This window comes from Tachysurus vachellii, chromosome 15, assembly GCF_030014155.1.
Source record: "Tachysurus vachellii isolate PV-2020 chromosome 15, HZAU_Pvac_v1, whole genome shotgun sequence".
Lineage (NCBI taxonomy): Eukaryota > Metazoa > Chordata > Actinopteri > Siluriformes > Bagridae > Tachysurus > Tachysurus vachellii.
The window spans coordinates 20,774,209-20,846,046 of NC_083474.1; the positions used below are offsets into that span (position 1 = coordinate 20,774,209).

A 71,838-nucleotide genomic window follows, 5' to 3' on the forward strand; every position below is an offset into this window, starting at 1 on the left:
GCACGGTACCCTCCTAGACGCAGTCCAAGTCCTAGTCCACGCAGACGGAACAGCTATGAGGATGACTCACGTAAGCGTGGAGTACGTTTTATCTCTCCTAGTGCAGGGGAACGACATAGTAGGCCGGGAAACGGACTGTAGCTGATGTTACGGCCCGAACACCAGCTATGTTGATTGAGGGCTCTCAAATTTACAATACTACTGGCAGTAACTCTATTTTCAAAGACTCTGATGAAGCCACTAACACTGAACTAGGCCTGATGGTGTCATATGTGAGGGGAGTAATTGAAGGCATGGAGGTTCAAATTTTAGTAGACTCTGGTTCCAGTGTGTCTCTCATTAGTGCTGATTTTCGCATGTCCATCCCAGCACTGCGCAATCGTCCACTGAAGAGGGATTATGTAGCTGCTCGTGCCGTGAATGGACAGATGCTGGATACATTGGGCACTATAACATTGACGTTTCAACTGGGCACGGAGTCATGGCAACACATATTTCATGTGGTGAGAGAAACCACTCAGACGGTGCTGTTGGGGTGGGACTTTCTGTTGAAGAATCATGCTTTACTGGACCTCAACCGGGCCAGGTTACAATTGTGGGGCAGTTCTGTTCCTCTCCTTACCAGCAAAGACTTTGTTCCCTTATGCTGCAATGTGTCCCTGGCAACCGCAATTTCCTTACCTCCCCTCAGTGAGTCAGTGGTACCTGTTAGAGTTTCTTCACCTTATGTGGCTCAAATGTTTAAGGACTTCGATGGCTATTTGGAGCCTAATGTGGCAGATTCGTCCAATTTGGTGGTGGCTCATACAGTAACCTCGGTTAAAAATGGACTAACGAAAGCTCGGATTCTAAATCCTACAGGACAGGACATTTCATTAAAACAAGGTGTGCACCTGGGCGAGTTTTACTCTGTGGATGGCGCTGATATTCAGTTGCTTCTGGCTCCGGTCGATGTAGCTGCAACATCAACAATGGGAGTGACACCCCCGGTATCACTGGATGAGTCACCAATGTCGGAGTTGGAAAAAATGGCACTTTCTGAATTGCTGCTAAAATACAATGACATCTTTAGCTCCTCCGGGGAAAATTCAGGGAAATGCAAACTGATCAAACATCACATTAGAACAGGCGAGCAGGCTCCTATCAAACAGCGCCCATATCGTGTGTCCCCTGAGAAGCGTATGGAAATAGAGAGACAAGTGGCGGGTCTGCTGGCAGATGGTGTAATTGAGGAGAGCTGCAGCCCCTGGGCATCACCAGTGGTGTTAGTTAAAAAGAAATGTGGCGCCTGGCGTTTCTGTGTTGACTACAGACGCTTAAATAGTGTGACTGTGAAAGACTCTCACCCTCTACCTCGTGTAGATGATACACTGGATGCGTTAGCAGGCGCGGTGTGGTTCAGTACTTTGGATTTTTCTAATGGGTACTGGCAGGTGGAGGTTGCTGAGGAGGACAGAGAAAAAACAGCATTTACGACCGGACAGGGACTCTATCAGTGGCGGTCCATGCCAATGGGCCTCTCAAACTCTCCTGCTACATTCCAACGTTTGATGGAATTAGTCCTCAGGGGGCTCCCATGGCACGTCTGCATGGTATATTTGGATGATATTCTGATTTACAACAAAACGTTTAACGAACACTTGTCGAGCTTACAGGAAGTGTTTTCAAGAATTCAGTCTGCCGGCCTGAAATTAAATCCGAAAAAGTGCCACCTCGCGAGGGATCATGTGGTTTTTCTGGGTCATGTTATTTCTCAGAAAGGACTCCAGCCTGATCCCAGGAACACGGAGAAGGTTCGGGACTGGCCAGTTCCCCAATCCCCATCTGAAGTCAGAGCGTTTGTGGGACTTTGTTCATATTACAGACGCTTTGTCAGAGACTTTTCGAAATATGCCGCTCCACTGAACCAGCTTGTTGGTAAGAATGTGCCCTTTGTGTGGTCTACTGAATGTGACAAATCTTTTAATTTCCTGAAAAATGTGTTGTCATCTGAGCCTATAGTGATTCTGCCTGACTTCAACGTGCCGTTTAAAATTCACACAGATGCATCCAATCTGGCTGTCGGTGCTGTGCTCGCCCAGGATAGAGACGGCTTGGAGCATGTTGTCGCCTATGCCAGCCGGGCATTGAACTCCACACAGAGGCGGTGGTCCACTTTCGACCGGGAGCTGTGGGCCATTGTGTGGGCGGTAAGAGAATTCAGGCATTACATTGGACTGTCTTTGTTTACCATTATCACAGACCATCGGCCCCTGTTGGCTTTGCGACGTATGTCTATTGAAAACGACCCAACAGGAAGGAGGGGACGATGGATAATGGAACTCGATCCACTGAATTGGATCATCATTCACAAGGAAGGGAGTCGTCACAAGAATGCAGACGCTCTATCTCGTCGCCCGGTAGCAGCCGACCAGGTTGGCGCGGAGTCCAATGATGATGGGATGGCAGAAGTCAATGTGGTGAGTTCAGGTCAACCGAGTAGTGACAATTTATGTCCCTTTAAAGTTGTTGATTCTGCAAAGGAGGATACTGCTGTGCACCTATCTGACATTCCTGATTTAGATACGATTTCCATGAACGCGCTATCTTTCAATACACGGGACATTAGGGCCTCGCAACAGGCCGATCCTGACATCAGAACTGTTTTGGATTGGGCGGAGCAGTCACAGAAGCCTGCTAGGAGACAGTTACAAGGTGCCTCTCAGTGCTTAAAAAAACTTTGGACTGAGTTCAATCGCCTCTCAATTATTGATGGACTGTTGTGCCGCTCTGTCATCTGTTCACTCACCGGTGATGCTATATTACAAATTGTTGTACCCGCCGCTATGATTCCTGATATACTTTTACAGCTGCATGGGGCCCCAGCCTCCGCCCACTTCTCTTCTGAGCGTGTGTGGGAACAGGCAAGGAAATTCTGTTACTGGCCTTCCATGTACAGGGACATCAGAGCATGGTGTGAGCAGTGCAGAGCATGTCAGACACGTCGGGGTCCTGTTCCGTCCCACCGAGCACCTATGGGAGGTTCCCAGACTGTCCGTCCTTTTGAGAGAGTGGCTATGGACATTCTAGAGCTGCCGGTGACCACTAAAGGCAATCGGTATGTGTTAGTTGTTGAGGATTATTTCACGAAATTTGTCAATTTGTATGCATTACCTAACCAGACTGCACTAACTGTTGCACACTGCCTGTTTGAGGATTACATTTTGACGCATGGTGTTCCGGAGACTTTGCATTCAGACCAGGGCCGCCAGTTCGAGGCGGAGGTAATCCAGAGCCTCTGCCAGTGGCTAAGCATTAAAAAGACACGCACCACTCCCTACCACCCGAAGTCGGATGGTATGGTTGAGCGCTTTAACAGGACACTGACTGACCAGTTGGCTAAGACACTGCTAGCCCATGGAGGAGAATGGGATGAGTATGTGAAACATGTTGCTTTCGCTTACAACACGTCACCTCACTCCGGCACTCATTTTACACCGTACTTTTTGACCCATGGCCGGGAGGCGCGGGTGCCTGCCGACGTACTATTACCATCTCGGGCACTTGCCCCCAACATGACAGGATCCCATACTGATTTTGTTCATTCATTGCGAGAAAAACTGGACTCTGCTTTCAGCAGGGCGCGCATGCATAGCGAGGCTGCTCATGAACATCAGAAAATGTATCATGATCAAGGAGTGCGTCACCAACCTTACACTGTGGGTGCTTTGGTGTGGCTTAACAATCCTGTTGAAAGTCGCATGAAGCTGGCGCCCCGTTGGAAGGGACCTTATAAAGTCGTGCAGGTCATGGGCTCGTGTGGTGAACGGGGCTTGACTTATCGGATTGTCAATCCTCTGGACTCTGATGAGAGGGCGCAGGTTGTGCATTACGACAGGATACGGCCTTATACATTGCCTATTCCTTCTCTGACGCGGAACCAGACGTGGCCTAATGCGTTTAACTCCTTCCCCAAATCATCCTCCCCGGTGGTGTATATGCCGGGTAGACAGGAGTGTGTTCTCCCTCAGAGTGACCTGAGTGCTCTGCCTGAAGAGCACTGTGTGGACAGACAGCCAGAACCAAATGTGAGCCGAGCAGGGAGGGTTTTGAAACCTCCGGGTCATTTCAAGCATTTTGTTCTGTATTAATATCACTGGTAGTACTGTTATAGTGGTATAGTGGTGCTATGCTCCTGGTTTGTGATTGTTTGGGGGTTTGCTCAATGTGCTGTACTGTTTGAAGAGTGCTTGAAAGTGATGCAAAGTTAACGTATGGAACTGTGCCTTGCAATATGCTCCTTATGCACTTTATCACAGCAGTGTTTTGTTTATGTATAATGTTTATTGTTCAGTGGTGTAAACGGGGACGTTTATTTTGTCAGGGGGGGACGTATGTAACAGACCTAATCTGTGAGTTGGAGTACATGTTGATGTTATACTGGGCATTGTGATTTGTGTGTGTAATACATTTTTCCCCTCGGGGCTCGCCGTAGAAGGCGTGTGGGCATGCGCACAAGAGGGCAGTGTTCTCGGGAAGTTTTTGGTATGGCGGACCACGTTGGATAATAATAAAAAGGAAACATGTTGATGATCAAGCGATGAGCCTCCGCTTCTTATTTATTTTAGTGACACTTCAGTATAGGCGAACCCGATGTTAAACGCTCGGTTACATATGCATTATTAAATCTGCATGTACAGTACAACATTTGTATTAGTGATAGTAAATCTAGTAAATCTGCATGTACTAACTATCGTTAATTGATACCATCTCATACTGTCAACAAGTAGGTCTTTCGCCCTCTTTGAATCTGGGCTATTTGGTTTCGTTATTGATTAGTTTTATTTTGTTTGATTTATATTGAGTATATTTAATTTAAATTGAGAGGAATTTCTGTTTTGTTTTGGTTTTGTAATGTTGATTTTGTTTTTGTATTTAATTCTTTTGTTGTTTTGTTTAAGTTTACTTTTGATATACTTGTGTTGGGGCGGGTCGTCTTTGAGGGGGATGAAATAATTGCTGTACCTATTGAGGGTGGCTTTTACACTGGGTGCTGTGTTTGATGTGAACTTTCACACACGTGTGAGTGGCGTGGCTTGACACTGTGCTGTAGCTGGGTCAGGTGTTATCTCCTCTTTCTCTTGAAAGGCCTGGGGTCTCATTTATAAAACTGTGCATAGGATCCCTAGTAAAAGTTTACGTTCGCCCAAAAGCCAAAAATGGCGTACGCCAAAAAAAATTCTGATTTATAAAACCGTGCGTACGCACTCCTGTAAGCAATGTTCCCTTTATAAATCACAGATCAGCCACAGATGTGCGTACGTGAACCAGCCTCAAATCCCGCCCTGTACATGCCCATTTTTAACCATAAATGCATAGTCAATGCAAATCACTGCACGGGCACGAGAGTGGACCTCGTTATAATGAGTTTCCTCTGCACTCTGCATGTTTAAAAATGGGTTGAGGAGCCAGCGTCTCAGGGGGTAGCCACTGTCGCCTGCAGGTTATAATTATAAAAGCAACATTGTTATATTAAAAACAAAATTGTTAGTTTGTACTTTTTAATATTGTTAAACTCACCAAGAAGCCAGCCATCATGTACTGCGCCTACATTTAGTCTGTTCCCTACACTGCTATGTGTCAAAATAAAGGAATCATGTGTTGAACCAGGCCAGCGTGCCACAATGTTTGTGAGGGTCATGTTGGAGTCAGATATGATTTGCACATTAATAGAATGCACATGCTTTCTAGTAATATAAGCAAATTCATTTTCAGATGGTGCCCTTATAGCAACATGAGCGCAGTCAATTGCGCCGATTACATTTGGGAAACCAGACATTGCTGCAAATTGCATTTTAATTTCGGCCTGTTCTCGCACAGTGTAGGGGAACCTGATGTATCGACTACCCATATTAAGTATACCATTCAAAACGACAGATATTATGGCACTCAGGGACGGCTGTGATATACCAGACCTATAGGGTGAGATGATAGATTCCAATAGAATTATTTCATATACAAAAAGGTCTTAGACACAAAGTTGAGGATTACTTATAGTTTTTTTTATATAAATAATTTACCTGTCTGCCAATTCGCGCTGGAAACAGCCGGTTGCCAAGAACCCCAGAGTGGTGATGACTTGTATTTGGACTGGGATGGCATGGTTCCGGCGTGTTGCCCTCTCTAATACTGGACCCAATTCAACACATAGATCTAAGAGCACAGCTCTAGGGAATCTAAATCGGCTTATTAGCCAGGAAATCATAATGGGCCAGGAAATCATCATGGTCCCTGAAAACTCGTTCTCTCCTTATTCTGCCATTGGCGTAATCCTCCAACAGTGCCAGCAGTGCCATCATGAAGCATTACATACCCGGGTCACCGGAGGATTTATATGTTTCTAGCAATTAGACTGATCGTTAACACCTTGACAAAATCACAGAATTAATTTGTGGGCGAAAATTTAAGACGAAAATGTTATAGTGAACACATACTTCTTCATGACGGTTTTGTAATGAACACCGTAATAGTTAGGACCGATGATGAGAAGCAATTGTGCTTCATGACTGTATATGCAGACGTTGCCATTTTATGATATATGTACATTAAGGAAAATATTTCGTTTTTACACTGTGATCTGCAGTTCTCTAATAAAAGGGTGTTTCATGCTATTTTGTATCACATGTAGTCGCGCCATCTCCTCCTGCACTCCCGTTGTGGACAATGTGACTGTAAGGCAGCGCTGATTATTCATTCATTCATTCATCTTCTACCGCTTATCCGAACTACTCGGGTCACGGGGAGCCTGTGCCTATCCTCAGGCGTCATTGGGCATCAAGGCAGGATACACCCTGGACGGAGTAGCGCTGATTATTATTATTTTATTTTTAATACATTTTGAATTACGTTTGGACTTTACTAGATGTATATAGCCTAAAACAGGGGTCACCAACCTTTTTAAGACTGAGGGCTACTTCAAGGGAACTGAGTAGTACGAAGGGCTACCTGTTTGATACAAACTTCATCAATAGCGAAATTGCACAGATCACTTTTTAATAATAATAATAATAATAATATGGTGAAGAGACTGCTCACATGTCAATGTTAATTATTCCCCACAATTATTAACAATGATTTATACAACAATGATGGTAGGAATATTTAAACATGCAACATTTATTTATGTTTATCTGTTCCAACATTTGAAAGTCAGGAAGTAATGTCAAGGAAATCATTAATCAAGTCACAACAAGTTATCTAGTCTTTTTTGAACGATTTTTCACATTTCTGTGCATCATTTTTAGTTTAATGTTATGGTGTTTTCAACATGGTGTTTTCATCTCTTTGTCTGTAAATGTCTGTTAGTGGGAAGCCTGGCACTGCATTATACTCACCATTGTACTGTAATCTGGTGAATAATTTGACACTGCAAGTCTGAGTGAGTTTTGTAAATGTGCATCAGTAAGTCGTGTTCTGTGTTAGTTCTTGATAAAGTTCATGTTAGAAAAGGCTGATTCACAGAGATAGGTTGAACCAAAAAGGCAGGCAACTTTCATAGCTGCTGTGCTTTACACCACTGTACTTTTCTGTGTCCACAAGGCACCAAAAGTTTGATGCAGACTGATGGGCTTTGAGGTGAAGGTCATTTTGCAACGTTAGTATTTCTATCTCTACCTGTTCAGCATCCAAGTTGAACAGAGCACTTAGTTGCTCAGCAGTGCATGTCATGTCCACTTGCATGAAAGGATTTTTAACGTCTTTTTCTGTCCTTAATGCGCTGCCGGGTGGGTAGTTAGCATTGAAACTTTCGTGACGCAGACTGAAGTGTCTCGCCACATTGTGCCGCTTTGCCGTCGCAACAGTCGTCCCACAAATGAGACACACACACTTTTCTTTGACTGGCGTAAAAAAGAACTCTTCCTCCCAAACACCGTGAAAAAGGTATGTTTTCTGTCGCTTTTCTGCCATGTTTTTGGGGGTAAATCACAACTTACTCCTCACCGTTTCTGCACCGCTTCCTTGTGTCAGGAGTCGGACGTGACGTGCGCGCAGTATTGACATTTGACTTCAGAAAAGGCCAGTTTGTTATATACATAAAACATTTTTGTTTACATTTTTTTAATTAAATAAAATGAAATTAAATATAGTCATTTTAAAATCTACATTAATGCAAGCATTTTTTATTCACAAACTACAGCAAGAAACTTTTTTTAAACGGGACTATATTTTGACCAGTGCTATTTTTAGAACATGCCTCGCGGGCGCCTTAAGTGCTCCTTGCGGGCGACCAGGTGCCCGCGGGCACCGCGTTGGTGACCCCTGGCCTAAAACAATCGGCACAAATAACACTGTTGGATTTAATCTTCATGATAATGTGGATATAACGTATGAAATGGAGTGAAATTTAAATGTCATTAATTCTTATAATCGTTCTTCTCACATGTATTTTCTACAATCTAACTTCAGTTCACGACCTCACCATCTGTGTCGCCAATTCCCTTTGTCTCTAGAATGTGCGTACGCACAGCTCAAAGTTTGCTTAAAGGTGCGCACGTTCTCCCGTCAAGTTTGTTTTTTATAGATCACAACCTTTGCGTGTGTAGCAGAGCGGTCGGGGGAAAAAAAAGAAAGAAATGCGCGTGTGTACACTGATAAAAGTTTACACAACACTGCAAAAAGGCCCGTAAGGGCACCAAATTCGACTACGCCACCCCTTATAAGGGGAACAGTCCCACAAGGACACAGGTTCGTTACCAAATAAGACTGAGCAGGAGACGAGGGCAAGAGAATAACAAAATGAAGCTTTATTATGACAGTTGTGCAAGATTAAGATTTTCAAAATGAATATAAAATCTTCTGTCACTTATACAAAAACAAAACAAAAAAAAAACATTCTTGTAATGACTAGGCCTCTCAGGGAGAAGAAGAAAATACCCAACCCAGCTACAGCACAGTGTCAAGCCACACCACTCACGTGTGAAAGGTTCACATCAACCACAGCACCCAATGTAAAAGTCACCCTGGATAGGTACATCAATCACTTCCTTCCCCTCCAAAGACAACCTGCCCAGCACAAGTATATCAAAAGTAAATTAAACACAACAAAAGAATTAAATACAAAAAAACGAATATTACAAAACCAAAACAATAACAGAAATTCTTCTCAATTTGAATTAAATATACAATATAAATCAACAAAATAACAAAACTAATCAATATAAAACCCAAATAGCCCAGATTCAAAGAGAGCAAAAGACATACTGATTAGCAATATGAGCTGGTGTCAATTAACGATAGTTAATACATACAGATTTGCTATCACTAATACAAATTTTGTACATGTAGATTTAATGGGGCATACTTCCATTCAGCCAGGACCAAGGGCAAACTAATAATATTAAATCACATCCATCGAATAACCAAACAAAATACACAGAGAGGATTATTAAGACAAATAACTACATTAAGTAAATAAAGAAACAAAACTAAGACATCGACAAAGTGACTCGTCGTTCAACGCCTCAGCAGAGGGAAGAGTGAACATAAAACAAACAGAGATGCCGACTAAAATACCGGTACACGGCGTGAAGCCTTGTTGTGCCGGGTTGGAGTCAGAACGACCGAAGATGCCGACTAAAATACCGGGACACGGCGTGAAGCCTTGTTGTGCCGGGTTGGAGTCAGAACGACCCACGACAGTATTCTCAGAGGCAAAACAGCAGCGCAGTCATACCCAGGGACTTAACCCCCTCATCCCTCAGAACGTGGTCGGACAACCAGATCAACCTGCCGAGCATATAACAGTAGGTTATTACAAATAAATAAATAAACCGCCGTAAACAGGGACCAAAATTGTACATACCAGCGATTAGCAGTTTTAACTCACACTAAACGCAATCATCTTCACTAGATGGACTTTTCTGGTTCACAAACTGGATGCCAACACACACTGACATAGCAGACTGCCCACGCCAACAACAGCGGGACAATATTATCCTATAAGGTTAAACAGAGCACCTGAGTAAGGACACATATAAAGTTTCCGGGTTACCACGCGATTACACACGCACATACCTGGGGAAAACATGAATGGGGTCCCACGAAAGGGCGGTGCCAGCAAGGACGCATAGGCAGGTAACTGGAACCCTGCCTTTATATAATTTATTTACTTATCACGTGACTGGACAAGCAATTTCTCTCATTTACTCTGCTACAAGTGGGAACTGGCGTACGTACGTTTCCAGCCCCGTTTTGTGCGTATGCACGCTTTATAAATGAGGCCCCAGGTTAGGTTCACAGAGTAAGTTACTATGGTAACTGACTCTGAATATAAGTTACCTCTCTTTCAGAAACGGGCTTAACTTAACCTGCGTTCTCGGGTTTAACTTACCTCCCTTTCTGAAACGGAAAACCCAGAGTTTCCCTCATTTCAGGGTTAACATACTCAGAGTTTCCACTTAACCTGCTTTCTGAAACAGGCCCCTGGTAACCGAGTGACATCATTTAAGGTGGAACGAGGTATTCGGATAAGAAGCTCACTTTAACGCCTGGTCTACTCTACATTTATAGTTGTTTTTTATCAATCAAAAAATCAACTAATCTAAAGACGTTGCTTTACAGTTTGACGCGAATGTGAAGGTTTATATTGATGCGTTTTAAAGCAGCAATGAAATGATTGAATAAATGGATGAATTAATGAACGAATGGATGGATGGATGGATGGATGGATGAGCTCTTTTTCAAGACTAGGAAGGAAGGAGCGCATCTACAGACCTTTAGTGTTAACACATGGCTAACAGTGCTCAAGAACACCCTCACAAACACACAAATCTGGGGGTTTTCATGGTCGTCATCAGATTTTACACTAAAATAAAACGTGTATATATAAACCACTGGTTTATAGTGTAACTTAAGATTGAATGAGTGATCTACAGGCAAACTACAAGCCCGTAGGCAGGGGGGGGCTTGTATAACAGTGTTTCTCTTTTTAGGAAGCTGAGAACCCTTTTAGGAAGCTGAGAACCCTTTAAGAAGCCTTGAAAATCACCCCATCAAGTGTAGGTTTCTATAAGATTAGTAATGTGACCTTGCAATACTGATGATGTTTATCTAAAAGTGGAAGTCAGAAAATCAGAAGACAGGAAAACTGGGAATACTGGGGAGGTCTCTAGAAAGGTGGGAATCAGGAAGCTGTAAGAGAAGGCGTTGAGGGAAACAGACTCCAAGGCAGGGAACATTATGAGGAAAGCAGAAAGCAGTCAACAACACTGTCTAATCATCAGACTGGGAAAAAATATCATGGAATGATAAAAATTCCTGGACAGCTGGAAACAGGAAGAGCAGAAACCCAAGATCTGATGAACCCAGGAACCACTTGCAGGATTTCTTCCAGAGATTCGACTTTAAAAGTATTCTCTGTCTCCTTTACCATTCACTTCTGAGCTCCAGAAAAAAAACTCAGACACCATTTTCATAAAGATTCATTTCTGCTCTTTGAGGTTTAAAGAAAAAATATTTCTGATTTATTAAAAATCATTTAATAGCCTTTTCAAAATGAGCAGATCAGATTCCTACCAAACTGATCTGGGTTCAGCATCTAATGCTGACCTTCTGCCATGGTGATGTAAGATCTGGAGCGAGGAAATGGGGTAAGGCTCAAGAACCGTGGATGATGCGAGAGAGCGCTTTCTCTGTTTTGGTCATATACTGTAGCATTGCTGAATAAGCTCAGAGTGTGACTGAAATATTCATGAAGCTAAGTGAGGTGAAATGGAAGGGCAGCTTGCAACTGATCTGAGATCAGACTATGACATCGGAATAAAATTGAATCAAGTGACAGATGGTTAAAGATCAGACAGATTTCAATTTATCTTCTGAAGAACACTTTGTGGATCTGTACAACCCCTCAAAGTTCTGCTGTGGCCCAGGTCTTCAGTTAGCTAAGGATTAGTAAGGTTCCATAGCTCAGTGGTTAGAGCACTGGTCTTGTAAACCAGGGGTCGTGAGTTCAATCCTCACTGGAACCTTCTATGGTTGGAGATCATCTGACAGTGTTTCTCCATTTTCATGAAAGTTCTGAGTGCAAAGAGTTTCTCCAAGTGATGTGCTTTTTCCCCCTTAAAATTAAAGAAAAGATCCTAGAAAAGATAAAAGTTCTTCATCAAGCATCTTAGCCCTTAAAAGAGATCATAAAGTCAAAAAGTGTCAGGAACAGAGAGGAGGACTTTTAAGAGGATTAAGAGTTTCTTTATCAGAGGAGAAAATGGGCTAAAGGTGAAGAGGGAGAAGAAATGTATAGAGAGATAATAAGATGATACAGATTAGAGATTATTTTAGTGATCAATCATATTAGAGATAACATCTCCGACACATACTATATACACACACACACACAAGGCATTTTTGCTTTGTGTCAGAGATGTTTACATTTACATTTGATCTGAGGTCCTGAATCACTCTTAAAATAAGATTCCTAGCTAAATTAGGAGCTCTCTGAGGAGCTCTCATTCTTACAATTTTTATGAATACAGGCCCAGATCTTAATCCCTGGGAGCAGAGAACACTGGTGCAAAAGCTGTTTTGAAGATAGAAAGGCAATCTTGAATAGTGGAAGAGATGTTGATTAAGTGCTGCACAAACACACAAAGTCACACAATTTGACTCATAATCAGTTTTTAATCTAAGACTTAAGGAATAAAAACAAGTTCTTCAGGGTTCTGCTTTAGCCGCAATAAGAACAACTTACCGAAACAGTGGGAGGTAACATAGACAAACACAGAGTTCATAACCAAAGCCAGAAGTCTGGAGCTGTGTGAAGGCAACACAGAACATTGCTTTTCTAGGTTTAGCTCTTTGAAGGTGTTTGAAGGCCCCAGTGAGGATTGAACTCACGACCCCTGGTTTACAAGACCAGTGCTCTAACCACTGAGCTATGGAGCCTTGTTCGCCCAACATGTGATGAACATGTTAATGAAAGCAGTCACACCCCATTAGCGCATTTGTACATGATGACGAGAATGATACAATTTACTTTACAGGGTGTGGACCAACTGATTCACATAACAAAGGCTCCAGGGACACCTTTGTCACAGGGCTCCATAGCTCAGTGGTTAGAGCACTGGTCTTGTAAACCAGGGGTCGTGAGTTCAATTCTCACTGGGGCCTTCAAGCACTTTTTTCAAAAAATAAGTGACCGTCTCATGGACTGATTTGGGTTCTGATGTATCAAAACAAAATGATTGGAAGAGAAGAAGCTTGTGTGCATGCTGCTTCAGCATTCCTTGGATCTCAAACTTCTGCTTCTATGAGAATCATTGATCTAAAAAGTTCTTATAAGGCTTTTTTTAACTGAAGAACACAGGTAACATGCGATCAGGATAGGAACTCGGAGGTGGAAGGTGCTAGCTACCAGCAATAAAATCTTCAAAAAGATCTAACTGAAGGCCCCAGTGAGGATTGAACTCATGACCCCTGGTTTACAAGATCAGTGCTCTAACCACTGAGCTATGGAGCCAAGCGTAGCAGCAAGATTGCTGAAGAACCTGAAGAACATGTTTATGAAAGACATTTTTTTAGCTCCTCTGCATTTGGATCATACATATGGGATGAACCAAATGAGCAAGGGCTCCAACACCAAAATGTTTGGAACAGAAGAAGCTTGTGTACATGCTGCTTCAGCATTCCTTGGACCTCAAACTTCTGCTTCTATGAGAATCATTGATCTAAAAAGTTCTTATAATGCCTTATTTAAACTGAAGAACACTGTGTATCAGTACAGGTTCACAGACATTCTGTTTCATTAATCCTCACCGACACAAGACAGTAACATGTGATCAGGATAGAAACAGGAACTTGGAGGTGGAAGGTGCTACAGTAGCTACCAGCACTCAAATCTTCAAAAAGACCCAACTGAAGGCCCCAGTGATGATTGAACTCACAACTACTGGTTTACAAGACCAGTGCTCTAACCACAGGGCTACAGAGCCAAGAATAGCAGTAAGATTGCCGAAGAACCTGAAGAACCTGAAGAACATCTTTATGAAAGCCTTTTTTTTTTTTTTTTTTTTTTTTTTTTTAGCTCCTGTGCATTTGGATCATACATATGGGATGAACCAAATGAGCAAGGGCTCCAACCCCAATCCAGCCTCAGCCCATATTAGTGGCTTCAACAGTGGTCTTGTGAACCAGCAGTCGTGAGTTCACTTGCCACTGGTGCCATCAACAAATGTTCTAAACATAAAGCTTTACAGCACACTGACAGCTAGCTGTATGAGTCATGCACATTCACCAGATGCACTGTGACTTCATTCTAAGTGTTTCTTCATGAAATAAAACAAGAGTCCAAGGTTTCTGCTTATTTTAACCATTTGTTTATAATAAGCTTTAAATTCTATGGACAGGGGCACCACTAAGGGGGGGAAGTTAGGAAGGTTCTAAAGACCCACGCACTTTTGGGGCCCCCAGAGGTTTGTATGTTTGGTGCAAAATGGGTGTGGTAGGGGGCCAGTCTCATTTTCTTTCATAGGGCCCTAAATTGCTAGTGGCGCCCCTGGTGTGTGTGTTTGTGTGTATATGTGTGTGTTTGTGTGTGTATATATGTGTGTGTGTATATCTGTGTGCATATGTGTGTATATACAGTATAAATGTGTGTGTGTGTGTGTGTGTGTGTGTGTTTGTGTGTTTGTATATGTGTGTAGAATCTCAAAGGCATATCACAAATGTGAAATATTTACAAATGAGTAACTTTTGTTTTTTTCTAAAGGCCAAATGAATTGCAATGCCCAATTTGTGTGTGTCTGTGTGTGTGTGTGTGTGTGTGGTGTGTGAGTGGTTAAAGTCTGAGCTCCTTTTCTATGTAAAGCCACAGCTCCTCTCTCTGTTACACTATAACACACTGAACCTGGAATCTTCATTTCAGAGAAAACAAAACTTATAAATCTCTCTCTCTCTCTCTCTCTCTCTCTCTCTCTCTCTCTCTCTCTCTCTCTTTCTCTCTCTCTCTCTCTCTCAAAATGACAGAGGCCAGTATTTCAGTAGATCATTTTTCTGTGGATCAGTTCAGCTGTCCAGTGTGTCTGGATCTCCTGAATGATCCAGTGACTATTCCCTGTGGTCACAGTTTCTGTAAGGTGTGTATTAATGGCTGCTGGGATCAGGAGGATGTGAAGGGTGTCTACAGCTGTCCTCAGTGTAGAGAGACTTTCACTCCAAGGCCTGTTCTACGCAGGAACAACATGCTAACTGAAGTGGTGGAGAAACTGAAGAAGTCTGAACTCCAAGCTGCTTCTCCTGCTCACTGTTACGCTGGACCTGGAGATGTGGAGTGTGATTCCTGCACCGGGAGAAAACACAAAGCTGTCAAGTTCTGTCTGGATTGTCGGGCTTCCTATTGTGAAGATCATCTTAAACCTCACTATCAGTCTCCTGCCTTTAAGAAGCACAAGTTAGTTGAAGCCTGTGCAGAGCTCCAAGAGAAGATCTGCTCTGAACATGACAAACTGATGGAGATCTACTGTCGTACTGACCAAAGCTTCATCTGTTACTTGTGTACGATGGATCAACACAAAGGTCATGATACAGTTTCAGCTAAAGCAGAAAGAACTAAAAAACAGGTGAGAACTGGATATTAATATTCTTTTATAAGTCAATTTCTACAAATTCTATTTCTAATCTAATTTCTATTGAGGTGATCTGATTGTTTATATGACTGTCATTCAGTGTAAGGTGGATTTTTAGTAAAAGTGAAAGTGTGTTTTGTAAAGACTTGTGAAACAGCTCAGACCAGTCAGTGTACTTTAAACAGCCAACGGCATGACGATGATGATGATGATGATGATGATGATGATGATATTTAACACGGTCATGTGCCACTTTATTCTGATTTCAATTAGAAAACTATTTTGTTTACTTCTAAAAATGTTGAAGCTTCTTTAAGACACATTTATATTTACTTTATATTTATATATGTACACACACTACAAATTAAAATTTAAATTCAAATTCAATTTATTTTAACAATTCCTGTATATATATATATATATATATATATATATATATATATATATATATATATATATATATATATATATATATATATGTTAAGAGGGCACCATGTTAAGAGCAGTCTGATATAAAGAGATTAGCAGGAAAGGAGAGGGTGATGATGTGTGCTGGGGACAATGTAGTAGTTTCTTATTTAATTACAGCTACAATTCTTTGTATTTTAGTATATATATATATATATATATATATATATATATATATATATATATATATATATATATATATATATAAGAACAGGAAGAAAAAAAAGAATTCAAAAATAATGATAAATAATAAATGAATACACATACAATTCAAGTTTAAAATTAATTTCATTCATTCATTCATTCATTCATTCATTCATTCATTTTCTACCGCTTATCCGAACTACCTCGGGTCACGGGGAGCCTGTGCCTATCTCAGGCGTCATCGGGCATCGAGGCAGGATACACCCTGGACGGAGTGCCAACCCATCGCAGGGCACACACACACACACTCTCATTCACTCACACAATCACACAATACGGATAATTTTCCAGAGATGCCAATCAACCTACCATGCATGTCTTTGGACCGGGGGAGGAAACCGGAGTACCCGGAGGAAACCCCCGAGGCACGGGGAGAACATGCAAACTCCACACACACAAGGCGGAGGCGGGAATCGAACCCCCAACCCTGGAGGTGTGAGGCGAACGTGTTAAATCACTAAGCCACTGTGCCCTAAAATTAATTTAAAAATATTAATGTAAAATGTAAAATATTATATATCTACATATAACATATGGTGTAATACCAGTGGAAGACGTTTAAGGTCATTTTCGAGTACAAACAACACCTTCAACTAAACGAATGAGTGAAAGTGATTGTGGAAATGTAAAAAGAACCCTGAGCTGGAGATCTGGGAAGCTTCTGCTCAGAGTTTGGTCTAGATATATTTGTCCTGATCCAGGTTGAGGAGCCTCTGGTGGTAACCAGGAGAGTTCACCCTGGTGGGACTCCACATCATCACAGGGCACCATGTTAAGAGCAGTCTGATATAAAGAGATCAGCAGGAAAGGAGAGGGTGATGAGTGTGATGATGTGTGCTGGGGACAATGTAGTAGTTTCTTATTTAATTACAGCTACAATTCTTTGTATTTTAGTTTTATTTCTATTAATTAAACATATTGTATTTGGTCTCAGAATGAGTTAAAGGAGGATCAGATAAAATCCCAGCAGAGGATCCAGGAGAAGCAGAAGAAGGTGCAGGAGCTGAAACAGACTGTGGACATTATTAAGGTGAGGAGGAAACTGAGAGATTCACATAAACACACATTAAAGAGTCACTGTGAGATAAAGAGTTGATCTTTAAATGGATCTGTGTGTGTGTGGGTGTTTTCTAACAGACGCGTTCACAGGCAGCAGTAGATGACAGTGAGAGGATCTTTACTGAGATGATCAGCTCCATGGAGAAAAAGCGCTCGGAGGTGACGGAGCTGATCAGAGCTCAGGAGAAAGCTGATGTGAGTCGAGCTGAACGACTCCTGAATCAACTGGAGCAGGAGATTGCTGATCTTAAGAGGAGAGTCACTGAGCTGGAGCAGCTTTCACACACACACAATGACATCCACTTCCTCCAGGTAACACTCACTGTCTGATCTACAGAGGGCGCTGTTCCTCACAAAGTTTCCTCCTAAAAGCTCATTACAGCAACAAGAAATGTTCCTGTCAGAGTTCACAAGTGTGTCTTTGTTCTGATTCAGTCTGAGATTCATTCGTTCCTCTTGTCCACTTTTCTCCTTCTCTATGATGTGTTTCCTCTCTGTAGAGTTTCCTGTCTCTCTGTGTTTCTCCTGGATGTGACGACTCACTCAGCTTCACTGTCAATCAACATCTCTCATTTGATGGAGTGAGGAAATCTCTCTCAGATCTGAAAAAACGAGTCGAACAAATCTGTGAGGAGGAATTCAACAAAATCAGACCAGAAGGTGAACAAACAAACATTGTTTCTGTATCACAGTAAAAAGAGCCATAAAATTCATCTAACAGAAATAAGAAGTAAGCAGGAACAAGACTGCAGAAAATCACACAGTATTAGCATCAGTCTTGTAAATGACATCAAGATCAATTTAGCAGATAAACAAAGTACAAATCTTACACTTTTGGAAAAATCGTAGCTGATGAATAAATTGAGATGGTGACGTTGTTGACGTCTGAAATAAACGTAAGGAAGCAAATTTTTCACATTCACACTTTAAACTGTTTCCACGTCATTTTTCTGTCTCCAATTTGTCTCTGTGTCTCCAAAGCTGGAGCAGTTCAGATGATTTTACCTTCAGAACCAAAGAGCAGAGAAGATTTTCTGCAGTGTAGGTTTTACACACACACACACACACACACACACACACACACAGTGTTAAAATGTTTGTATTGTTGATCTAAATCTGATCCATGTTTATAAAGCTGCATTAGGAGGATAGAAACACAGGCAGGTGTCTCACACACACTTATTATAAATCCTGTGATTAACATCTAACATGTGGACATTTTATTACTGTAGATTTCTGTTATCTGACTCTGGATCCAAACACAGCATTTCATCAACTCATTCTGTCTGAGAAGAACAGAGTGGTGACATGGAGTGAGACACGACAGCGATACTCTGATCATCCAGAGATATTTGACTCCTGTGCTCAGGTGTTGTGTAAGGAGAGTGTGTGTGGACGCTGTTACTGGGAGGTGGAGTGGAGCAGTTATGTGGACATATCAGTGTCATATAAAGAGATCAGCAGAAAAGGAGGGGGTAATGAGTGTGTGTTTGGATACAACAGTCAGTCCTGGAGTCTGCGGTGTTCTTCTTCCTCTGTCTCTTTCTGGCACAACAACATTAAGACTGAGCTCCGAGGTCCATCATCCTCCAGAATAGGAGTGTATGTGGATCACAGTGCAGGAACTCTGTCCTTCTACAGCGTCTCTGACACCATGAGGCTCCTCCACAGAGTCCACACCACATTCACTCAACCTCTATACGCTGGAGTCAGGATGTGGAGTAATAAATCATCTGTGAGGTTTTGTGATCCAAAATAAAATGTTAGTAAAAGTGTTTATAAAAACTATAAGTGAGGTGTGAGATTGAATTTGTCCCTGAGCTACACTGGACATTTTGTGTGCTGAAACTGGAACAGTAATGAATGCAGAATGTAGAAACAGACTATTTAACTGGATACACTATTAGGATGGGTTTATTATAGTTGATATAAAAATGTTCAATGTCTCCTCAGAAATAATAAACTTTACTCAAACTGCTCTGTCTTTCTGTGCTGCTTGCTGGTGGAAACACAACCTACTGTGTGTAAAAGACCTTTATTATCTTATATCTTTAACAATTTTCTGCTTAACAGTCCACTTAACATACAGTGCACTCTGGAATTATTCACACTCCTTCCTCAATCCTTTATAATATGGTGACAGACTTCAGAAGTGGAAGAATAAACGGTTAATAAACTGTATTTTCACTCAGTTCAGTCTTCTGCACAGTCGCAGCACAGAGCAGAAGTCAAGTGACTTTGTTCGAGTGACGCGAGCACGCGCTCCTGTGAGAGAAAAAACACCATGAAACAATGATATTTTCCATATTGTGAATGTAGGAGAAAACCGACTCCAACCTACATTGGCCCAGGCTAGCTCCTGCAATCTGACTATAAGTTCAAACAACAGTTCTAAGTAAAAAATTCAAAGAAGAAATGATCAGCCAAACTCACGAAGACTGGATTCAGTTGAGGTAGGTTTATTGACAGTCGTATAGACAGCAATTATCCAGCTGGTACCAGGGATACAAGTTTGTCCAGTAGACGAGACTTGCACCGAAGCACTGCTGATTGCAGTAAGCTTATATACAGTTCTGACATGCCCCCCTTTTTTGCCATACCCCCTTCGTTATACAATCATAATACCGCTCACGTACACAGTTTCGCCCGCTTAGGAAATTACCATTATTTCCAAATTGGAATGTTTTGCCCATACATTGGGTCAATATTTTTCCCACGCATTAGGCCCTCTAAATTCCCATTATTTTCCAACCGAGGGGCCCCGTCCCCATAGTCCTTGGGCCTACGTCATCAGGCCATGGAGCTTATAAGTTGGTTTTATGTGCTTTTAGACTCATTCTCTTTTCTATGGTCTTCTTCAACACAACTCAACACAACACACTTGTTCATGGGTATGTATGGATTTTCTTGTACTCCAGCATTTTTCTCTTCTATATGATTCAAACCTGTTCTTCTACTGTTCAGTCTCTTTGGATATGGTGTGCAGTAGTCATTGGTTTACTTATTAACCCAGTGGAAAGAGTATTTGTATATGCTTGCTGAGGCTTTATTTGTGGTGTGTTCTAGCTTCAATCTCCGCATGGGTAGCACACCTTTTGGATGAAACTGACCTTTCTACACCTTCACCTACTGCTGATCTTCTCACTGAGGTCATTACTCATTATATCCAGGATATGGAGAGTCGTGGTCGACCCAGCGACACATCTGCTGTTAAGGGGGTCGATGTCTCAACACAGACTGCTACAGTTGTCACCAAGTCTACTCAGACTCTTCCAACTCCATCCACACGCCCTCAGGCTACTCAAGCTCCATGGCGTGTTAACAAAAACACTCAATATCCTCCTCGCTATGCTGTCAAACCATTTTATATTAAGAAGTGACTCCTTATGATTTTGCATCTCCCTATTAAACCCTTCTGCTCAGTTTTGGGCCTTAATATTGTGTGCGCGTGTCCTTTCTGCCTCTGTGTGTGTGTGTGTGTTGGTTTCTGTGTATTCTTAGCCTATAGGGGTGGTTAATCGTTTACTACTTTTGATGACCTACGCCTAGGACCTGCTTGCTTCTAATGGCCTTGACTCTTGATGTATGCTTCTTCTCTCCTTCTCACCTTTCCCCTAGTCCGTGGTGTACTTTTGCATTATTTTATTAAAAAATTCCCACATAATTCCCCCCTTTTGCAGCTACAAAACCCAATGGATTTATGATGGGTGGCAAAGGGAAGCATGTCACATTTTATGCTAGCACAACATACATCATTCATGTTTAAACCTTGGTCCAGAGGTGAGCGAAAAAACCCTCTCATACTTCGATAGGGAAAAATTCGCACCTTGCCAGCGTTTTGTGCTCGACAGTGTATTCATCACCTGGACTCTGTACACTAATGTATACATCCCGACATGCTATATGCGTTACATGTTATCATGTTATATTAATTATGCATTACACGTTATGTTGATTATAGATCACTGATAGATTACATTCATTATAGATTACTGATGTGCTCTAAACATTACATATGCTATTAGTGGAGGTTATCTATCACTCTTTGTGTGTAGGTTCGTTCCGTTGTTCTCTGTCGCCCCTTAGAACGGTGTACTTCTGCCCCTGGTGGCTTTGCACCACGTAGAGAGGCTTGGTGGGGAACAGGGGAGAGGTTACTAGCACTTCACCCCGTTCCCTAGGTTGTCTTCCAGTCCTTGTGCTTGGCAAGGCTTCCAAGAGCTGTTCTACTTTTACAGGTAGGTTACCCCACAGTCTATCAGTCCCTGCACAAATCGTGATGGTTTCCATGTTCTTCCACATCGGTGTGTTCAAAGAAAGCCACTCTAGTTTTCCCACCTTGAGTCCATACGACACCTCTCGCATCAGGTGATATTTCGTGTATGTTACCCAGATCTGGACTCCTTCCTCGTTCACGGGCCCGTACACCTGTTTCTCCCGTGCAGCTACCCACTTTCTGTAGTCTGCCTTTTGGGGAATCGGGTTGTCCCAGTGGGTCAAACTCCACTCTCCAAATTCATCCATCAGGATGTCCTTGCTCTGTCCCATATTCGTCATTTTCTCTCCACACTTTTCCTGTTAATTACAGGACACAAAGAACACGGGGACAAACAACACATAACACCATTCTCGTTTCTAGATTATAAATAGTTCTACACAATGTGTACTACTTGGTTTCTAACTTAAGGTGCTTTACGTATATTTTTATTTTATTGTTTTTTGTTTTTATGTAATTTTTATGTTACTTATTTTTGTTTTTTCCAACTTAACATAACACATCATATTTATATTTTAGTTACAGGAATTTTATATTGTCTGGGCAAACCTGTGCCTTTTTAGGGATGTCATATATCATGAAGGTTTTCATTTCCATGTACTCTGGTTCAATATTTTCTACAATCTGCAGATTCTGTCCAAATATAGATTGTGTGGCATTAGAAATCATTTTATGAATCAAAGGTATCACACAGCAAGTAATCAGCATTAATATTAACAAGAATGTTGCTAGCACTGTCCCCATTCGTGTTAGAATAGCTCTCCAGCTTCCTGAAAACAGCCAGTACCACCAAGTTCCTCCGGTTACATCTGGTTTGTGGGTGTTTCGTACATGCTCCATGCGCAGATCCTCCAATGCTTTGAGGGCAACGGTAAGGTTACCTCCTTCCCCTGTATGCATCGGAATTACTGAACAACATTCATCTCCGATCAGACTGCACACTCCGTCATCGGGCGCTCTCATTGTATCGATGGCAAGTCTGTTTTGTAATGCCATTACAGATACTGCATGTAATTGTCGCTCGATTCCTTGAAACGCTAGGATTGTGGCGTTTACAAATCGCTGTTGATTATACCATACGTAGTTGATCCACTCCGCGTTTTTCTTTAATTGTAACCATGGAAAAAACACTAAGAGGTTGTCCACGGCAGATTATCCCTGTGCTCTGTACTCATCCGGGATGCCTACCGGAATTCCTGCCCAGTCAACATAAACAGATTTATCCTCATCATAGCTGAACCTTTTCCGTCTCCTTGGCAATCTAGTCGGCACAGGATTCGTGATTGGTCCTAGGGGAAGAGTCGGTACAGGATTCTCTATCTGTCCTATGGGAAGAACCCTTAGGGTCCCAATCAGGATTACTGGGGCACAGATTCCTCCCCACTGCTCTGGAAGTCTTTGCCGCAATGACTGTCCTTGTCCGCAATACCAGAATACATCTGCTATTGGCAGCGTTCCCTTTTTCACCAGGTCGGAGATTGTCCAAATATGCTTCGATATTCTTCCGTCTACCCCCAAAGTTGCCACTCGTACATTTTTATTGGCTTCCCACACTTCCTCACAGTTCTTTATTTCTCCCAACTTTTTATGGCCATATCCTCTGTAGCAGTGGGGAAACCATAGATTGTGTGCTATTTTTATGTTTCCATGTGGCTTGGAAGCTATCGGTCTTGGGAGGCTATTAGGGAGGCTATTAGGGAGGCTATGCTCTCACAGCTTTCTTCGTACAGATGTTTATTGCCATATCTTATTGGCTTTTCTCCAGGCTTACTTATTGGTCTTTTCACTGATGGAATAGCTGGGTCAAAGAAACGATTCAGACAGAACGGGACACATCCTTGGAATGTGCATGGTGACATAAGTTCGCAGCTCCGCATCTGGCATGTCGCTAAATTTCCTGGAATTGGAACCACCCTAACAGGTAAGCTCCTCCGAGCACATATTACACAGTCTGTTTTCACAGTTTCTTTGGCAGTAAACATTAGCCATTTCAGGTACAGATTTTCCGTTCCTTGGTTGACTTCTTCTATGTGTTCCAGTATTGTTTGCTTTGTTTCACGCTGTACCCGTGCTTGCTGGACACCTTCTGGGTTCTTCTCTTCCTGGCTCCTGCTGGTCATGTTGTGGGTGTACAATTTTACCTTACTGCCTTTCGTGCCTTCAGTATTTATCTTCAATATTTGAGTACAGTCTATCTGGACCTTTGTTCGTTTTATGGTTCTCAGCAGTCCTGCTGCTATTATGAGTATAGCTGCTATTGCCATTGTTATTAATATTGCAGACATCGGGTTTACTCTTCTAGCCTCTCTTGGGGTCATTTTCAGTTGCTCTCTGGTGCCACTTGGGGCCATCTTCAGCTGCTCTCGGTTTCCCGTCTGTTGCTGCGTTCCTGTTGTCGAGTTCTTGCTCTTGTTCTGGATGCTGGTCCACCCCTTATATCTTCAGGCACTATATTTTCTATCCCTTGATCTATGCTGTCCCACCCAGCAAGTATCTGTTTCCACTCTGCCCTGTTAATGGTGGACGGTATCTCAATCTCAGGTGGTGTTGGGCTGTCGGCCCGTTCTTGCGTTCTTGCTGCCTGGGGTGGTTCAGGAATCTGTTCCACTTCGTGTCTTAGTGCCTGTTCTACTCCTACCCTCCAGCGATTCTCCTGTTGCGGGCTGATCGCTGTCTGGGAGGTTCCTTCCTCGGGCTGCCCCAGCCTGTCGTCTCCCGGGGCTCCGGCTGATGTTTCAGGTAGCACCTCTAGTGGTGCAGGACACGGATCAGATTGCTCCTCTGAAGGTGGCACCCTTCCTTCTTGTGTCTCGTTGGGCTGTCTTTCCCCCGGTGGTGGGTCCTCCGCTGGTGTGTCTTCGTTTTCCTGTGCCTCAGGTGTCTCAGATGCCTCAGGTGTCTCAGGTGCTGGGTCTTGCGACTGTCTGGTGAATACTTCTGGGGCTGAGGGTGCAGTTGGGTCTCGAGCACGTGTGCAATGATTGAGGTGGTACCATCCAGCCTTACCTTCTACCTTTATGGCTGTTGGTGTGGCTAGTGTTACCTTGTATGGTCCTGTCCTTCTTACGTCGTTCCACTTCCTTTTGAAGGCTCTGATGTACACCCAATCTCCTGGTCCTACTTTTCGTAGTTTGTTGGGTAGTTCTATCGCTCTCACTTCTGTTGCCCCTTTTACCTGTTGAAACAAAGTTCTGTGTATTTGGGTTAGATGTTTTACATAACTGGCCAGTTCTTCTTCTAATTGTTCGAGTGGGGGCCTTTGTAGGGGCCTCTCAAGTACGGCACCGGCTTGGGTCGACCCGTAAGCATTTCGTGTGGTGTCAAGTGTGTGATGCGATTTGTCTGCATGCGCATGCTCATCAATGCCAATGGTAGTGCTTGTACCCATGTCAATTTGGTCTCTGCACAGATTTTAGCCAATTTTGTTTTTAGTGTCCCATTAGCCCTTTCCACCATACCCTGCGACTGCGGATGATATACACATCCAAACCTGTGTTTTATCCGCAAGGCCTGTGTCACTTTGCTGGCGACTTTGTTCAAAAAATGCATACCATTATCCGAACTGATCTTATCAGGAATTCCAAATCGAGGTATCACTTCTCTGCAAAGGAATTTCACTACCGTCTCAGCGTCAGCATGTGCTGTAGGATGGGCTTCCACCCACCTACTGAACCTGTCTACTACCACCAAAACATATCTTTTCCTTTCTTTCCTTTCAACCATGTCAATGAAATCAATCACTAAATGTCGGAATGGACCGTCTGGCTGTGGGATGTGCCCTATTGGAGCGGTGAAGTTTTTTCTGATATTACGTGTGGCGCATGTTTCACAGCTAGTTAATACATGATCGATTGTTGGGCCTAAAAATGGTGACCACCATGTTCTTTTAAGCCTTTTCACTACCTGCGCAGTATTGATCAGGGTTGTCAAAAGTGATATGGGGGCAACAAAGTGTCCATGTGGCCCTCGCCACAGGCCAGTTTGCCTGTGCTTGCGTGCTCCCATTTCCTCCTAACGTGTAGTCTCATGGACTGATGCTGCATTCTGTGAGGCAGCTAAGGATGCTAAGTTGGTCTCTGGTGGAGGAGTGTCATGTGGGACAGTAACTGCTAGGATATCTACCCGCTGTGATGCCACCTTTTTAGCGGCTTCATCCGCTGCCGCATTACCCTTGGACACGAATGTACCATCCGTTTTGTGTGCAGCACACTTTACAATAGCTAGTTTAGCTGGAAGTGTGATGGCATGTAGTAGGTCTGAAATGGCCTGACCATGCGTGACCGGCAAGCCATCTGCCCTATGGAACCCGCGCTGGGCCCAGATTGGTCCGTATAAGTGACATACACCATAGGCATATGCTGAGTCAGTGTAAATTGTGCACGTTTGCCCACTGGCCAAGATACACGCTGCTGTCAATGCTTTTAGTTCTGCTAATTGGGCTGAACAGGGCTGACTCACAGGCAGAGCCTGGACGGTTTCAAAGGATGATAGGTCACGGCTGGGGGCTACGATCGCATAACCAGCTACATTCCCTTCCGTTCCCCTAAAACAAGAACCGTTGACAAAATAAGTCAGAGTTGAATGTGGCAGTGGCTGATTCTCGAGATCTTGTCGTGCTTTTAAATGCGCACTGGAGACAGCATGACAGTCATGTGGCTCTCCTTCTAAAGGGGTCATCATTCTGTCTGCTGGATTTACCGTACGACATCTCTGGATTGTCAATTCAGGTGCTGAGAGAATTACGTCATACCCTGTTTTTCGTGCATGGGTAATTACGAATGCTGGGCTAGTCAAGAGGGCATGTAGTGCATGGGTCGTATACAGGGTTGTGGGGTGACCCATAGTTATTATGGATGCCTTTTGATAAGCAAAAGCGGCCGCTGCCAATCCTCTGTAACAAGGAGGCATTCCCTTTTCAACGTTATCAAGTGACGTACTAAAGTAAGCAATAGGCTGCTTCCCCTGGCCCTGTTGTTGAGTTAAAACTGCAGTTGCAAAGCCTTGTTTCTCAGAAACGTATAGGTGGAATGGTTTGCTATAATCTGGTCCAGCCAACGCTGGTGCAGAGCACAGATCACCTTTTAGCAGCTCAAATGCTGCGAGGGCCTCTGAGGTCCAAGTAAGGGATGCTTTTTCATTTCTCTGATCGGCTGCATGTATCAGTGCATGCAGAGGAGCTGTTTTTAACGCAAAGTCACAGATCCATTGTCTACTATAGCCCACCATGCCTAGAAAAGAAAGCATTTGTTTCACTGTTTGGGGTTTTGGGGCGGTGCGTACCGCTTCCACGTGAGCTGATGTAGGAGACCTATCTGTTCCTTGTAACATCCTACCAAGGTATTCAACTTTCTCTTTACAAAACTGCAATTTCTCTCGGCTGACTTTATGGCCATTTTCTGCAAGCATGTTAAGCACTGCTAGTGAGTCCTTCCTGCACTGCTCTCTGGTTGGGCTACATATCAACAAATCGTCAACAAACTGAATTAAAATGCTAGAAATGTCAATCGAGGCCAAGTCTTCTGCCAACACACGGTTGAAGATCGATGGGCTTTCACAATACCCTTGTGGGAGCCTTGTATACGTATACTGTTTACCTTCGTATGTGAACGCAAACAGATGTCTCGAATTTGGATGTAAGGGCACGCTGAAAAAGGCTGAACATAAATCTATTACTGTATACCACTTTGAGTCTTCTGGGATGTTTGACAGGAGAGTGTGCGGATCGGGCACTACAGGTGTCTCCGCTTGTACTACTCTGTTGACTGCCCGTAGGTCATGCACAAGCCTCCATTTGTCAGAGTTGGGCTTCTTGACAGGAAATATGGGGGTGTGGCAAGAGCTGTTAGTTGGAATTAGGACGCCTGCTTCAAGTAATCCTTGAATTGTAGGTCTAATTCCCTCTCTTGCTTGTACTGACAATGGGTATTGCCTTTGGTAAGGTAACCTAACATTGGGTTTAACCTGAATTTGGACTTGACCTGCTGATTTAACTAATCCTACATCAGTCTGATGTTTTGTCCACAAGATATCTGGCACACTTTCCAGCAATGATTCGTCTTCATTGGCTTCATCCTCTGTCCTGAGTGCTAGTGTATGCGATGACAACGGCATGTCCCTCTCTATCCATGTGTGTGTAGCTACCACGCTATCTACTGCCTTTTGTGAGATGCGTGTGTACTTGCCATCTGGTGAGATGTGTATGTAAGAATTATGCGTTGGTTTCCACTCTCTGACCTGCGTTGCATCCCTAATCATTGATCCTAAATCTTTTGATTCAAATCCCTCTGCTACCATGAGAGAGACATGTGGGGCTGCGTTCGGAATGTGATGCCATGCCTCTAGCTCATCCTTCAGTATTATCATGGCGGCCACTCCTTGTGGGACTATTATCACATCTGTTGTCGTTATCTCGAACTGTTTTGTCTCCATCAATCCATTCCACAGTTGTCCATACTCTTCATTCTCGCTGTTATAGTCAAAGTATAAGGTACAATGCAAGGGGCTCTTTGGTTCCTTGCAGTCTGGCCGCATGGCCTGTATCCACATTTTCCATTTCATGTAGGTCTGGTTTAGTCCAGATGTTTCAGGGGTGATGTATTCCAGCCAATACACTGTATCCTGTGTCCTTCTCTTGTCCGTTTCTGTTAGTAGGTGTTGACCTGCCAATGTTTCATCTGGGAAAGTTACCCAGACTCCTGTTGGGCTGCAGTGTATTTTTGCTGCTAGTCTGCACAGTAAATCTCTTCCCAGTAAGTTCACTGGGGATTGGGGTGAGTATAAGAGTGGTGCCACTATCGTGGTGTCTTCAACTGTTAAGGTCTGAGGCTCCGTGAATTTCAATATCTGTGTTGTCCCTGAGAAGCCAGTAGTCTTTATCGAGTTGCGTGAGAGGGGGAGTCCGGAGCCTTCCTGTCCTATACACGAGAAAGTGGCACCAGTGTCTATCATAATGGGAACTGATTTCATACCGTTAATAGACACCATAGTTGTTGGTTCCTGCCTTGGATGCAGTGTGGTGACGTACTGCATGTTCTCCCCCTCTGGCTTCTCTGGGCATCCTCAACTCCAATTCGCTGCAGGCCCTGTCCAGGGTCCTGCTTGTCCTGACCATTGGTTGGGACCAGATGCTGTCCCTTGCTGACCTCTGTGTTCTGGCTGTCCTGGTTGACTTTCCCATGGATTGACCTGACAGTTTCTTCTAGTGTGTCCTTTTCCGCCACACCCCCAACATTCAAGTGCCTGTGTTCGTGGGTTGTTTCCACCAGCCTGGGGATTCCCAAACTGTCTTGGCCCTGGGCCTTGGGGCCATCTTTGCCATCGTCCTGGTCCTTGTCTCTGGCCCGGTCCTCTCATAGGACGGTTTTGCGGTGTCCCCTGTTGAGTGCCGAGGTGGACATGTATTGGGGGCATAGCTGCTTGCGATAGCATTTGTTGTTGAGCACTTGGGGGTGTTTGTTGCACATATGTCTGTGTCGTTACTTGGGGTGCTTGGGTCGGTGTCATCTGGGTTACATTTGATGTAGCAGGTACCAGTACTGCTGCTTCAATCGTTGGGGCTTGCAGTGAAGCTTGTATCTTTCCTGATTTTTCTTTTTCTCTTCTTGCTTTGGTGAGCTCTCCCAGTTGAGTTTTGTATAGTTGTGTCATTAGTGCTTCAGTTGCATCTTTAGCTTCTCTCTTCTTTTTCCTGTGTTGTTCTATGTGATGTACGAGATGAGCTTGGAATGTTTCCCAGGGTAGGGTATTCAGGCCGACCACATTTTCTAGTGCTTCTTGTACTGCCGCTGGCATGCATCTTTTTAGCATAATTTTGAACAAGCCTTGGTTTGTCTCATTCAGGTTCCAGGCTGTACCCGTCTCTTCTAGCCATTTGGTCTGGAAGTTCTGGATGAACTTTAATGCATTTTCTTCTTCGCCCATTGTTGTGGCTTCCAGTTTACCTGGGTCCATCTTGGTGTACATGTCACGTATTGCATCCCACACGCGATTTCTGTAGGCTCCAAAGGCTAAGTCATCGTCTCTTTCTGAATCCATCGTATTCTTCAGTCCTGCTTCGGACAATATTTCAGTCGCCTTACTTTTTCCTATCACTTGGGCCAGTATGGCCTTGATATCTCCGACTGCCAGCAGGTGGCCAGTTGTTTTTTCTTCAAACTTTGTTATCCATTTCTGCCCTCCCTGGCATATGTCTGGGAGTTGGTTTGCTAACCCAGTCATATCCATAAATGACCAGGGCACATAACGCACTTCTCCTCCCTTGGCTATTAAGGGACACTGGCTCACTTCCGGTTCTTCCATCACAGTCGCTGGTAGGTCTTCTTCTGTCCCATATCTTCGTGGCGCCCTTACCGGTCTTCCTGACTTTCTCTGTTGTGCACTCTCCGGCTTCTCTTTTTGACCTTTCCGGCGTCCACTACTGGGCCAGTTACTCTCCCAGCATCTGCGATTCTCTTTCTTTTCCAGTTCGGTTAGGTTGTCATCTTCTCGTTGAATTGCTTCTTCTATTTGTCGCATTCTTTCTTCCATTTCTGCAGAACTTTTCTCCAGTGTCCTTTTAGCATATGCATCAATTTCCTCTGTGTGTTTCAATTGTTGTTCCAGTCGGTTGAGTGACTTTACCAGTTCTTCCTGCAGTTGTTGATCTTCCTTTCTTCTCAATGCTGTGGCTTCTGGCTCTATGTACAGTGTTCCCTTCACTCTTCTTTCAACAAGTCCATTTGTATTTCTTTCGTCATTGTTATCTGGTGTTGTCCTGATTCTGGTGTTTTCTTCTTCTGATATTTCTCTCCATCGTCCTTGTTCTGTGGAGTGTTCTTCATCTCGGGTGTTGTTAGCTTGACATTCTTCTTCCATCTCGCTTTCCTCTGGTGCCGAGGGTGTGCTGGTGGAGAGACCTATTTCTTTCAGATAATTGTTGCTTTCTTCTCTTAGTCCATCCAGCTGCAGCTTTCTTTTAGCTGTTATGGGTGCATCTTGATCTTCTGTTATACTGTCCAGATGACATGTTGATTCCACTCCGTCTTCGTCTCCGGACAGCTTAACTCTTCCAGTTATTGTTCCTTCAATTTTCGTCCATTTCCCATCGTTTGCTTGCACCACCATTTGTGTTACACCTGGATATCGCTTTCTGTGTGTTTGCAGTCCACGATGTGTCGTATAGGGTGGGGGCTTTTCCTCACTGCACCCATCTTCCTCTTGTCGTCTCTTTTCTTCCTCTTCTTCTTTCTGTATCACTTTCTGTATTTCTTCTTCTCTTCTCTCTATTTCTTTGCCTTCTTCTTCAAACCAGCTGAGTATTTCTAGCCTCTTTATCCTCTTTCCTCTCGTCTTATCATCTTCTTTCCCTACTTTCCAATGTCGCAACATTTCTTTCACTTCTTCACACCTTTTTAGCCTAAATGTCCCTTCCTTAGGCCATTGCAACACTCCCTGTGTCCTGTCATGCCATTTCATCATACACTTTTTAATGTACTTTTCATCTGTTTTGTGTTTAGCAATCACCACTTCCGCCGGTGTTGGCTGACTTGTTGTTATTACTTTTCCCATGACGCACCCTTGTCGCGCTCTGTGGGCGCTGCTTCTTTCTCCTAAGTTCTGGTTGTGTCTTGACCAAACCAAATGTACATTTATCTGCTTGACAGTTATCGCTGGTCTGACTGGTTTCTTCCTCCTATATACTTCTGATAATGTGTTTATCTTATCTATCAATGAAGATACTGCCAATCCTCTCTCCCAATTCACACTCCTTAACTCTACAGTAACTATTGCTGTAAGTCCTGAGCAGTAGTTGTTTTGGATAGGTCGAGCTCGATCGAAATCTATCGCAGGCTCGTCTTCTTCACTGTCTGGATCCTTTATGAAATCAAACAAAGGGATGGTGGCCTTAGTAGCACTGGGATCTTCCACCAGTCTCCGTAATATTGGGCTCAGGAGTGTGGGTTCCCAAAGTTTTTTGAATGTTTGTGTCCAATCAATCTCAGGAAACTCAACCTGTAAATTCAACAAGTTATTCCACTTAGTCAGATACCACAATTTAGCAGCAATTAATTCTTTCCACTGCCACCTTTCAACTCCACACTTATCTTTAAATGTGCGCTCGTCCCAAAAGTGTGTTCTTATGCCTTCCGTTTCTATAAGTATATCTTGTGGTGCCATCAACTATTTAACTTGTCCGACACAAGACTCTCAACCACCAGAGGGAGCCAACAGTACCACGTGAGAATTACTTCCACGGGGGCTTTTACTCGTCCTTTAGATACTAGTTTTCTTCTGGTGTTTCACTATTTCTACACTGCAGACAGTCATAAAATTCAGTAACTACCACTATGTAGCCACCTGGAAAATACCGGAGCTTAAATCTTCTAACATGTCGGCCTTCAACGTAATATTGGGTGATTATTAAGTCACGACCTGGATTGGTAAGGAGTAGCAACACTAGTGGGCTGTCGGCCGATACCGTCAATATTCTTGGGGGAACCTGGCTCCTATATTCTTCCTCAAATCTCAAGGAACTTGGGTATAATGCTAGAACGGTGTACCACCATGTAGTTATACGTAAGGGACTTGATTATTCTATGTTCAATGTGGATCCAGGTTTAACCCTACGTTTTTTATTTTGGAGTATTACCTTAGGGATTCTTCTTCTGGCTTTCAACGTATCTTATCACTAGTCTATATTGATTGTGGGATCTAATTAATCTGTATTTTATGAGTTGTAGCTTATCGCCTTCTAGTCTGTTCTCTGTTAAATCATAAGATGGGTTTTCTAACAACAGCTGCACAATTGGATGATTAGGAGCTACTGTGCGACAGATTTCTGAGGCTATGCTAACGTTATTGCCTTCTTCGATGCCTACACAGCAGGGAACCAACATGTGAAGCGTCATTCGGGGCTGTTTTTACTTTGTCTTAGTCCTATTAAATGTATTTTACAGTATTATATTCAACACGTATTTTTGTTTAATATTTATATTATTTGCACTTTTTCTGCAATCTATTGCTGGGGCTCCTTCAGTCCCTTTACTGAGCACTTAAATGAGTGTTATACAGTGCTATGGGCCACTATATGTAAAATAAAGGCTATTTCTATGGCAGCCAACAGAACTGACGATGCTAGGCGGGGGCACTAGTAATACACCAGCAGTTATAAAAGCAAATAAGACAGTATTCCTACACTAACACACATTAGGAAATGCACTGGTAATACACCAACACCTACAAAAACAAATAAGACAATATTCCTTACAATATTTGTTAACATACATTAGGAAACACAATGCAGAGAAATCAGCTTAGTCAAACAAAATCACACAGCAGGGAAATCAGTTCTTTGTCATAGGAAATCACACACAGCAGGGAAATCAGCTTTTTGTCATAGAAAATCACACACAGCAGGGAAATCAGCTTTTTGTCATAGAAAATCACACACAGCAGGGAAATCAGATTTTTGTCATAGAAAATCACATGCAGCAATCACACATGGCCATACAAATCCACTCTTATCACATATACATACACACAGTAATGTAGATCTGCTCTTGACACATAAGACCACACATACAGCAATGCAACTCAACTCCAGCTCTTTTTACACATAAAATCATACACAGCAATGGAATTCCACTTCAGCGCTTTTCTCGCGAGCTTTCTAACACAATATCTTCACACTGATCTGACCAAGCAGCTGTGGGAACTTAGAGCCCGTCTCCAAGTCGGCACATATCAGGGTGAATTATACTGATATACTTTATAATGCTTTTATGCTATATAATTGTTACTTAAACTTAATTTACTGATAGCACTAACATTAATACGAATTAAAACAATGGGAAAACTCCTCAGACCTGGATGAGAATGAGCAACCTTCTTTATTGTGGTCAATCAGCTAACAATTCTCTAAGAGAAATTGCCAATTTGAAAGTAACAAAAGAAATCCCAAAAAACCCAAAAAGAAAAAGCATCTTCATGAAGAGCATCGGCATGCAAAAAACAAAAACCCTCCGGACGGACCTGCAGAGTTACAGGATTTTTTACGCATACACATTTGGCCCCAAAAATTCTCCTCTATATATACGTTTCCACACGCCTCCTTATCGGTCCCCCCCCCTCACAGACCGGTTTTCATATCACCTTTTCATTATGTCATCTTATTTACCGGAATCATCTCATATGTTTTTGTAATGTCCTGTTCCTTGCAGTCCCCTTGTTTTTCCTTCACCTTTTGCCCATATGCCCATTTATGGATTTTCCTCCTCTTAGTTCCCCGGGACCCAGGCCCGGGAGCCCAGGCCCGGGAGCCCAGGCCTGTGACCCTGGGTCTTCTTCATTCGCCATAACAATTATGCCTAAATAACAATTTTTGTTATTAAAAAGTGTGCTCAAAAAAGAGCTTCACTCCCTGGTCAAAGTTACATTTGCCTCTCAGTTTTTTCCCGTGCCAGACGTCCTGAAGATTTAATCCTTCATTCAACTACAATGGGTAAGTTTCTCCTTTGCTATTTTCTACTATACATGATTTTTAATAATTATAAGTCACTCTATGAGTCTGATTTATGTCAAAAGTTATTATGTTAAAAGAAAGCTCTTATCTAAATTATTTCTCATACAAGAAAGCTCTTATCTATTTGTCATCTTATATTGTCACTATTGCTAAACTCCTGCTAAACTCTTACTGCTATACTGTTGTCATTATTATTAAGCTATTGCTACTATAATGTTACTTGTGTACAAAAACAATGGAGTTCTTTGCTGACTCCTCTAATCTGTTAACTGCTTGAATTTTGATATGATCTCATACTATGATCTCATGCTATGATCTCAGCCTGTCCTTGCTCAGGCTGGGCTTGTTTACACTTATCTCAAGCTCCCGTTCCTCTATCTCCTCTAACTCCTCTTATCTCCCTTCAGATCCCTTCGCATCAGCCAGCTCATCCTGGTTGCCCCATCATGTCCTCACCTCACCATCCTCATCCGTCTCTCTCCCCAAGGCCAATGGCCGCTGATGTCATGGAAAGCTATCGCCGCTTCCAGCTACTTCATATCACCCATGAGCTCGTTACGTGTCTGGAACAGCTCTGTTCTCCTGACCTCCCCGAGCATCCTCATCTGCTGTTCCATATTGTGAGAGGGCCTCTTACTAGCACGTCCTCGACTCAAACCCCTCTGCCTAACCTCGTGGATCAGAGAACCCAAACTGATGGCTGTCCTCATGTTGAGCTTTGCAACCCTGAGCTCAGGACTCCCGCTTCTCCTCCTCCTCCAGTGCCTCATGCCTATATCCGTCCTCTCAGTCCTGCCTTGGCATCTCCTCCCTCTGATTCCGGCCCTGGAACCCCAGATTACATTCCTTCTTCTCCCTCTGATTATGGCCCTGGATCCCCAGACTATTCCCCTACTTCGCCCTCCGATTACTGAGAATGTTTATAATAACCAATAAACCTATAACCATTCCCTCTGACTCCAATGTGGTTCTTATTTATATATATATATATATATCTCATATATATATATATTATCTTCAATTAATCATTACACCACGTCTTAATAATACTAATAATTATATATATATGTAATAATAATAATTATAATAATATTATAATGTAATGTGTATTCTCCTAAGGTTCAAGGATTTTTCACAACACAGCCCTGTGCCCTTCACAGCAGTATCTCAGATCCTTCCGACCATGCAGCCCTGGGGCAGCTGTTTATACAGAGAAACAAACACTCAAATTGCTGTCTCGCTTGACAGCCCGCAATGAGCTTTTTCACTCACTCCTTTCTGCTCACCTTTGCTTTTTCTTTCTCTATATAAAGACAATGAATCTATTTTTCTCCTCTATTCACCTTTGTGCTGCAACGTACCCCAGCGGTATCTCGGGAAACCTTAACTTACACTATCTGCCCGTTCAGACCTGTCCTTACTCATGGACAGCGGTAGCCGCAGATTTAAACAATAACCTTTATGTGCACATACATTTATTACTCGCGATCTCACATATACTTTTCTACCAATCAATGTTTGCAAACTTCACATAATCTCTCCCAAATCCAGTCTTTATATCTTTCATGAAAATGAGCAGTAATTTTTGGTTTTACGAATCAATTACAACTTTTAGTAAAATCTTTTGGATCTAATTATCAAGGATTTCTTGTTAATAATCCTCTGGATTCTCTGTAAGTCAATCACACTTTAATAAATCTTTTGGATCTTTATAAAATCAAACTTCTTACTAGGTTCTTTTTAGGAGAGTCACGGAACTGGTCCGTCCCAAAAATGGGGCCGCTCCGGCCATACAGACCACACAAGACTATAGCAGAAACTTTGATCTAACAGGCGTTCTGCTTACCTTTTCCTATGATGGCCAAAGTTGTCTGGTCTGGACGGCGGCGCTATGGCTCCCCACGTCCGGGGTTCGGGGTCCCCGTGGACTCTCCTGGCTGGCTCGCCAAAACAATGTAGGAGAAAACCGACTCCAACCTACATTGGCCCAGGCTAGCTCCTGCAATCTGACTATAAGTTCAAACAACAGTTCTAAGTAAAAAATTCAAAGAAGAAATGATCAGCCAAACTCACGAAGACTGGATTCAGTTGAGGTAGGTTTATTGACAGTCGTATAGACAGCAATTAACCAGCTGGTACCAGGGATACAAGTTTGTCCAGTAGACGAGACTTGCACCGAAGCACTGCTGATTGCAGTAAGCTTATATACAGTTCTGACATGCCCCCCTTTTTGCCATACCCCCTTCGTTATCCAATCATAATACCGCTCATGTACACAGTTTCGCCCGCTTAGGAAATTACCATTATTTCCAAATTGGAATGTTTTGCCCATACATTGGGTCAATATTTTGCCCACGCATTAGGCCCTCTAAATTCCCATTATTTTCCAACCGAGGGGCCCCGTCCCCATAGTCCTTGGGCCTACGTCATCAGGCCATGGAGCTTATAAGTTGGTTTTATGTGCTTTTAGACTCATTCTCTTTTCTGTGGTCTTCTTCAACACAACTCAACACAACACACTTGTTCATGGGTATGTATGGATTTTCTTGTACTCCAGCATTTTTCTCTTCTATATGATTCAAACCTGTTCTTCTACTGTTCAGTCTCTTTGGATATGGTGTGCAGTAGTCATTGGTTTACTTATTAACCCAGTGGCCAGAGTATTTGTATATGCATGCTGAGGCTTTATTTGTGGTGTGTTCTAGCTTCAATCTCCGCATGGGTAGCACACCTTTTGGATGAAACTGACCTTTCTACACCTTCACCTACTGCTGATCTTCTCACTGAGCTCATTACTCATTATATCCAGGATATGGAGAGTCGTGGTCGACCCAGCGACACATCTGCTGTTAAGGGGGTCGATGTCTCAACACAGACTGCTACAGTTGTCACCAAGTCTACTCAGACTCTTCCAACTCCAAATCCACACGCACTCAGGCTACTCAAGCTCCATTCCGTGTTAACAAAAACACTCAATATCCTCCTCGCTATGCTGTCAAACCATTTTATATTAAGAAGTGACTCCTTATGATTTTGCATCTCCCTATTAAACCCTTCTGCTCAGTTTTGGGCCTTAATATTGTGTGCGCGTGTCCATTCTGCCTCTGTGTGTGTGTGTGTGTGTGTGTGTGTGTGTTGGTTTCTGTGTATTCTTAGCCTATAGGGGTGGTTAATCGTTTACTACTTTTGATGACCTACGCCTAGGACCTGCTTGCTTCTAATGGCCTTGACTCTTGATGTATGCTTCTTCTCTCCTTCTCACCTTTCCCCTAGTCCGTGGTGTACTTTTGCATTATTTTATTAAAAAATTCCCACATGAACTTATTTTATTTGCACTTAATTTTCAGTTCTAATGCAGTTTCAAAATATGTCCAATTTGAGTCACAGGAGGCAGCTGCGTCAGCCATCAAACGGCTCAACGGGATGCTGCCGAATGACCAATACGTGTAGGTCACGTGTAAATTAGTATGTTTTTACCAGCCAAAGTTAAAATGTCAGGGTTTTGCACATTTTTTGTGCTTTAACTAATTCATTCATTCATTCATTTTCTACCGCTTATCCGTACTACCTCGGGTCACGGGGAGCCTGTGCCAGGCGTCATGCGTCATCGGGCATCAAGGCAGGATACACCCTGGATGGAGTGCCAACCCCTCGCAGGGCACACACACACTCATTCACTCACGCAATCACACACTACAGACAATTTTCCAGAGATGCCAATCAACCTACCATGCATGTCTTTGGACCGGAGGAGGAAACCGGAGTACCTGGAGGAAACCCCTGAGGCACGGGGAGAGCATGCAAACTCCACACACAAGGCAGAGGTGGGAATCGAACCCCCAACCCTGGAGGTGTGAGGCGAACGTGCTAACCACTAAGCCACCGTACCCCCCACTTTAAATAATTACATTTGATATTTATTGTACTCCTTGTTTATTGAAACAGAGGTTCTGTTTGGTCTATTGAGGGTATTTCAGTCAACATCAGGCTGTAATTTTGCTTGTAAAGACATAACATCTAAGTGCAGGGTTCAGATAAAGACTCTAAGAGCAGTATCTCTGTTCTCTTACAGAACCATTGAGTATTTTAAGGACCGTGATGAGCGCAAACCTGAGGCTCTCCCCCAACACCAGGCCAATAACCTGTTCATCAAAAACCTCGACTGCGCCATCGATGACGAGTGTTTGCGCACGGTGTTCGGACAGTTTGGGACCGTCATGAATGCAAAGGTAACTTACATCTAATAATCTCTCCATTTTATTCCCAATAATCTGTATCTACTTCCCCTTACTGAAACTAGAGAGTGGAAAACTGCCTCTCAGCTCATTGTTCCTCATGATCCTAAAGGTGATGATGGAGAATGGACTGTCCAAGGGATTTGGCTTTGTGAGCTACACTTCTTCCCACTTCTTCAGTTTTGCTAGGATTGATCTTTAACTGATGAGAAGTCATCCATGATGAAATTTCTGCCAGACATGCTGAGATCCGGTCAGAATCTGTGGTATCTGAGGGTGGGAAAGAGAAGATAAGTTGTGTATCATCGGCATACAGTAGCAGTGGTAAGAGAACCCATGTGAGGAAATAACTTCACCAAGAGAGTGAGTATACAGGGAGAAAAGAAGAGGACCAGGTACTGAGTCCTGTGGGACACCAGTGGAGAGTCTGCGTGGAGCAGATGTCACTCCCCTCCATGTTACCTGATATGAGCATCCTTCCGGGTAGGAAGCAAACACTTGTTAGATGTTAGAGATAAATAGTATCTTCATTTTAAACTTGAAAACCTTTTTATTTCTATGTTCTATTTTCTATTTTCTATGTTATTTCTATGTCCTTTTTCGTTCTGTTTCTATACTTCTGTAAAGCTGCTTTGAGACAATGTGAATTGTTAAATGCTAAATATAAATATATAAACAAGAGTGATGATGCATTGAAGCATAATTCAGAGTGATTCTGTTGATGTTCTGTTTCTGTGACGATCACACAAACACTCACACATTGTGTTCAGACGAAGCTGCAGATTTAATCGCTCTCTTACAAGTTTGTACGTTTGTGGAAATGACACTTGGAGAAAGAGATAGAGAGACTTGAGCTCCAGCTGAGACACAGTAAAGCCAGAGCAGCTCAGTCGACAGAAGTGATCGACCTTCTGGTGAAGGAAAGGGTTAAAATAAAGAGACAGTTGGAGCTCGAACAGGTAATTGACATCATGGAGGCAGTTGCTCGCAGTTCTTCATACGGAAGGAGAAAGAGACGGGAGCTGATAACTAGCAAGGAGAGAGAAGTTCACACTACAGAAGTGACTAATGAGCTGCATGAAGAAAGAGCTGCATGAAGAAAAAGAGAGGAATGTGCTGAAGCTTGAGCAAGAAAAGAATAACATGGAGAAGGAGAAAGAGATAAACCAAGAGAGAATCAACCTGGAGATTCAAGCCATGGAAGAGTTTCTGAAGGAGAAAATGAATGAACTGAGAAAGGTTGAAGCTGAAAAAGGGAGAGTGGAGGAAAAGATTCCAGAGATGATTACCATGCAGGAGATGACAGAAGAGCTGGAGGCCTCAGAACCAAAGAAGGAAGCAGGTGAGAAGGAGGGACTTGAGACAGCTGATAAGAAGCCTTTCCATAACGTGGTTCAGAAGCTCAGGAAGAAGTTGACAGAGTAGAAGAAGCAGAAGAAGAAGACCAAAGAGAGTCAGCAGATGAAGAAAAATCAAGAGAGGGAGAGCGAGGCCAAAGAAGCTCAGATGAGACAAGAGACTCTGATGGAGAGAAGAGGAGATTTAACACTGGTGACAGTAGATATCTGAGAACACACACACACACACACACACACACACACACACACGTTGGTATCCTTCTTTAAAATAAATGCCACTTGGCTCAACATGATTTTTAAGGAGTTTTATTTTTATATAAGTGTGGATTAAGTGTCCAAATACTTTTTGGTGTCACTGTATAGAAAACATCTATAATAAAGTGTAATCATATAAAGTTAGTGCTGGGCGACAGCTGGAAAGTTAATCATCCATATTATGTGTCATATCACTCGGAATCAATAATCAATCATTCATCAATTTTATTAAGCTTTTTTATACATTTTAAATTTACACACTTTATTAAGGCAAAAATAAAATCATTTTAGTTTAACAGTTTAAAACCAAATAATTCAACAAATAGATTTCTTCTATCTTACATGAAGATTAAATGTGTGTTAAATAAACTGGTATAAGAATATAAGTATAATATTCTCATGCACCTTTATAAATAAATGACACAACATTATTTTGGTTGCTTGATCCAAGATGGCGGCGCTGCAGTAGCACACAGCGGCCACTCCGGATACAATATGGTGTTATTTACCTTTTTTAAGCCCGACTATTGCTAGTACATGGACACCAGAGACAGCGGTGTTCATGTATACATGAAAAGACTGTTTGCCCTCTCAGCCACGCCCAGATGCTGTGACTTCCTGTCTTTAAGGCCTTTGCCCTTGGGCTTCACCTTCAGGCTTCCAACTGTCCTCTAGGTGGGGTAGACAGCCCTATGAATGATCACAAAACTCGATTTCTCTCCTATAGATTTAAAGAGTCAGATTAATTTAAGTCTGATTTTTACAAATATCTTTCTTGTGTATATAAAAGTATATTTTAAAAAGGAAGACATTCATTTAAAATGTGATTTAAAATGAAATTTAAATGACAGAAAGAATCCACAAAAGACTAAAGTTGCTTCAGAAGGCAGTCAGTACTGACATTACTGTGAAGCAGCTCTATGGCTCTAAAAGCTTAACAAGAATGGATTAAAGAAAGAAAAAATAAGATCAGTCTTTGTATCAGTCTTTATATTAGTCTTTGTATCAGTCTTTGTATCAGTCTTTTTTATCAGTTTTTGTACCAGTCTTTGTATCAGTCTTTATATCAGTCTTTTTATCAGTCTTTGTATCAGTCTTTTTATCAGTCTTTGTACCAGGCTTTATATCAGTCTTTGTATCAGTCTTTATATCAGTCTTTATATCAGTCTTTGTATCAGTCTTTGTATCAGTCTTTGTACCAGTCTTTGTATCAGTCTTTTTATCAGTCTTTGTACCAGTCTTTATATCAGTCTTTATATCAGTCTTTGAAAGCACTGTGAATCTCAGCTAATGGATTGAAACCTAAGAGAAAAAGGAGACAACACAGAGTATAAATTCTCTTATGCTTTAGTGCTTAAAAATAAAGTGCATTGATCATAAACATCTCACATACAAAAACTGTTGAAACTAACATTACTATTTTATAGAAACTCCTTCATCAATCGATTATTGACTTTTTCAATAGAATGAACAAAACAAGAAAACCATTTAAGATCATTTAAAAAAAAATCTTTCGACTCTTCGACTCTTCAATTGGTGAATCGGTTCCAAAAGTTCAAGAGATGTTTTGAACTTAATCAAAGAATCGACAAATTGCTGCTTGTACTACAATATTTTTTCCGGAAGCCTTCATAACATATTACGATGTTATACCTTTTTTAAATCACAGCCCACAAAAATTCCCGTTTAAGCACCTAAACGACTCCAAAGGTTCCAAAACTTTCAAGAGCCGATTTGATAAATTCCCAAACGACACACCAACACTATTTACCTCAGCAAAATCTCTAGGCTATTCAATTAGTTTGTCATGTGGGTCAGTTCATGAAAAGCGTCCCAAACAAGGGCCCGTGTTGTATTTTGAAACTGCATTCAACAATAACTGAAATTTAAGTGCAAATAAAATAAGTTCACAATATGGAAAATATCATTGTTTCATGGTGTTTTTCTCTCACAGGAGCGCGCGCTCGTGTCACTTGAACAAAGTCACTTGACTCCTGCTCTGTACTGCGACTGCGCAGAAGACTGAACTGAGCGAAAATACAGTTTATTAACAGTTTATTCTTCCACTTCTGAAGTCTGTCTCCATATTATAAAGGATTGAGGAAGGAGTGTGAATAATTCCAGAGTGCACTGTATGTTAAGTGGACTGTTAAGCAGAAAATTGTTAAAGATATAAGATAATTAAGGTCTTTTACACACAGTAGGTTGTGTTTCCACCAGCAAGCAGCACAGAAAGACAGAGCAGTTTGAGTAAAGTTTATTATTTCTGAGGAGACATTGAACATTTTTATATCAACTATAATAAACCCATCCTAATAGTGCATCCAGTTAAATAGTCTGTTTCTACATTCTGCATTCATTACTGTTCCAGTTTCTGCACACAAAATGTCCAGTGTAGCTCAGGGACAAATTCAATCTCACACCTCACTTATCGTTTTTATAAACACTTTTACTAACATTTTATTTTGGATCACAAAACCTCACAGATGAGTTATAACTCCACATACTGACTCCAGCGTATAGAGGCTGAGTGAATGTAGTGTGGACTCTGTGGAGGAGCCTCATGGTGTCAGAGACGCTGTAGAAGGACAGAGTTCCTGCACTGTGATCCGCATACACTCCTATTCTGGAGGATGATGGACCTCGGAGCTCAGTCTTAATGCTGTTGTGATAGAAAGAGACAGAGGAAGAAGAACACCACAGACTCCAGGACTGACTGTTGAATCCAAACCAACACTCATTACTCCGTCCTTTCCTGCTGATCTCTTTATATAACACTGATATGAACACATCACGGCTCCACTCCACCTCCCAGTAACAGCGTCCACACACACTCTCCTTACACAACACCTGAGACCAGTAGTCAAATCTCTCTGGATGATCAGAGTATCGCTGTCTTGTCTCAGTCTGTGTCACCACTCTGTTCTTCTCAGACAGAATGAGTCGATGATGTGCTGTGTTTGGATCCAGAGTCAGATAACAGAAATCTACAGTAATAAAATGTCCACATGTTAGATGTTAATCACAGGATTTATAATAAGTGTGTGTGAGACACCTGTCTGTGTTTCTATCCTCCTAATGCAGCTATATAAACATGGGTCAGATTTAAATCAACAATACAGATATTTTAACATTGTGTGTGTGTTTTTGTATGTCTCTGTGTGTGTGTGTGTCTGTATGTGTAAAACCTACACTGCAGAAAATCTTCTCTGCTCTTTGGTTCTGAAGGTAAAACCATCTGAACTGCTGCAGCTTTGGAGACACAGAGACAAAATGGAGACAGAAAAATGACGTGGAAACAGTTTAAAGTGTGAATGTGAAAAATTTGCTTCCTCACGTTTATTTCAGACGTCAACAACGTCACCATCTCAATTTATTTATCAGCTACGATTTTCTCCACAAATGTAAGATTTGTACTTTGTTTGTCTGCTAAATTGATCTTGATGTCATTTACAAGACTGATGCTAATACTGTGTGATTTTCTGCAGTCTTGTTCCTGCTTACTTCTTATTTCTGTTAGATGAATTTTATGGCTCTTTTTACTGGGATACAGAAACAATGTAAGTTTGTTCACCTTGTGGTCTGATTTTGTTGAATTCCTCCTCACAGATTTGTCCGACTCGTTTTTTCAGACCTGAGAGAGATTTCCTCACTCCATCAAATGAGAGATGTTGATTGACAGTGAAGCTGAGTGAGTCGTCACATCCAGGAGAAACACAGAGAGACGGGAAACTCTACAGAGAGGAAACACATCATAGAGAAGGAGAAAAGTGGACGAGAGGAACGAATGAATCTCAGACTGAATCAGAACAAAGACACACTTGTGATCTCAGACAGGAACATTTCTTGTTGCTGTAATGAGCTTTTAGGAGGAAACTTTGTGAGGAACAGTAGATCAGACTGTAGATCAGATCCTCTGTAGATCAGACAGTGAGTGTTACCTGGAGGAAGTGGAGGTCATCGTGTGTGTGTGAAAGCTGCTCCATCTCAGTGATTCTCCTCTTAAGATCAGCAATCTCCTGCTCCAGTTGATTCAGGAGTCGTTCAGCTCGACTCACTTCAGCTTTCTCCTGAGCTCTGATCAGCTCCGTCACCTCCGAGCGCATTAACTCATTCTGAGACCAAATACAATATGTTTAATTAATGGAAATAAAACTAAAATACAAAGAATTGTAGCTGTAATTAAATAAGAAACTACAATCACACTCATCACCCTCAAAAAAATTAAAATTTGAATTTGTAGTGTGTGTGCATATATAAATATGAAGTAAATATAAATGTCTCTTAAAGAAGCTTCAACACTTTTAGAAGTAAAACAAAATAGACTTTGAAATCAGAATAAAGTGGCACATGACCGTGTAAAATATCTTCTTCATCATCATCATCATCATCATCATCATCATCATCAGTGTCATGCCATTGGCTGTTTAAAGTACACTGACTGGTCTGAGCTGTTTTACACGTCTTTACAAAACACATTTTGACTTTTACTAAAAATCCACCTTACACTGAATGACAGTCATATAACCAATCAGATCACCTCAATAGAAATTAGATTAGAAATAGAATTTGTAGAAATTAACTTAAAAAAGAATAGTAATATCCAGTTCTCACCTGTTTTTTAGTTCTTTCTGCTTTAGTTGAAACTGTATCATGACCTTTGTGATGATCCATCATACACAAGTAACAGATGAGGCTTTGGTCAGTACGACAGTAGATCTCCATCAGTTTGTCATGTTCAGAGCAGATCTTCTCTTGGAGCTCTGCACAGGCTTCAACTAACTTGTGCTTCTTAAAGGCAGGAGACTGATAGTGAGGTTTAAGATGATCTTCACAAAAGGAGGCCTGACAAACCAGACAGGAATTAACAGCTTTGTGTTTTCTCCCGGTGCAGGAATCACACTCCACATCTCCAGGTCCAGCGTAACAGTGAGCAGAAGAAGCAGCTTGGAGTTCAGTCTTCTTCAGTTTCTCCACTACTTCAGCCAGCATGTTGTTCCTGTGTAGAACAGGCCTTGGAGTGAAAGTCTCTCTACACTGAGGACAGCTGTAGACACCCTTCACATCCTCCTGATCCCAGTGAGCATTAATACACACCTTACAGAAACTGTGACCACAGGGAATAGTCACTGGATCATTCAGGAGATCCAGACACACTGGACAGCTGAACTGATCCTGATCTACTGAAATACTGGCCTCTGCCATTTTCCCGCGATGAGAGAGAGAGAGAGAGAGAGAGAGAGAGAGAGAGAGAGAGAGAGAGAGAGAGAGAGAGTGTTCGTTCGTTCGTTCGGTCGTTCGTTCGGTCGTTCGTTCGGTTGTTGGTTCGTTAAGTTTCGTTTCATTTTCGAGAGAGAAGCTGCGGCTTTACAGAGAAAAAGAGCTCAGACTTTTTTTAATGTAAAGAATCTCCTCTGTGATTTAATCTATATTAATTGAAATGATTTTCCATGTATTTGAATAAGGTAAATCATCACATTATATTTATAATATTCAGACACTTTTACTCAGTACATTACATCTCGTCACATTACATCACCTCAGTCTTGTTCATTAGGGATCAATTTTAGGGATAAATAGTAAATTAACATAAAACTTTATCATTATTATTATATGTTTCTATACTTTATTATTATATGTTTCTATACTAAAAGCACTATACTTAACAATGGACATTGTCTCAAAGCAGCTTTACAAAAGTATAGAAATATAGAATAAAGATGATAAAGTTTGAGTTGCTATTTGAGGACTTGAGACAGCTGATAAGAAGCTGAAGTGCTTTTCCATACCGTGGTTCCAGAAGCTCAGGAATAAGCTGAAGAAGTAGAAGAAAAAACAGAAAGAGAGTCAGCAGATGAAGAAAAATCAAGAGACTGAGAGCGAGGCCAAAGAAGCTCAGATGAGACAAGAGACTCTGATGGAGAGAAGAGGAGATTTAACACTGGGGGCAGTAGATATCTGAGAACACACACACATGCACACACACACACACACACACACACACACACACACACACACACACACACACACACATCTGTATCCTTGTTTTTTTAAATAAATGCCACTTGGCTCAACATGTTTATTATGGAGTTTTATTTTTATATAAGTGTGGATTAAGTGTCCAAATACTTTTTGGTGTCACTGTATAGAAAACATCTATAATATGTGGTCATGTATAAAACCGACAGAAGTTAATAAAATCGTATTTATGTATAAAAATGTATTTATGATGACATCAGTTTAACAATACACAAAAAAGTCTTTACACTGTATTAGAAGGACAGACAGGCTTTACTTAGGGTTGCCACCTTCAATACAGAAAAATAAGGGACGCCTGCCGCAGCGGGGGCCACGATGACCACAGTCCCGATCGCGTGCCAGTGGTGGTATATCATAACTTAAAACATGTATTCATAAAAATATTAAGATTGATACCAATGGACATTATAATAAGATATCTGCTATTGAAATCAGTGTGAACAGATGCACTCAGTCTCTCACTATCACAACTTAAGTGGTCATATTGAATACACAGCTATGACAATAATAAATATACGCCAACAAAGTGTGACTGAAAACACAAAAAAATAAGCTTTTGGAGGAACTTGTGAGATGTGAACCATATTTTATTAACTTATTATTAAATTAACAGATCCATAACTTAGTAATTATAACTTGCAAACTTGCAAAAGATCTTCCATGAACATCATGAACATAATAACATCAGTGTATATCAGTGTATCAGTGAATATCAGCCGACCAGAAGTACTAGTGTGCAGATGCCATCGTTTCATATGGATTTTCTGTCATTCTGACTCTGTCAAAAGAACCGGCGAAGCGGCGTCCCGCCCTCCTCTGACTCTGATTGGCCGTGATTCACGGCCCGTAGCCTTAAAACAAACCAATCAAACCAACGATGGCAACGAGTATTACCCAATCAGGGGCAGAATAGGACGCGTCTCCACACAATGCGGGTGGAGTGATTTGCATTGGATGCTGTATAATGTGGACCTATGTTAAATACGGGACAAATCGCGTCCCGTATTGATTTGATACGGGACGCGTCATTTTGCCTGTAAATACGGGACGATTCTGTATTTCACGGGACGGGTGGCAACCCTAGCTTTACTGGAACTTGATTAAACACAAACATGACTGCATGATGTCTTACCAAGACATTTGTGACTTTACAGAACAAGTCCTTGTACACAACCATTTTAAAACATTAAAGAACTTGTGTAAGATATGAGTACTTAAAGATAATTCAGAACTGTCTCTGTTTTTATTTTTAGGGCATGCTACATATTTAACAGTTTCCTCAGTTACACTGTGTTTTCTTTTTAAAGTTATTCTCCGGTTTCTAACAAAATCGTGTATATTCTGTGCTGTGCGGCCTGCCAGTACAGGATCCTCTGCAGCCTTGCACTGCAGACACTCTGCCATTGTGGCCAGTTTTCCTGTGGTTATATGAGACTTACAATATTTCATTACAGCCACCTCCTCATGTTTAGTCCACCATTTTGCCAATTATCATTTGGTAAGCATGTATATTTTATAATCATGAGTAGTTTTGTATACAGCAGAAGTTGAAGGATTGAGGTACATTTTAAACTAGAACCAAGATTTTGTCTTGTTCCAATTTTTATTAGATCTAATTATAGTGGAGATTTACATTCAAAATAGGATACAGTAGAGTTTTACTGGTGTAAATCGATACAGAAATCTAAACATTTTATTGTATTATGGCTCATTAAAAGATTGTCTTCACTGGCACATATACACATAAGGAGAGTTGGATTTGGGGCTTGCTCAGAGGTCGAACAGTGGCAGCTTGGCGGTGCTGGGGCTTGAATCCCGACCTTCCCATCAACATCCCACAGCCTTAACGACTTGAGCTACCCATGTCCCCGTCGTAATTTAGAAATTTAGTGGTGCCAAACATGTACAGTGTAAAAAGATGCAGCTTAGAACATTATGTTTAGATGCCGAGCATGAGACGCTCAATTGAGCAACGCGTCATCACATACTTTGTATAGTCACAGAAAAAACATATGTTGTGTACAGAGTGGTTGCAGAATTCAAGGTAAAATAATATAGATAAATACCTGGCTCAATGGGTTAAGGCTATGGGTTGTTGAATGGAGGACTGTGGTTTAAGACCCAGTGTTGCCAAGATGCCACTGTTGGGCCCTTGAACAAAGCCCTTAACCTTCATTACTCCAGGGTTGCTGTATCATGGCTGTTCCTGCACTTTGACCCCAACACGCAAAGAAAAGAATTGCAATGTGCTTTAATGTAGATGTGACAAATGCAGCCCACTAAGTAAAGTTGAAGGGAGAGAGTAATTTTCAGGTTTGGGTCCACTCATTTTTAAAGAAAATCATCTACTATGTCCTGTTTTACTTAACATAACATGACATGACTAAACATAACATGACATGAGTTAACATTTAAGTATTTACTGTAAATGTACAAATAATTCTTAACAGTATTGTACTGTATTTTCATAAAACATTGTCATACTGTGTATTTTATTATATGACTGTAAATGTACAGTATTTCTTATATTTTAGCCACTTGATCTGTAATACATTATTATACTGTTGACGTGTTGCATTGTGGGAGTGATTTGGCGTTCAGTTTAAAGTTTGTGTGTGTACGGTTCAGAGCTGTGATGATGTGAACAGACATGAACAACACTTGAGTTGTCGAGGTAAGACCATCTTTATTCATTTGCGTTTTAATGTTGATTTCATGAACTGATTCATCTTTTGAACGTCAGTACGAATGATCTCTGTTCTCACTTCTTTACCCACTAACACCATTCATCACAATATACAGTCAATCTTACAGTGTCAAAAGGACAAGTGTAGATTTAAAGAGTCAGATTAATTTTAGTCTGATTTTTACAAATATCTTTCTTGTGTATATAAAAGTATAGTTTAAAAAGGAACACATTCATTTAAATTAATTTAAAACTTTTAAATGAAATTTAAATGACAGAAAGAATCCACAAAAGATAGTACAGACATTACTGTGAAGCAGCTCTATGGCTCTAAATGCTTAACAAGAAGGGATTAAAGAAAGAAAAAGTAAGATCAGTCTTTGTATCAGTCTTTATATCAGTCTTTGTGTCAGTCTTTATATCAGTCTTTATATCAGTCTTTAAAGCACTGTGAATCTCAGCTAATGGATCGAAACCTAAGAGAAAAAGGAGAAAACACAGAGTATAAGTTATACTCTTATGCTTTAGTGCTTTAAAATAAAGTGATTATTGATCATAAACATCTCACATACAAAAACTGTTGAAACTAGTACACTAACATTACTATTTTATAGAAACTCCTTCATCAATCAATTATTGACCTTTTCAATAGAATCAACAAAAAAGTACTTTCAAGAGTAAAGAAAAAAAAGAAAGAAAACAATTTAAGATTGTATTAATGAGACTTACCCACCGAGTATCACGTTCGGATCCCCCTTTATTAACTGCTTACGGTGTTACACACAGTCACAACTCAAAGGCATGGTCTCCGATTTTTGAGAAATGCTTCAGAAAACAGTCGGGCCGAATAATAAACAAAGATCAGAGCAGGAAGTTGGCGCATATTCACAGATTGGAGTTTCCTGAGTCAATAACTCCTGGGCTAAACGCTGTTACTACACAAATAACACCTCTTTTCTATTGTAGTAATGTAGAGAGGCAGCTACAACCGCGTTTTGTGTAGTACTGTAACAGCGTTTAGCTCAGGAGTTTGAGCTCGGGAAATTCAACTTTACTTAAGACGCCGAGGCGCTTTTTTCCTTCTCGATAGGTGAGTAATGTTGGTTTTGCTTTGTTACACAGAACTAATATATGCCGTCCATCATGATTATGATTGTGTGTCATTTTTGCTTGTTTGTTTATCTGCAATCGTATTGTTCTTCCCTTCAGCTATTATAAAAACACATTTCTTTCCATTAGTTACCTGGGTTGCGTATGTATGTGGGGCGGAGCTATCGATACAGGGGTGGGACCCATTTGGGTTAGGGGCGTGTTTGTTTTGGTGATTTCAAATGTTGACATTGGCTTTCAAAAATCGGAGACCCTACCTTTAACTGTATTGGTAGCGTTACACTGCCCTCTATTGGCCATTATATACAATATACACATCTCAATACATTTTTAGCTGGTGATATTTATTGAATTCTCAGTAACTGCTGAATCAGACAAGATCCAGACAACAAAACACATTTTATAAAATATATTTAAAGACATTAAAAACACTTTTGAATCTTTTGTTTTTTGTTAAAATACAAGGCTTTTGATTGGTCCGTTAAGATGAGATATAGTTCACGAACCATGACTCGAGAATAACGAGTCGACTCATTCATTTTGTGTTAACTGCGCATGCGCAACATCGCAAGCGATCATTAAACAGAAAAGATTAGTTCACCTTTTGAGTGGTTTGTTCATGGCTTCACTCGTTTTTGGCTCCTCGGCCACGTGACCTCATCAAGCCACTCGTTCACTCTTTTTTCGTTAAAATCCAAGGCTTTTGATTGGTCTGTTAAGATGAGATATAGCTCACGAACCATGACTCGAGAATAACGAGTCGACTCGGGGAGTGATTCATTCATTTTGTGTTAACTGCGCATGCGCAACATCGCAAGCGATCATTAAACAGAAAAGATTTGTTCACCTTTTGAGTGGTTTGTTCATCACGTGACAGCACCATAGGCTAAGGCAATGCAATCTGAGCCGGAAACATTTTAATTACATTCTTCTGAAGTGAACGAAATGACTCAGAAAAATATTTGTTAATTTTGCTGAACAAGATTCAATATACCGACTCAGTAAAATGATCCGAACTTCCCATCACTAATGAGATATTTTTAATGGCTACCGAAATGCAGAATCGTGATTTTTAAAATAACAAAGTAAATTACTTATGTAGTATTTTCGTTTTGCAATTATATATATATATATATGACGTGCACTGAGGTGAGAGGAATTAAAACAGGCAAGTAGACTGTTTACTCTTTATTTAACAACAGCCGTGCCGGCCACAACCTTCATCAGTCAAACTCACCTAACCAGAACAACACACTCCCAGGAAATCCCTCCGCCTCTAAGCGGGCACTATTTAACATAAGTATATGTGCGCTGCACAATATACTACATCCTCCTTTCTTATAATAAAAAAAACAAAAGTTTATCTTTAGCAGGAAAGATGTATAAGGTGTAAAAAGTAACTTGGCTTAAATAATATTTCCATGTGTATCAATCAGGGATACATTAAACTTAAGCTGAACTAAACATACCATTGTATATCTACCATGACCTCTTTTTTTTTTTTTTTTTTTTTTTTTAAACACAACATACACCCAGTATCGTATGCACTCATTGGCTTAACTCATAGTCCTTGAATCTCACCGGTGGCCTAATAACTCTAAACACTTCTGGTTTGACGTATCTGTGGAGGAGAAGAAGATTGCACACACGCAGTCTCATCAGCACCGGTAGGAGCGACCGGGGTGCTGTCTATCTCATCCTCAAGACTGTCCGGTTCAGTGTACACCTGAACGTCGCTAGGTGTCTTCCTTAGGTGTCTCCTGTTGCGTCTGTACTGTTGTCCTGAAGATGTCACTACGTCGTAGGAACGCGGTTCAGCACGCGTCGCCATGACAACAGCAGGACGCCATCCTCGTTCAGTTTGCATGTGAACAGTCCCACCTGACGACAGCAACGGAAGTTTCTTTGTGCCTCTGTTGTAATAAGCACGCTGTCTTCTTTGGAGGTCCTGAAGAGTAGAATGTGCATTAGTTGGTACTGCAGGTTGGAGCACTGTGCTTGAGCTGGGTAAAGTGCTTCTCAGGACCCTGCCCATAAGCAGTTGTGCAGGAGAATAACCCATACCTGTGACGGGTGTGTTCCTGAGAGTTAGAAGTGCTAGAAATGGGTCAGTGTTGGTTTGTTTGGCCTTCTTTAACAGGTGCTTAACAGTCTTCACAGTTCTCTCCGCCAGGCCATTTGACTGCGCATAGCCTGGGCTGGAGTGAGTGAGCTTAATTCCCCATGCTGTGGCGAACTTTCTCATGTCTTGGCTTGCAAAAGGCATATGGTCGCACACAATCTCTTTAGGTATACCCATTCTGGCAAATACCGATTTCATCTTGTTAACAACTGTGTGTGCCGTCTTGTCTCCGATGTTTTGTACTTCCGGGTATTTGGAAAAATAATCCACAACCAGAAGAAATGAGTGACCATTGATTTCAAATATGTCAGCTCCTACTTTCAGCCAAGGAAGCTCTGGGATTTCATGTGAGATCATCGGCTCCCTCTGAAGGCGAGGCTGGAACTGCCGGCAAGTTGCACATGACCATTTTCTCAATGTCTCTTGTCATACCTGGCCAATACCAGTGTACTCTGGCTAGAGCTTTGGTGCGTTGCATACCTTGGTGTGCCGCATGCAGCCTCTGTAACATGTCTGACCTCATTTTACTCGGTAGAATAATTCTGTCGCCCGCAAACATTATTCCTTCTCTTATTGACACCGAGTGTCTAATAGGCCAGTATTGTGTCACTTTTCTGTCAACTTGTTTTCTGTGATGTGGCCAACCATGCCTGTGAATGTCCAGCAATATTTGTAATATGATGTCGTTTTGTGTCTCATGCTTTAACTGCATCAGAGTCTCTGGGCTCAAGGCCTCTGTTGGCTCAAGGGCATAGATAACTTTTTCATCAAATATATCATCCTGTCTCTGTTGCTCATGTGTCGTTGCTCGTGAGAGTGTGTCTGCTATCAGTAGCTCTCTGCCTGGCGTGTAGATTGCATTCAGGTCGTAGCGTTGCAGCTGAAGTAGCATCCGCTGAAGTCTGGACGGAGCCGTTCCAAGTGGCTTTCTTAAGATTGCTTCCAAAGGTTTGTGATCCGACTGCACATTGACCTTGACTCCATAGGCGTATTGATGAAAACGTTTCACTGAAAACACAATAGCCAGAAGCTCCTTCTCTATCTGTGCATAGTTTTTTTCCTGTGTCAGTTAGAGCTCTGGATGCATAGGCGATAGGATGTCCCTCTTGCATTAGACATGCGCCTAAACCGTCCTTGGATGCATCTGCTTGTATCACGACAGCTTTCTTTGGGTCAAAGAATTTAAGAACAGGGGCTGTTACGAGCGCATTTTTTAGGTTCTTTACGGCTTCCTCATGTTCATGTTGCCATTGCCATAAACTGTCCTTTCTCAGCAGTTGTCTCAGCGGGGCTGTGGCCGTCGCCTCTCCGGGTATGTATTGTGCGAGATACTTGATCATCCCAAGCATGCGTTGCAGTGCAGGTTTGTCTGTGGGGGATGGCATGTCAACTATTGCCTTAACTTTTGCACTGTCCACTTTGACACCCTCTGATGTCACAACATGACCCATATATTTGACACTGTTCACCTTGTATTGGATCTTCTCTATGATGAATTTGACATTAGCTTCCTTTGCTCTAGTCATCACTTTTGCAGAATTTCGTCGTGTTCATTTTCCGTGGATGCAGCGATAATCATGTCATCAGCAATTATATGAACACCCGTGATGTCCCCAAATGTCTCACAGTTGCGCTGCTGAAAAACTTCACTCGCCGACTTAATCCCAAATGGTAGGGGCTTAAACCTATGGCGCCCCCATGGTGTGTTGAAAGTGCACAATAGTGACGACTCCTTGTCGAGCTTTATTTGCCAATAGCCGTCCTTCTCATCCAGCACTGTGAAGATTTTCTTACCAGCAAGTTTGCACAACACCTCATCTGCTGTGGGAATTGAGTAATGCTGTCTCAAAATGGCCTTATTTAAGTCTGTAGGATCTAGGCAAACCCTCAGCTTCTTCTTGTCTTTCTTTTCAGTGACCACAAGACTATTGACCCATGTTGTTGGCTCAGTCACTTGTTCAATAACATCAGCTTTTAACAGGTCATCAAGTGTGTGTCTCAGTCTATCCATAACTGCCAGTGGTACTTTTCTGCAGCCATGTATGACAGGAGTGACTGTAGGATCAATGTGGATGTGATGTTCTCCTGAGAACTCACCAAGTCCTTCAAAGACACTTGCATGTTGCTTTAGCAGCTCGTCTTTTGTAGTTGGGTACTTGACTGCGAGCGCATCAATGTCCATCCTTTTTATTAGACCTAATGCTTCACATGCATCCTTGCCTAGGATAGCTGTGTCTGAGTGGTTTGACACATAAAACAGCAGGTTGGATTTGGTTTGAGCATTGGAGCACTCCAGTGAGATTGTTCCCTCCGGTTTCAGTTTAACTCCACCGTACGCCACCAACACTGTATTTGTCGGTTTCAGTTGCAGGTTTACTCGTTTTTCATGCTTGACTTTTCTCATCAGTGTTTTGTACACAGCCTGCGGTAGTACATTTGTTTCTGCTCCTGTGTCTAACTTGAACTTAACCGACATGCTTCCTACATCTATGTCAGCATACCAGGAATTGTCTCTTTTAGCGCGTAGGTGGTCTATGTTCACTGTCCCAATGAAAAGTGAATCTATTTCTGAGCTCAAATTATGCATTTTCATCGTATGTGTTGCTTTTGTAGACTCACACATCTTTGCGTAGTGATTGAGCTTACCACACTTTCGGCACAAGACTCCAAATGCTGGGCAAAGCCTTGGTTGATGTGACTTTCCACATTTCCTGCACACTTGACCCTTTACTTTCTTGCTGTCACTTTGTACTTGTGGTTTTCTTCCTTGTTTCCACTGTTGATTGTCTTTGGACTTGTTCACTGCATGTATTGCTCTTTCTTGTGTTGTAGTACTCATTGCTTGTATTTGTGCTTTGGCAGTCTCCGCTGCTCTGCAGATGTCAATCGCTCTCTCAAGCTTGAGATCAGACTCTCTTAACAGTCTTTCATTGAGCCGTGTATCATTCAAACTGAATACAATCTTGTCTCTGATCATGTCGTTTTCTGATGCACCGAATTCACAGTCCTTGCTTTTCTGTCTCAACTCAGTCACATATTTCTCAATGGCAACTGACTCTGCCATGGGATGAGCCCAAAACTGATGTCTTTCAAACACAGTGTTTTTCTTTGGCTGGCAATATGTTTTGAATGCATATAAAATATCATCCACTGTTAGCTCTGCTTCATCCGCCTGTGCAACATTTAGTGTGTTGTATACATCTAGAGCGTCCTCTCCGAGTGCATGCAGTAAGATAGCTACCTGTACTTTAGCTTCCTTTTCTGCAGCACCACTTGCAGTCATGTATATTTGAAAGCGTTGTTCCCATCTTCTCCAGTTTTCGCTTATATTGCCTGCTAACACGAGCGGGGACGGTAGTTTAAACTGATCCATCTCTTTACCGCTTCCAAGCGTAGCCGCCTGCTCGCTCCCGCTAGCGTAGCCGTTAGCAAAAGTCCGTGGCTAACTCCGGCAAACAAAAAAAAATAAAATCGGCGCACTGGACCACTTCTGACACCATGTACTATTTTCGTTTTGCAATTATATATATGTATATGACGTGCACTGAGGTGAGAGGAATTAAAACTGGCAAGTAGACTGTTTACTCTTTATTTAACAACAGCCGTGCCGGCCACAACCTTCATCAGTCAAACTCACCTAACCAGAACAACACACTCCCAGGAAATCCCTCCGCCTCTAAGCGGGCACTATTTAACATAAGTATATGTGCGCTGCACAATATACTACAACTTAGTTTAATTTAAGTAAAATTATAGACTTAAAAATATACTCATAAAATTACAAATACCCCAAAAAATGTACTTAATTACAGTTACATGAGTAGTTCCCTTCAGCACTGTTAATAACTGCCGACTTGAAGGATTTAGGTTTGATGTTTGTAACAAATAAAGGGCTACAGGTGTGTTTTGTGTTTTATTGTTTGTTTGAGCATCTTCAAATCTCAGCAGCTTCATTATCCGAATCAGATCTCTGGCTCCTCGGCCACGTAACCTCATCAAGCAAGAATAAATTTCTCTTAGGTCAATAATGTTTAAGGAACTAGGTTTAAGGCTCCGTAAACACACAGGGTCACTTTAGTGTGTGTAGCTGCTCTGCCTCCTGTCCAGAGATGGGGGACTCGAGTCATATGACTTGACTCGAGTCAGACTTAAGTCGCAAATTTGAGACTTGAGACTTGCTTGACAAATAGTAAAAAAAGACTTGACTTGACTTTGACTTGAGATTCAAGACTTGAGACTTACTGTACTTGTGATTGAGTTAAATTGAGTTAAATGACTCGAAATAACTTGTTGTTTTTTTTTTGTTTTTTTTAAATCTGTTTTTGAACGCATGCAAGAGCGTAATCTAACCACATGAAGCAGAAGGCAAGCAGAGGGAGAGCGCACACTAACTAATAAACCTTAACAGTCGTGACGAAACATGGAAGGCGCTACACCAAAAATTATTTTGGGTAAAGGGATTTAGGGGATCCAGTCCCCTTATTCGGTTTAACCACTATTTGGACATTTGTGATGGACAGGACTCCCTGCAGTTTTGGGCTGTGAACAGACACACCGTCCACTCTTTGTTCAAGGTAGCGTTAAGAGTTATGGCCATCCCTGCATCTAGTGCACCTGTTGAACATGTATCGCTCACAATTGAGTGACAAAGTTCTATCAAATTAAATTTTTTGCAAATGCAATGTAGTGTAAATGGTTGGTCACAGCTTTTTTGCAATAGTACTTATAATTGGTCCTCAGTGTTAGGCTTTGAGTGAAAAGCGTATGGATCGTTTATGGGGATGCACACACACACACAGACACACACACACACACACACATATATATATATATATATATATATATATAGACCCTAAATATAAATATAAAAATAAAATACCTCAGAGTTGCAAGCACAGCCATATTCTTGTCTCGCATGCACACACACGCACATTCAATTTAAAGGGACAATTCACCCAAAAATTAAAATTCTTTCATCATTTTCTCACCCTCATGATAAATTTCTTTGTTTTGATGAACATGATGAACAGTTATTATAAGGAATGTTTGTAACCAAACCATTTATGAGCCCCATTCACTTCCATAGTGGGAAAAAAGAATACTATGGAAGTGAATGGGGCTCATGAAGGGTTTGGTTACAAACATTCCTCAAAATATCTACACGTGTGTTCATCAAAACAAAGAAATTTATACAGGTTTGTAACATCATGAGGGTGAGAAAATGTTGACAGAATTTTAATTTTAGGTGAACCATCCCTAATATTAATAAATTACACTCACTCCAATCATCTCTCTCTCTCTCTCTCTCTCTCTCTCTCTCTCTCTCTCTCTCTAATAGTTAATTCACTTCAAGGTTTGTGTGATTCAATAATTTACATTTTTTGGTTGACGTGATTGATTGTTGTTGTTATTCTGTTGTTAAAAAGGAAGGATCTAATTTAAGGATGTGTTCATGTCCCATTAAAAGGGAATGCCTGTTCAAAAAATGCCATTTGGTTGCATAGAAACCATTGCACTTTTTATATATATATACTTTTCCATGGTCTTCTGCCATGTTTAAGGCATATTGAAACTTTTCATCCTTTTATGTTGGCCTTATTTCAGTTACATTTACATCTTAGGTTTTGTTGTTTTGATTTTTATTCATTTTTAGATTTTTATTGTATTCACAACTCTTGCAACTCTTGTTGCAACCTTTTTGTTGCAAATAAAACTCTCATAGTTTTAAATACTGTAAATACCATAAATACTGTAGATTTAACTTTGTTTAATATATACATTTAGTTAAATCATCAAACATCTGTGTGACTTGACTTGACTTGACTCTCACAAAAATTGACTTGGACTTGCTTGAGACTTGAAGGTTAAGACTTGAGACTTACTTGTGACTTGCACATGTGTGACTTACTCCCACCTCTGCTCTTGTCATGTTTTTGAACCAGAGAACTTGGTGGAAACCCATACAAACACTGTGGAGAACGTGCACAGGAACTCAGCAAGTTAAAAAAGTTACTGTAGCAGAGGTCATGAGTGATACGAGTCAGATTGGTGACAGGTGATGCAGGAGACGTGTCTTTTTTTTAAACATATTAAACTTACTGTTTTTACTGCACACCAATAAATAAAATCTCACGTGTGTTCTGACTCTCACACGTGTTCTACTGTGTGAGTCTCTGATCAGTTTACTGTTACAAACATGATCTGTATTTATATCTATACATTTACTGCGTTCTTTATAGTTGTGAGAATAATTGCCTAAAACAATCTTTTCTGGTAATGTTGCAGACTGTCTGTAAAGAGTACATTGATCTTTGTCCCCCACACACAGATATACACCCCCCCCCCCCCCCCACACACACACACACACGCTCTTGTCCCTTAATTCTCTTGTTCCCTAATTAGTCTTAAAACAGATGGCCGTGCCATAATTATTCCTTACATTACCAACTATGGGAACTAAGGGAGTATAGGTTCACATGCCTATAAGACCTGACCTTATTGGGGTAACTGAGAGGTCAACCTAAACATAGATGCTCATACACATAGCAACACACAGACCCAATACAACCTCCCCCTTCTTGAACGACTATATATTCCTGCTTTTCCTAATAAACTTTGGAACTTCTCTTTGAAAGACTGACACGTGTGTGTTTCATTGAGACTTCCCCAAGGCCTTGTGGAGAACAGAAATCGAGCAGAGGAACGAGAGGCTGAATTTAAGGTTATCCTGCCCAGGCGGCAGATGAAAGAGGGTTACCCTGTCCAGGCGACAGATGAGAAATTCCTTACAATAGTATTCTTCAGGTATTACATAGTTCATAACTGAGGTTTTAATGCTGTTCAGTTATTAATTTATAACTCTGTTTTATTAAGCGGGAATTTTAGAGCTGATTATTTTACAGCACTTTTACTGCTGCTGTGTGTCTTTTACACCAAAATTTATTTACTGTGATTAAAAAATCAGACCATTTGTGCAACATTTGGAAGATGTATTTTTATACATTTTTATTAGGGTTCCTTATAGAAATGAACAAACCCTCTTTCAAAAGATCAACAGATCCTGATCCTCTGCTCTGCTAGTTCCTTTTTTGTTTTAGACAGAGTAATAATCAGCTGCTTCCTTCCCACAATCTTCCCATTCATCTCCCTGATAGCTGTGTAGGCTTCATCTTTAGAGGAATATGTGATGAATCCATATCCTTTTAACATCAAAAACTGTACAAGGAGATACAGAACGCAAACAATGAGCATTACACACACTAAAATATATATAAAACAGAACAGCTATGCTGTGTTAGTATCAGTGAACTGTGATTGAACCCCCTATAGTCCATATATACATCTTATCTATCTATACTGATCAAATTTCAGAGAGCAGCTATACAAAATACAGTGTATGGAAAAAAACACGTCTCCTAAAAGAGAGAGTAAGGGGAAGTGAACACAGTGTATTGGGAAAGGAAGTAGTAGTCCACCTTTGCTCTGCTGATATTCCTGAAATTGAGGAACTCCTTATAGAGGGGATACTCATCAACATTAGAGTCCAAACCCCTAAGGAACAGCTCAACTCCCTGCAGAACAGAGGGCAAAGTTCAGTTAACATCCAGTGTGTTAAATAAATCAATCAGTGAAACAGAAAAATAAACAGAAAATCACAAAGCAGCATGTAAAAGTGAGTACAGTGTGCCTCTTGTAATGACACAGGACAGAAGCGGACCCAAACGCAGGATAGCTAAAACAAAAGGGATTTATTAACAAATACACAAAACAGGAACACGGACTCGAGACAGGACTAAACAAAACTAAGACCACAGTCGATGCCATGCTGCACGAGGCAACGCGGCACAGTTAAATACAAAAGACAATGATAACACAATTAGGATCAGGTGTGACGACAGGGAGGAGCAGACGAAGGCGGGGGAAACATGTGACGAGAAACGTAAATAAATGCACGTGGCCAGAGTCCGGGCAGAGTCCTGACAGAGCCCCCCCAAGGCGCGGCTCCCGACAATCTGTCTAGGCAGTCCCGACGGGTCCGGGAGGGGGGGAGCAAGGCACATGGCAAGGCAGGTGGGGGGAGCAAGGCACACGGCGAGACAGGCGGGGGGAGCAAGGCACACGGCGAGATAGGTGGGGGGAGCAAGGCACACGGCGAGGCAGGGGGGGAGCAAGGCACACGGCGAGGCAGGTGGGGGGAGCAAGGCACACGGTGGCGCAGCCAGAGAGGGCCGAGCGAAGTCCACAGCTGAGCTGAAGGGCCGAGCGGCATCCACAGCCGAGCTGAAGGGCAGAGCGACATCCACAGCCTAGCTGAAGGGCCAGGTGACGTCTACATCCGAGCGGAAGGGCCAAGCGACGTCCACAGCCGAGCGGAAGGGCCGAGCGACATCCACAGCCGAGCAGAAGGGCCGAGCGACGTCCACAGCCGAGCGGAAGGGCCGAGCGACGTCCACAGCCGAGCGGAAGGGCCGAGCGACGTCCACAGCCGAGCGGAAGGGCCGAGCGACGTCCACAGCCGAGCGGAAGGGCCGAGCGAAGTCCACAGCCGAGCGGAAGGGCCGAGCACAACCCCCCTACCAGAGTCCAGCAAAACCAGAAAGGGGGGGAGGGAGGGAGGGAGGGAGGGTGGTAAAAATCCTCCAGAACAAAAAAAAAACACAACAAAACAAAAACAGGGCAAAACGCGGGCCTGCAACACCCCCTGCGGACAGGTGCGGGGCGATGTCACAGGACACTGAAAAATCAAAACAAAACTCGGGCTGGCGACATGGCCCGCAACCAGGAAGTGAGGCGGCGCCCCCCCGGAGAAACCGGAAGCGGGGCGGCGTCCCTCACCAAAAAAATGCGGACCGATGTCACCAAACTCGCCGAGTCCAGGAGGGAAAATTCAAATAAGAAAAAAGGAACACCTAATCGGCTGGTCCAGGTTGGCACTATCCCGCTGGGTCCTAATGTGGCGGCATCTTCTGTAATGACACGGGACAGAAGCAGACCCAAACGCAGGATAGCTAAAACAAAAGGGATTTATTAACAAATACACAAAACAGGAAAACGGACTCGAGACAGGACTAAACAAAACAAAACAGGAAAACGGACTCGAGACAGGACTAAACAAAACTAAGACCACAGTCGATGCCAGTTAAATACAAAAGACAATGATAACACAATAAGGATCAGGTGTGACGACAGGGAGGAGCAGACGAAGGCGGGGCAGACACGTGACGAGAAACTTAAATAAATGCACGTGGCCAGAGTCCGGGCAGAGTCCTGACACCTCTAGCTTCATGACAATCAGATCATATTAGCGGCACGTCCCCGTGTCCATATAGGGACACAAAGGCACGTCCACTCAGGTCTGCGATGTACAGACAGACTTTAATGCTGTACCTTTGGGTTTGGTGTGCTGTAGGAAGTCTTCTGTTTCCAAACATCCACTGCCTCCTCCCTCTGCTCTATCTTTTTCTTTTTAGCCAAGTCCTCAACTTTTTCTTTCTTTTCTATGACCTCTTCAATCTTGTCCTTCTTCTTAAGAACTTTCCACCTTTTTTTCTCGACCAGTTTAAGGATCTCCTTCTCCTTGCTGACCTCCTGCTCCTTAAGCTTCTCTGCCTCATCTGGCTTAGCATCCAGTATGTCCATAATTTCTCCCCATGTCTGTTTTGGAGGAGTCGGCGAAGAGTCCATGGACGCAGCGTTATCTGTCTGGACAGGAGGCAGATCCAAGGCCAGTTGAGGTTCAGGCGATCAGGATCAGGAGATGTAGGCTCGTGTTGAGAGAAAGTCACAGGTGGAGACACAGGCTCCAGTTGAGACAAGGTTTTAGGTGGAGACACTGACTAATGTTGAGACAAAGTCTCAGGAGGAGACGCAGGCTTGGGTTGAGACATGGTCTCAGGTGGAGACATGGTCTCAGGTGGAGACACAGGCTTTGGGGGAGACCCAGGTACAGTGGGAGATGCAGGTGCGGGTGGAGACACAGGTTCAGGCAGAAATACAGCTTTGGGTAGAGTCACATGTTGGGGTGGCGACAGAGTCTCAGGTGGAGACACAGACTCCAGTTGTTCTTCTTCAACAGTCTCCACCGTTGGGGGATTGGGGTAGACGTCAGGTGGCAGGTCGTGGTAGTACTCTTGGCAGTCCACAGGCTTGTACACAGAGTAGTACACGGGGTCGTACACAGGGTAGTACACAGGGACGTACACAAGGTCGTACACAAGGTCGTACACAATGTCGTACATGGGGTCTTACACAGGGTAGTACACGGGGTCATTCATGGGGTCGTTCACGGGGTCATACACGGGGTCGTACACGAGGTCATACACGGGGTAGTACATGGGGTCGTTCATGGGGTCATACATGGGGTCGTACAGTACACGGGGTCGTACACGGGGTCGTACATGAGGTTGTACACGAGGTCATACATGGGGTCATACACGATTTTGTACACAAGGTCATACATGGGGTAGTACACGGGGTCGTACACAGGGTCGTACACGGGGTCGTACACGGGATCGATGTTGATAGGGACGTGTACAGAGTCAGGTGTAGTGGCAGGCACATCCACTGTTTCTTTAGGCTGGAACTGAAAGAAGAAACAGAGTTGTCTTTTAGAGAAACTGATTGTTTCAGAAAAACAAAAAGAAATGAACAGGTTCATACTGAGGCTTACTGATGAAAATAATGACATTTCTCATGAGAAACAGACCTGGATCTATTACTTATTATACTGTATCTTGCGTGTTAAATCATCATGTCTAAGTCTTTAGTGCTCGCTAAGACAATGAGCTACTTGTCTTATTATTTATTATCAAATGAATATAAATTTAAGTGAATATTAAACTATACAAACTTAATATTAAACTAGACAGTATGAATGCTTAAATAAAATGGATCCTGTTGATCAAATTAAAATTTTTCTATTCAATTCAATTTATTTGTATAGCACTTTAACAATTGACATTGTCTCAAAGCAGCTTTATAGAACATAAACATAAAACAAAAGTTTATTATAAAGATTAATATAATACAAAAATTCAAGATTAATATTATTCATTCATTCATTCATTCATCTTCTACCGCTTATCCGAACTACCTCGGGTCACGGGGAGCCTGTGCCTATCCCAGGCGTCATTGGGCATCAAGGCAGGATACACCCTGGACGGAGTGCCAACCCATCGCAGGGCACACACACTCTCATTCACTCACGCAATCACACACTAGGGACAATTTTCCAGAGATGCCAATCAACCTACCATGCATGTCTTTGGACTGAGGGAGGAAACTGGAGTACCCGGAGGAAACCCCCGAGGCACGGGGAGAACAGGCAAACTCCACACACACACAAGGTGGAGGCGGGAATCGAACCCCGACCCTGGAGGTGTGAGGGAACGTGCTAACCACTAAGCCACCGTGCCCCCTCTAAATGTATATATTTATTTAAAATTTACTAATCAACAAAGTCATAATCAGGAAACTTACCATTTTCCAAACTTGATAGTGTGATGTGCTCATCTGAAAAGTCAATTTTGTGCAAATGAAAGTTTGCTGTGTTAAAAGTGTGGTGTGTGTTGTGTATAAAGTTTGGTGTGTGTTGTGTAAAACGTGTGGTGTGTGTTGCGTGAAAATAATAACGTATGCTGTGTAAATCGTGAATAGTATAAGTGTCTCTAAATAGTCGCTCACTCGATGACGTTCGCTCACTGTGTTTAAATTCGAATGTCAACAATTTAAATGTAAACGGTGATTTTGTGTTCCGCATCATCTATGACATCACAGGACTCATCCTACAGCATCCTTCAGTGTTATACACTACACTACTAACATATGTAACCATATGTTTACCTTCAAAACCACAACACAACATGACAATCATTTTATTCTATTCAACACGTCCTGACTAGTATTTTAAGATATGAGCGGCTCAGCCCCAAGAGGCCTCGCTCTAATGTTTGTGCTAAAATATATTCACACTGGTATCTTCATGCTTTAATCACAGTCTATATATCTGTGTAAATCTCAGGATTATCTGATTTCTAAGAACAACAATGTGAATCAAATGAAGTGAAGTTATTAGGTTTCTTTCCTCCTCATGCTGCTTTTTTTATTCTTTGTCATATTGACATTACTACAGTCAGCTATCAGGACAGGAAAGATCAGCTCAGCCACCACTTTCACTCCAACACTTTCACAACAATCACTTTAGCTTATTTTATTTTACAATAGATTTTTTAATCTATTCTACTTTATTTTATTTTGCTGTATTTTATATTTCTAAATCCCCCTTTTTGACATTATTCTATAGGATTATATCTTTTATAAAACAGACACTTGTAAATAGCAGCTCACTGCATGTGGTATCCTGTATGTTTGTGTGTCATCAATAGAATTCAAATTTCATCATAAAAATTGTGACCATATACTCTTTCTGATGTCTTGCACATTCAACAACAAGGACACTAATCCATTTATTTCCTTTAATAAGGCCGATACTTTTCACCTGACTACACAGTAAAAGAAGAAAAACTTTTTCCTTTTTCCCACATCTATTATTTACTAAATTTGTTTTTAGATTTGTGGAATCATTCCTTGCTGCAGAACCTGTCTAAAATAAACAGCAAATACTGTAGAAAAGACAGATTTAAATAACCTACATATCATTTTATTTCTATTTTATTTAAACAGCAACAATTTCTCTAATATGATCCACACCTCAGTTTCATACCCTGTTCATATCACACCTTCACTGAACACAGTCTCCTCCTGCTTTAGGCTGATGTCTTCTGCAGGTGCAATTTACACCTGAGATTGTACACACACACACACACACACACACACAGACACACAGTCGCCAGTCACCGGCATTCTGGGAGTTTCTCCCTCGCCGTGGTGAGCAGCCTGGGCCATCATCCAGCCGCTCCCTACCCCCTTCTAGCTCACTCAGGGCAGTGAAAAAGGTTAGTGTGGCGGCCCGTGCCCCCCCGTCTAAGACTAGGGCGGCCGGTAAGCGTACCCGGGCCCAGACCCATTAGGTGAGAGGGGACCTTAGGCCCGTTATCTCAGCCAGACGGGCCACAAAGGAGTCCTGATGCCCGAGGGCTGGGGTTCCTAGGAGCGTCCTATTCAGGAACGCTCCCCCTACTGCCTGCCCCACCGCCTTTGCCGTTTTGGGGGGCAGTAGGGTCTGTGCCTACTCTCCTTCCTTGCACAGATCTCCCTGGGTTAGCACTTGCCAGTCCGCTGTTTCAGGGCACCCGGGAGGTCTGCACGAGGTTGACACCACTGTCGGACAACCAGGCAGCATGGGGACTTCTGCCAGGGGTGCCTCAGTGGGTCCTGGATACTGTAAAAAAGGGTACAGGATCCAGTTTTCCTCCTGTCCTATGCACTTCCAAGGTGTGTTGTCCACGATAGTGGGCGGGCATCAGGCGGTGTTCCTCCAAGAGGAACTTCTCTTGCTTCTGAGGAAAGGGGTCATAGAGCCTGTTCCCCTCCCAGAGCGGGACTCCAGCTTTACAGCCGATATATCATTGTTCCCAAGAAGGACGGGGGGCTGCGTCCGTTTTTGGACCTGCGGGCTCTGAACTGTACTCTGAAGACTTACAAGTTCAAGATGCTCACGCTCAAGCTTATTGTGTCCCAGATCAGGTCCAACGACGATTTGTGACGATTGACCTCAAAGACGCCTATTTTCACATAGGCATTCTGCCAGTGCACAGGAAGTTCCTCAGGTTCACTTTCGGGGGCGAAGCCTACCAGTATTGTGTTCTCCCTTTTAGCCTAGCCTTTTCACCATGCATGTTTACAAAGTGCATGGACGCTGCCCTGGCACCGTTGCATCTCCAGGGCATCCGTGTACAGAATTACCTGGACAACTGGCTCATTCTGGCCCAGTCGAAGGCTATGGCGGCCAGTCATCGAGATGCTGTGCTTGCCCACATGAGGTCTTTAGGCCTCAGGCTGAACCTAGGAAAGTGTGTGCTTTCTCTTTCTCAGAGAACCACCTTTCTGGGAGTAGTTTGGGACTTCACCACGATGCGGGCACATCTGTCTCCCACTCGGATGGCTTCCATCTTGTCAGCAGTGAAAGCTATTCGGCTAGGCCAAGGCCTCTCTGTCGCCGAGGCACAGAGGGTGCTCGGCCTCATGTCGGCAGCAGCCAACGTTATCCCTATGGGTTTGCTTCACATGAGGCCATTCCACCTCTGGCTCAGGACTTCCATCCTCGCAGACATCCCCTCAGGGTTATAATGGTTACGCGCTGTGGTTCTCCCTCTCTCATCCGTCCCCATTTGGCCTGGATGCCTTGGTATGTACGTGGCCGAGGCTCCGTCTGTACGCCTTTCCTCTGGTAGCTCTGCTTTCGCAAGTCCTAGCCAGAGTGCACCACGACCGAGTCAACCTTCTCCTAGTTGATGATCTGTTCCCAGACTGCTCGTGCTCTCTCACAGCCTCTGGCACAGTCATCGGGCAGTGATTGGCAGCATGTGTATTGGCGTTCCCATAGCGTCAGCCGTGACGCAGCATTGAGTTTCCTCAAAAGGGAATTACACCAGGTTATGTATGTAACCCGGTTCCCTGAGAAGGGAATGAGACGCTGCATCACTGGCCATGCCCCGGGGGTCCTCTTGCGCTTCCTTCAGACAAATAGAAGCTGGAGCAGCGTGACGTAGATGCCCTTATATAGACTTGCTGGCACGTAATCACTTCGTCACGTGTCCTTTTTTCCGAGCCATTAAATTGCCGCGTGTGCACACAGAGCTTCAGACACAACTTCCTCAAAGAAGCATTCCCATAGCGTCAGCCCTCAAGCAGCGTCTCGTTCCCTCCTCAGGGAACCGGGTTACATACATAACCTGGTGTAGTTCTACCGAGTCGATAACGTGGCGAGACACAGTTAGTCTGTTCTACAGGTAGTGTGTACAGTATGAGGAATGGTCTGTCATCACTTTGAGGTATGATATCTACATCAATGACATCTGCTCCGTGTGATATTATTATATTACATTGTACTTTCTGAAATAAAATAAAGTCAACTAAAGTTTGATAGAAAACAAATAAAGAAATTAAATTTTACAGACTGAAGTACATGCACAAATCACAAAGTAATTATTGTGGTTAACGCTTTCCAGTAAAAATGTACAAAACCTAACGGTAGGTGATGCATTTTTTCAGATGAAGAACACACACAAATTTGATTATTGTGTAGCCAGGTGCTAAAATATACATTATTGTAGTGTTTTAAAAAAGGGTCATGGCTCCTTTAAGAGACGCACTTTCTCCTCTTTCAATAAAGTAAATAAATAAAATGTTTGTCACTGTGAGAGAACTTCGTTTATTGTGCTTGCCGCGAGTTGGTGATTGTGTTGGACACATTTGGATTTAATGTGCTTGTGATGAGTGAATCTCGTGGTAATTTAACAGATTAGCCACTACCGTATTTGTTAGTATTTGTCCGTATTTTTCAGTATTTGTTTGTATTTAAAAGTATTATTAGCTAGTATTAGCTTGTATTAGCTGATAGTATTTGCTAGTATCGTTTTAAGTATGTGTTTTTGTTTAACCTGACAAGTATCTCAATTAGTAGTTGAATCTTGTTTTTTTTTTTTGTTAGAATATGGCCTTCTGAGGTGTGTTCTGGTTTGATTTAAGTGAGATTCAACCTTGCATCACCAAATTCACTGTAGATTCTTCTTTTTGTAAAATTGTTTAAATCAGGCTTTTGGTTTTGTTCAAATTTGCTCCCATCGACCGCTGTATTCTTTTTTTCTTTTTCTCCTTACAAACAGCAGTCAGATTAAACCCCAATTTGAGAAAAGCATTGTTGCTTCCGGTGTGTTGTGTTCTTTTTTTACACCCGGCCACAATTGTAATAGAATTGTGGTCATGTTTAACATTGTGGAATAAATAACATTAAAAATATGAAATAAAACACTTGGGACAATAGGATGCAATGCAGAGTTACAATCCCAAATCTTTCTTTAATCCTACATACTTTTCATATTTCCTGTCTTCACAGTGTGGGCCAGGACATGGCCATGAATTCTCTTATAATCTGTGTCTATAGATTAGAAACATTAAATCTATTTAGAATAGTATGTATATATGTATAAATATATACATATAGGAGTATCTTGGCTCAATTTGCTAAGGCTATGGGTTTTTGAATGGACAACTGGGGTTCAAGATGCCACTGGTGGGCCCTTGAACAAAGCCCTTAACCTTCATTACTCCAGGGTTGCTGTATCATGGCTGACCCTGCACTTTGACCCCAACATGCAAAGAAAAGAATTTCACTGTGCTGTAACGTGGATGTGACAAATCCAGACAACTAAGTGACTCCTGCTCTGTACTGCGACTGGGCAGAAGACTGAACTGAGCGAAAATACAGTTTATTAACAGTTTATTCTTCCACTTCTGAAGTCTGTCATCATATTAAAAAGGATTGCGGAAGGAGTCTGAATAATTCCAGAGTGCACTGTATGTTAAGTGGACTGTTAAGCAGAAAATTGTTAAAGATATAAGATAATAAAGGTCTTTTACACACAGTACCTGTAGGTTGTTTCCACCAGCAAGCAGCACAGAAAGACCGAGCAGTTTGAGTAAAGTTTATTATTTCTGAGGAGACATTGAACATTTTTATATCAACTATAATAAACCCATCCTAATAGTGCATACAGTTAAATAGTCTGTTTCTACATTCTGCATTCATTACTGTTCCAGTTTCTGCACACAAAATGTCCAGTGTAGCTCAGGGACAAATTCAATCTCACACCTCACTTATAGTTTTTATAAACACTTTTACTAATATTTTATTTTGGATCACAAAACCTCACAGATGATTTATTACTCATACAGAATCCAGCATATAGAGGCTGAGTGAATGTGGTGTGGACTCTGTGGAGGAGCCTCATGGTGTCAGAGACGCTGTAGAAGGACAGAGTTCCTGCACTGTGATCCACATACACTCCTATTCTGGAGGATGATGGACCTCGGAGCTCAGTCTTAATGTTGTTGTGCCAGAAAGAGACAGAGGAAGAAGAACACCGCAGACTCCAGGACTGACTGTTGTATCCAAACACACACTCATAATCCCGTCCTTTTCTGTTAATCTCTTTATATGTCACTGATATGTACACAACATAACCGCTCCACTCCACCTCCCAGTAACAGCGTCCACACACACTCTCCTTACACAACACCTGAGGCCAGGAGACAAATCTCTCTGTATGATCCGAGTATCGCTGTTGTGTCTTACTCAATGTCACCACTCTGTTCTCAGACAGAATGAGATGATGATGTGCTGTGTTTGGATCCAGAGTCAGATAACAGAAATCTACAGTAATAAAATGTCCACATGTTAGATGTTAATCACAGGATTTATAATAAGTGTGTGTGATACACCTGTCTGTGTTTCTATCCTCCTAATGCAGCTCTATAAACATGGATCAGATTTAGATCAACAATACAGACATTTTAACAGTGTGTGTGTGTGTGTGTGTGTGTGTGTGTGTGTCTGTGTTTGTGTGTGTGTGTGTGTGTGTGTGTGTGTAAAACCTACACTGCAGAAAATCTTCTCTGCTCTTTGGTTCTGAAGGTAAAATCATCTGAACTGCTGCAGCTTTGGAGACACAGAGACAAAATGGAGACAGAAAAATGACGTGGAAACAGTTTAAAGTGTGAATGTGAAAAATTTGCTTCCTCACGTTTATATGAGACGTCAACAACATCACCATCTCAATTTATTCATCAGCTACGATTTTCTCCAAAAGTGTAAGATTTGTACTTTGTTTATCTGCTAAATTGATCTTGATGTCATTTACAAGACTGATGCAGTCTTGTTCCTGCTTACTTCTTATTTCTGTTAGATGAATTTTATGGGGGGGGGGGGGGGCATGGCTTAGTGGTTAGCACGTTCGCCTCACACCTCCAGGGTTGGGGTTTGATTCCCGCCTCCACCTTGTGTGTGTGGAGTTTGCATGTTCTCCCCGTGCCTCGGGGGTTTCCTCCCCCGGTCCAAAGATGCATAGTAGGTTGATTGGCATCTCTGGAAAATTGTCAGTAGTGTGTGATTGCATGAGTGAATGAGAGTGTGTGTGTGTGTGTGTGCCCTGCGATGGGTTGGCACTCCGTCCACGGTGTATCCTGCCTTGATGCCCGATGACGCCTGAGATAGGCACAGGCTCCCCGTGACCCGAGGTAGTTCGGATAAGCGGTATAAAATGAATGAATGAATGAATGAATTTTATGGCTCTTTTTACTGTGATACAGAAACAATTTTTGTTTGTTCACCTTCTGGTCTGATTTTGTTGAATTCCTCCTCACAGATTTGCTCAACTCGTTTTTTCAGATCTGAGAGAGATTTCCTCACTCCATCAAATGAGAGATGTTGATTGACAGTGAAGCTGAGTGAGTCGTCACATCCAGGAGAAACACAGAGAGACGGGAAACTCTACAGAGAGGAAACACATTATAGAGAAGGAGAAAAGTGGACGAGAGGAACGAATGAATCTCAGACTGAATCAGAACAAAGACACACTTGTGATCTCAGACAGGAACATTTCTTGTTGCTGTAATGAGCTTTTAGGAGGAAACTTTGTGAGGAACAGCGCCCTCTGTAGATCAGACAGTGAGTGTTACCTGGAGGAAGTGGATGTCATCGTGTGTGTGTGAAAGCTGCTCCAGCTCAGTGACTCTCCTCTTAAGATCAGCAATCTCCTGCTCCAGTTGATTCAGGAGTCGTTCAGCTCGACACATTTCAGCTTTCTCCTGAGCTCTGATCAGCTCCGTCACCTCCGAGCGCTTTTTCTCCATGGAGCTGATTATCTCAGTAAAGATCCTCGCACGGTCATCTACTGCTGCCTGTGAATGTATCTGTTAGAACACACACATGTATACACACACACACACACACACACACACACACACACATGTGCACACACACAGATCCATTTAAAGATCAACTCTTTATCTCACAGTGACTCTATAATGTGTGTGTTTATGTGAATCTCTCAGTTTCCTCCTCACCTTAATAATGTCCACAGTCTGTTTCAGCTCCTGCACCTTCTTCTGCTTCTCCTGGATCCTCTGCTGGGATTTCATCTGATCCTCCTTTAACTCATTCTGAGACCAAATACAATATGTTTAATTAATAGAAATAAAACTAAAATACAAAGAATTGTAGCTGTAATTAAATAAGAAACTACTACATTGTCCCCAGCACACATCATCACACTCATCACCCTCTCCTTTCCTGCTGATCTCTTTATATCAGACTGCTCTTAACATGGTGCCCTGTGATGATGTGGAGTCCCACCAGGGTGAACTCTCCTGGTTACCACCAGAGGCTCCTCAACCTGGATCAGGACAAATATATTTAGACCAAACTCTGAGAAGAAGCTTCCCAGATCTCCAGCTCAGGGTTCTTTTTACATTTCCACAATCACTTTCACTCACTCGTTTAGTTGAAGGTGTTGTTTGTACTCGAGAATGACCTTAAACATCTTCCACTGGTATTACACCATATGTTATATGTAGATATATAGTATTTTACATTTTAAATTAATATTTTTAAATTAATTTTACACTTGAATTGTATGTGTATTAATTTATTATTATTCATTCATTCATTTATTAATTTTTATTCTTATTTTTCTTCCTCTTCTTATATATATTTATTTCTTATTAGTCTTTCTTCTGTTTCTGTATAGTACTTCTGTAAAGTTGCTTTGAGACAATGGGAATAGTTTAAACACAGATACAAATAAACTGAATTAGATTTTAAATTTGTAGTGTGTGTGCATATATAAATATAAAGTAAATATAAATGTGTCTTAATGAAGCTTCAACATTTTTATAAGTAAAACAAAATAGACTTTGAAATCAGAAAAAAGTGGCACATGACCGTGTTAAATATCTTTTTCATCATCATCATC

General features: G+C 42.1%; 3 protein-coding genes and 4 non-coding genes across 9 annotated transcripts in view; 3 read left to right on the plus strand and 4 right to left on the minus strand.

Moving 5' to 3' along the window:
• The first annotated feature begins 11,932 nt into the window (after positions 1-11,932).
• trnat-ugu (transfer RNA threonine (anticodon UGU)) lies at positions 11,933-12,005 on the plus strand. The gene has a single exon. It is a non-coding gene; the product is annotated as a tRNA-Thr (tRNA).
• Positions 12,006-12,845: 840 nt separating this feature from the next.
• Positions 12,846-12,918, minus strand: trnat-ugu (transfer RNA threonine (anticodon UGU)). The gene has a single exon. It is a non-coding gene; the product is annotated as a tRNA-Thr (tRNA).
• Positions 12,919-13,070: 152 nt separating this feature from the next.
• On the plus strand, positions 13,071-13,143 carry trnat-ugu (transfer RNA threonine (anticodon UGU)). The gene has a single exon. It is a non-coding gene; the product is annotated as a tRNA-Thr (tRNA).
• Positions 13,144-13,419: 276 nt separating this feature from the next.
• trnat-ugu (transfer RNA threonine (anticodon UGU)) lies at positions 13,420-13,492 on the minus strand. The gene has a single exon. It is a non-coding gene; the product is annotated as a tRNA-Thr (tRNA).
• A 1,478-nt stretch (positions 13,493-14,970) lies between these two features.
• Positions 14,971-19,304, plus strand: LOC132858596 (E3 ubiquitin/ISG15 ligase TRIM25-like). Of its 2 annotated transcripts, none has more exons than XM_060888990.1 (6): positions 14,971-15,590; positions 17,203-17,298; positions 17,406-17,639; positions 17,828-17,987; positions 18,309-18,368; positions 18,560-19,304. In XM_060888990.1, exons 1-6 carry the CDS (start codon positions 14,991-14,993, stop codon positions 19,084-19,086), a joined length of 1,677 nt encoding a protein of 558 aa, XP_060744973.1. In that variant the 5' UTR covers positions 14,971-14,990; the 3' UTR covers positions 19,087-19,304. The 2 variants fall into 2 exon arrangements, with proteins under 2 accessions (XP_060744973.1, XP_060744972.1); XM_060888989.1 differs by having other exon boundaries at positions 14,991-15,590; positions 18,315-18,368.
• A 23,080-nt stretch (positions 19,305-42,384) lies between these two features.
• Positions 42,385-45,192, minus strand: LOC132857635 (E3 ubiquitin/ISG15 ligase TRIM25-like). Its single transcript, XM_060887586.1, has 5 exons — positions 44,565-45,192; positions 43,892-44,065; positions 43,525-43,684; positions 43,143-43,202; positions 42,385-42,937 (listed from the first exon to the last, which is right to left on the minus strand). The coding sequence occupies exons 1-5, from the start codon at positions 45,153-45,155 to the stop codon at positions 42,411-42,413; spliced, it is 1,512 nt and encodes a 503-aa protein (XP_060743569.1). The 5' UTR covers positions 45,156-45,192; the 3' UTR covers positions 42,385-42,410.
• A 23,305-nt stretch (positions 45,193-68,497) lies between these two features.
• Positions 68,498-71,838, minus strand: part of LOC132857633 (tripartite motif-containing protein 16-like) — a 4,227-nt gene continuing 886 nt past the window's right edge. Inside the window, exons 2-6 of one of the 2 annotated variants that reach the window (XM_060887582.1) lie at positions 70,931-71,026; positions 70,544-70,777; positions 70,196-70,355; positions 69,465-69,518; positions 68,498-69,239 (exon numbers count right to left, since the gene is read on the minus strand). In XM_060887582.1, the coding sequence (XP_060743565.1) occupies positions 68,716-69,239; positions 69,465-69,518; positions 70,196-70,355; positions 70,544-70,777; positions 70,931-71,026 (1,068 nt within the window). In that variant the 3' untranslated portion in view covers positions 68,498-68,715. Of the gene's footprint in view, positions 69,240-69,464; positions 69,525-70,195; positions 70,356-70,543; positions 70,778-70,930; positions 71,027-71,838 lie in introns of both variants that reach the window. The other variant, XM_060887581.1, reaches the window with a different exon arrangement.

Coding starts and splice junctions, on each gene's coding strand:
- LOC132858596 (XM_060888990.1), top strand. CDS start 14,991: ATGACAGAGGCCAGTATTTCAGTAGATCATTTTTCTGTGGATCAGTTC. Junction 17,640..17,827: donor ATGACATCCACTTCCTCCAG/GTAACACTCACT, acceptor TCCTCTCTGTAG/AGTTTCCTGTCTCTCTGTGT. Junction 17,988..18,308: donor CAACAAAATCAGACCAGAAG/GTGAACAAACAA, acceptor GTGTCTCCAAAG/CTGGAGCAGTTCAGATGATT.
- LOC132857635 (XM_060887586.1), bottom strand. CDS start 45,155: ATGGCAGAGGCCAGTATTTCAGTAGATCAGGATCAGTTCAGCTGTCCA. Junction 44,066..44,564: donor CAGAAAGAACTAAAAAACAG/GTGAGAACTGGA, acceptor ATTTGGTCTCAG/AATGAGTTAATGCGCTCGGA. Junction 43,203..43,524: donor CAACAAAATCAGACCACAAG/GTGAACAAACTT, acceptor GTGTCTCCAAAG/CTGCAGCAGTTCAGATGGTT.